This window comes from Symsagittifera roscoffensis, chromosome 5 (genome assembly GCF_963678635.1).
Source record: "Symsagittifera roscoffensis chromosome 5, txSymRosc1.1, whole genome shotgun sequence".
In the NCBI taxonomy this organism is placed as follows: Eukaryota; Metazoa; Xenacoelomorpha; order Acoela; family Convolutidae; genus Symsagittifera; species Symsagittifera roscoffensis.
The window spans coordinates 37,825,083-37,897,171 of record NC_087066.1 but is presented as its reverse complement, the minus strand read 5'-3'; the positions used below and the strand labels follow the sequence as shown (position 1 = coordinate 37,897,171).

General features: G+C 40.5%; 1 protein-coding gene across 2 annotated transcripts; it reads right to left on the bottom strand.

Moving 5' to 3' along the window:
• Positions 1-13,032: 13,032 nt before the first annotated feature.
• Positions 13,033-46,414, bottom strand: LOC134846218 (uncharacterized). 2 transcript variants are annotated; one of them, XM_063863481.1, is made up of 13 exons: positions 46,389-46,414; positions 40,620-40,728; positions 40,443-40,544; positions 40,173-40,328; positions 30,730-30,780; positions 30,542-30,661; positions 30,184-30,284; positions 29,834-29,851; positions 24,979-25,074; positions 24,386-24,532; positions 23,645-23,810; positions 22,579-22,690; positions 13,033-14,181 (listed from the first exon to the last, which is right to left on the bottom strand). In XM_063863481.1, the coding sequence occupies exons 2-13, from the start codon at positions 40,647-40,649 to the stop codon at positions 13,223-13,225; spliced, it is 2,058 nt and encodes a 685-aa protein (XP_063719551.1). In that variant the 5' UTR covers positions 40,650-40,728; positions 46,389-46,414; the 3' UTR covers positions 13,033-13,222. The 2 variants fall into 2 exon arrangements, with proteins under 2 accessions (XP_063719551.1, XP_063719552.1); XM_063863482.1 differs by lacking the exon at positions 29,834-29,851.
• Between the last annotated feature and the right edge of the window lie 25,675 nt (positions 46,415-72,089).

Sequence of the window (72,089 nt, the reverse complement as noted above, 5' to 3'; positions counted from 1 at the left end):
GGGTAAACTGACATAGGTTAGATTGGCGTAGGTAAGATTGTTATCTAGGGTACAAAAAAAATGAAGAAAAAAACGCAATTTTTGTGTCAAACATATTTTAGTTTTTCTTGAAGAAAAATTTGTTTATTCTTTTTTTTCTTCATTTTTGCATCTGAGCACGAAAAATTTCACTTTTCAAAAAACTGAAACATAATGAATAACAATTTTCAGTTTTTGTGCATGGTGCTCATCTTTAATGTTCCCAAAGCGTAATAACCATAAAAAACAGAAAAGTAATCGTCCATTTTTAAGCGTGAATTAAGATGCCTGAAGATTTAGTCCCTCGATAAAAGATGATTAAGAGCATACTGAGTAACTTTTGTTTTTGGATGTGGCGTCTATCTCCATGTAGCCATACAGTTTGGCAGTGATTCCAATCAAAAGTCATCAGCAAAGTCCACAGATAGCAAAATTTCTTCACAGTCCCACTCGGTCTCCTCACCCTGATGAAGGGGGGAAGGGGCTCGTGGTGTATATGGGGGTCATCCTTGATGGCTTTGTGTTGTTTTTTGTGATGGTGATGATTTTCTCCATTCTCGCCAGAGACAGTGTTGCTAACTGAGGAAGAATCTGCATCTGAAAGCACATCTATTCTACATTCCAATATACCATTTTTCCCTATGCTAATTTACCCTATATTTTATAAACAGTTCAATTAGTAAAAGCTAATTAAGCTGACTCGAATAAAGGTCGCCGGTGGGCACGATGCACGCGCGTCGCCGCTTAGCGGCGATAACTGGCTCTAGTTTTCTTCTATAGTCCTAACCTCTGTTGGCAAGCTGGCCAACAGTTGATGCCAAAGCGGTGATCACTATTTTGCTGTTAAGCGTACGGTAAACTGACATAGGGTAGATTGGCGTAGGTAAAATTGGTATCTCGGGTACAAAAAAATGAAGAAAAAATGAAGAAAAAAAACGTAATTTTTGTGTCAAACATATTTTTGTTTTTCTTGAAGAAAAATTTTTTTATTCATTTTTTTCTTCATTTTTGCATCTGAGCACAAAAAATTTCACTTTTTAAAAAACTGAAACATAATGAATAACAATTTTTAGTTTTTGTGCATGGTGCTCATCTTTAATGTTCCCAAAAAAAACTTAGAATGTTTCGCATCAGACGCACAAACGATACATTCCAATTTTTTTGGAATATCGATGACAAGCATCTGGCACAAAAATTGAAAACTTTTAATCGTTTTTTTTCAGTTTTTTGAAAGGTGACATTTTACAGCACTTTTTTTCGAAGTAGCATGCCTGGAACTTTGACACGCTACTAGCTGTAGAACTTGATGTTCTACAGAACAGAGAAGGTGTAATAGATGCGGCATTTAATCAAAGACAACTTCGACTAAAGGAGTTTGGTCGCTGATTTTTGTGTTTCTCAACTAAAAATTATCAAAATTTTTGTCCTCGCATTTAAGCGGTAAAAACTTGCAAGTTGATATGCTAAATTTTGGGTTTTTTCAATTTAGTACGCTTTAACTTTGTCTTCCATGATTCAACCAACTGGTCGCTCTAAAACTTGAAACACATCAGTTTAAAATAAAACTTAAAATAACTCTTGTAGAAGCAGGCTGGCTGCTTAATCGTCTTTTTTGTGTACAGTTTTGCATGTTGAAGTAGCTAAACTAGAATCCAGAGCGCCAAAAATATGTCTGGATTTCGAAGCAAGTAGTCAATTTATTGTTACTTGCAAGATAGAGGCAGTTTTTAGGGGCATTTTAGAAAATACAACTGTTGAAGCGCATGCATCTCTCGTACAAAATCCCTTTTACCTTTTGGCTATCATTTTGACCAACTTTGTGACACGAATAAAATGGTTAATTGCATCACAAGATTTTAGACATTTTTCAGCGACTAAGATGAAAACAAACGAAACACTGGGGTCTCTAGCTCAATTGACGATCTGAAACGACAAGCCAAAACTTTGCTGTTTGATTCCAAAAAAGAAATGGATCAAACGACAAAATTCCAATAGAGGAAGTTGGAAAAGCGTCTATGAACTCAAGGAAACCAAAAAAAAAACTGTAGATATGTTTGAAACTTTCGAACTTCGAATTTCGCATCACTTGAAATGCGCTTAAAACATTTTCAGGTTTGATTTTTTGTATAAAACGAGCCCAGATAAAAATGGATCAAACAAAAAATTGTCAAAACAACAAAAAGCCAAATTTGAGCGTAGACAACTTAAAAAGACTTTTCCTGGAAAAAAAAAAAAAAAAAAAAAAAAACAAATAAAAACATTTACATAATATACATAAGTGTTTTCGCTATTCTCATTGACACTTATGTAGGCGACGTCGGTTGAACTCATGATAGAAGATGTCTAAATACCGCCAAGGCAGTCGACACGGAGCTCGCCGCCACGACTTTGAATGCGATCAGCGCAGAGAAAAACAATACAGGAAATGATTACATTGCCATAGTGAGTTCGTTTGTATCTCTACGAATGATCCTTTTTTATATTTTAGGCTTAGTCAGATGTTCTACGGGTTATGCTTATGAATCTAGTGGGTTTACATAAAACTTTAACCTTTACACTCTCAGGGTTAGTGTTAGAGTAGCTCAATTTATAAGCTGTAGCTTGAATTACCTTCTGATTATAAAAGCTGTTTATTTTCGTTTTCAGGTGAATGAGTTTAAGGCAGAATTCCCAGATGACGCGGATGAGCAATCAGCTTCAGACGAGGCAATATCGTACTCTGAGCAGTACAAAGCAGGTGTTAGTACCCTGATCACAAAAGCTGAAACTTTAATCGCACAAGTGAAAGCCGCTTATGCGAACGAAGCTGCTTGAAGAATATCGTTTTTTTCCTGTCATTCATTTTGAGTTTAAATTCGAGGTTATTGGGTAAATTGCTACGCAAAAAATCTGATCCTAGTTGAAAATAGAGAAATTTAAGAGTTGCAACAAGAAGAGGGCCGACTTTGCTTTAGCTAATAATCTTTAAATTTGGTGAGAAACAGTGACGGTTTTTCCAACGGCTACCCCGTTGAATCTAAAGTTAAATAGGAAAAACAGACAGTTGTTCATTCTATGGTATTAAAAAAGTTTTCCTAAACAATACAAAGTGAAAGTTGAAAAGTTCTCAAAAACAGAAAAAATATATATATCATAAAATTTGATGTTTCAGATCGCAATTTTGCTGGGCTAAAATCAGTTTGCAATAAATCAAGCTTAAAAAAGCCTAACATTAAACCTGGTGAAAAATAATCAATCGATTATTAGAAAATCAAAACAGCAAATAAACATTTTCTAAGGTAAGTTTTCAAATCCTTGTTATAGGAAAGTCGAATAAACTCAAAATTTTCTGAGATATAGAAAAACTGTTGTTGAATTTCAAAAAATTAGCTCGAACGCTTTCATTAACTGGAACGCTTTTTCATGTTTAGTGGTCCATTCAAACCTAGAATGTTTCTTCATAAGATCGCGAAAAGGCTCTGTTGCAGCCGCAATATTTGAGATAAATCAAATAAATTGATTCACTGATTCAACGAACGTATTTCAGAAAAATTTTCAGGTCGCTTCAATTTTTGACAATATTCCGATTTTCTTTCGACCGGTACTGTCCCTGTATTTGACAAGTTAAACCCAAGCCATTCGATTTCCTTTGCAAACATTGTGCATTAAGACCATTTTACCGCCGCATTATTATCGTTTAACACTTCTAACACGTTGCGTAATTCCCGCCAATGGCGTTCCGCCGGCCCCCTAGTTGCAATCAAAAGTTCATCTGGAAACACGTGAACCCCCGGCTGTTGCCCTACTAACGATTCCATCATCATCTGGAACTCATTGGGCATATCACCTAGACCGTAAAACCCGGTTTTGAATTGATATTTACCCGTAAAATTCCCTCCAACAATGCTGAAATTACATTGACGTCTAGTTTCTTCACTCAACGCCATTACCGAATACGCGTATTTCAGGTCTATATTCGAGAAATATATCGGTTCGTTAGTATTACCACTAATAGCCAACGCTTCGTTATCGACCAGTTCGTTCATATTCGACATCTGTTAACGGTTACGATAGAACTGCTTATTAACGAGCTTTGAGTTTAACGCTAATTTAACCAACCCATCACGTTTCGTTGTCAAAACTGTGGGTAATATAAAGCAATCCTCGGTACATTTACCGAGGTTTACGGTATGCCCGTACCGGAGTAACTCTTGAATGGTTTCCTCCACTTTCGGCAAAACATGTATAGCGACTCGCTTACCCTTAACTTGAAATGTTCGGAGTGGCTCGTGAAAGTGCGTCCTCCCCTCACAATTTTTGAGTGCACCCTGACGTTCGAACAGTTCCTTGAAATCTTTCAAAATTAACTTATTGTACTTACATTGAAACATTGAATCAAGAAACATTTCCCCCCTGGTGTCCCAGTGCCGTCTTTGACCACTTCGTTAACCGAGGCCTCCACCCTCTTCTGTCTAACTTCGATTTCAAGGGCTGGCAAGATATTATTCCAAACGATATCTCACTGGCCCCCTTCGGTTATATAGAATTCTCCCAGTGATCCGAATCACATCATCCGCTGCACTATAGAATATGTTCTTAAATTCGTCGGACACTTTTCTGACCCCCAGGAATCGATCCCTTATCTTCAACTCGTGGAGCTTCGCTTGCGAAACAAATGACCCTGGACTTGCACAACCTATCTGGAATTCTGTTTACCACCGGCTATTGCCCATAGCAATTTCCAGCATTTTCTTGTTTTCTTTGCCTTCTTTGTCCATAATATTCTTAATAACGAAAATTCCAAATTCCTCGTTATCCTGTTCTTCTAACTTCGTGATGACATTCGTTTCAAATTGTGTAAATTCGTACGCAATTTTGATTTGGTTCACAGACGATTGCTTACAGAACCTCACAAAATGCCCGCGACTATTACAATTATGACAAACGATATTCCTTGCTTTACAAGGATCCCTATGATTTGGTTTGAACAAGTTTCCACGACATTTATCAAGGACTTGATTTTTAACAGCATTAACTGGTTCGCGCTTAACAAACCCTCCCCCTGAGTTTGCCATACTTGGGCATGTATTTTTTGGCCAGCTATCAAATTTCTGTTTTCCAAATCATGGGATACTGAAATGTATTCATTTTTAAGTGCTCCACAGAAAAGCTTGTACTGAAGTTTGTACAAATTACTGAAACTGAATAAAATTTTTTATCTATAAATGAATGGCTACTTTCAAAACTTTGTTGTTGGTATGTAGCACAACCGCTGATATTCCTTACTGTACAAAAATTTAATCAACAAGCTCAGCCTACTTGTATTTATCATAGAAAAACTGTTCCAAGACAGCAAAAGCACGAAAAAATTTTGCTTTTATGCAACGTCTTATGAGCCAACGTATCCGATTATATCTAAGCTGAAACCATTCATCCGAAGATACCTTCAGAGCCAGAAAAGTCTCTTTCTCACTTCCCCGACCTTTCTAATTTTCTTTTGTATTATTGTTTTTCATGCATTTCTGGTTAAACGCGTAGTGTTACGATGTAAATATGAAGAGCAAATCTGTTCCCGGTTGTTAGTTTATTCACCATTGCAAGTTTTGTTGTATTACAAGGTGAAAAATTTTTCCAAAGTTAAAAACCCAGTATGGGGAATGGAAAAATACTACAAAATCAAAAATGAAATATTACAGAAAGGCGAAGCAAAACTTCGCGACACTTCCGATTGAACGCAAAACTGAAACGGCAGCGGCTCAAAAACAGGTCCGAAGCGACTAAAATGAAAAAAAAGAAGAAAAAGCGAAAATAAACATCAAATATTTCTGTTTTTTTTTGGTCTCAAATGCCCTTTGCTTTGTAGAAAAGCGGTAAAAAAAAACAAAATTTCCAAAAAGGATAGCCGGTAGCCGGTTACTGTGCATGTAGCACAGAATGTTCCAACCATATACTTAAAAAAAACTTTTTTTCTCAAATAAGTGTCTTTTTTTTCTGAGTGGTTAGATAAAACTTCCAAACAAAAAAACAGAAATTAGGCAAATGCGACAATCATAGTCGAATAAGGCGTTTGGAATACAGTTTTTGAAGAAAAATGACTAGAAAAACAAAAAAAAATGTAATAACTAGTTACAAAATTTTCTATATTTGCAGAAATTTTTTGAATTTTTGAAGTTTTTGATACTCAAAATAGCGCTGATTAAATTCTAGAATTACTCCATTGAAAATAAATTTTCAAGATTCAATTTAAGATAAGTTTAAGCACACTGAATTTGTAAGCTGAAAATTAGACCAAAAACCAGAATTTTCAAACCGATTTCTCGACTTAGCGAATAATTTTTTAATGTGGTTCATATCACAAGTAAAAGGGATTCAATATACTTTATCACTCAACCCATTCCGATAATTTTTTTGGAACTTGATTTCAGTGGAGAACAAAATGTAAAAAAAAATTAAAACACCCGAATACAAGTTTCCTACCCGTTTTCAAAATCTATCTCTTTGTGTGGAGCAGCGGACATGACAATTCGTAAACTAGCTACTGTGGTTACAGATACTCAGGGAGTGCAGGCATTAACCGCTTCTCGTCTCAATGGCTTGGACAAAAATCTAGGTGTCAGACCAATTGGCATTGGAAAAGTTGCACGCAGAAACATTTTCAAGAGTATCATACTTAGTACAATCTCGTCTGAGCTGATCGTTGAAGCTGGTACGCCCCAACTGTGTGCTGGCCAACGGGGGTCTTACGTGGCTACTGCATCAGCTCTGACGGCTGTTTTCAATCAGTCGGAAACTGAAGGATTGCGGCTCGTTGTTGCTAGCAAGGCATTTAATCAGCTCAACATGTATGTTGAGTGCGCAGCTACGGCTACGTTTCTTACCAATCTTTACAGAAAGCCTGCAAACTATCATGTAGACGGAGAAGTGCTTTTGTCGCAAAAAAGTGCTACTCAGGGCGGGCCTGAAGTTACGCCAATGTATGATATAGCTCTGTTACCTCTCATTAAACGATTCGGTGACCTTGTTAAGCAATTTTGCAATGCCGAGGAAACATTGAACAATGCCGAAGAACTGGGACTGGAGTATGGGTATTTCTCGAATGCATCCAGGACTAAGCTTATTTTTAAACGTGGTAAAACGATTTTAACAGAGCTGAGGCGCACCCACACTCTGCTTTGCACCATTTTACGCATAATTTCATTCCTAAGTGCAATTACACGATGAGAGGGATCGACTCTAGCAAAGATGAAATTTAAGGTAATCTCACCAAATTCAAAAGCAAAATCAGAACGCAGTTTTTGCCGAAGCTGACTGGTAGAGTATGATCAGCAGACATGTAAAGATCTCTGCTAGAGCATCCAGCAAGACTGGTTGGTTTGAACATCATCAACCCAGAAACAGAAGCCGCTCGCAAATTCAAAGACTTCGAGATACTCTTTAAACCACTTGTTGAGAAACTTTTGTCAAGCGATACTGATTTCGACGGAGTTGCAAGTAAGCAGAAACAGGCATCTACTGAAATAGAGAAAGAGAAAGAAAAGGTAAGCCGAATTAAAGAAATATGTTCTGTTGCAGTCGCTTGTCAGTACTCCATACTAAGGACCATTTGAACTGGCTAACGATAGGGGCGCGTCAAATTAGGTCACAATTCTGACGCTAAAAGAACATCGTTTTTACCTGAGTAAAACAGCGTTTCGGGATGCACTGTACTTGCAATATAACTGAGCGCTAAAAGAAGTCTCTTCTCACCGTGTTCATGGAAAAAATTTCTCGGTTGAGCTTTGCTTGTCTTGTCCCACTGGAGGCTTCCCAGCTATTCGGCTAACGAAGTGAGAGACATAACAGCAGAAATGTTGACTGAAATTTGCTCTAATGTTGAAGTCGAACCGCATTTAGATCGTTTACTTGGCGAGTTTTTGGCTTTGAGAACATCAAAAAGTGGCGATGAAGTGCGTCCTGATATTTCAGCCAATGGAGTCTAGGGAGGCAAATTTGAGAAGGCATTCTTCGATGTAAGAGTAATCAATCCTTGCGCAAAATCAAATTCTGTTATTCTGCCAATTGGGTACAGGAAGCCGGATTGAAAAAAAAAACAGATGCTACGAGCAACTTATCAGAGAAGTTGAACATGGATCCTTCACACCTCTTGCTTTTTCTTGCTCGGGTGGCATGGGCAAACTTGCAACCACGTTTTACAAAAGATTTGCTTCGATGATCAGTGAGAAGAAAGAAATAACTTCATATAGTCAACTGCTTTGGTGGTTTCGATGTCGTCTTGAGTTTGCGCTTCTGAGATCTTCGATCATGTAAATTCGTGGATCCCGTTCATCATTTTGAAGACCGACCCATGATTATGTTGAGAAAAGAAGTCTTGACGCGCGCTCAATGAACATCAGTTAATTTGCTAAGATTTTTTTAAATGATTTTCAGCTGTTGAAGTTTGTTCGCGTACGAATAATTTTTTTCCAGATGATATGAAAAATAACACAATTTACCAATATGTAAGCGAGAAATTCTCAAAAATTTTCGCGTCTTTGAACAAAAAAAAACAATGGTCGGAACAATAATAAAGGCTCTTTGAAAAACAATTTTTCTCCAACGGTAACTCAATTTTTTCCGAGAAGTTAAACACAAAGGCGAGGCTGAGCTTCCCATTTTTTGCATTAAGCTAAAAAAAATCGAACGACAGTCAGCCGAATAAAAATAGGACGAAAGCCACTGAATCGAAAAAAAAAGATGAAAAAAAAATCATTTTTTTTATTTGTCTCGAAGGTGGTTGATTTTGAAGAAGTATACTGAAAAACCCAATTAGTAATGCCGAAAAAATATTGAAAAACAACATCTATCAAAAGGTAACTGAACAGATAACACTTGGCTATACGACATGGATAACTATGAGGCAAATAAACAGATACGTTATCAGCCGAAACCATTTAAGCCTAAAATCGGCTAAAAAAAGAAAAAAAAAAGAGTTTAACTGAAAGCTACAACAACAATTCGAAATTAACTGCAATTTAAAAAGCATACACGCTCGAAAAATCTACTTTCGGGCAATCCATCAGAAAGGACTGATTCGTTGAACTAGTTGTTGACCCGAAAAAAAATCTATATTCCGATTTTATAACACTTGCTAATCGCAAGTGCAATTTAGTTAACTATAAACTTCGAAAAACACAAGAATTAAAAATCTTTCCCCGCTGTATTCAAAAAACATAGGGCTAGTATGTACGCAAAGGCGAAGGAGCTCTTTGCACCACTTGCGATTTATAACAAGCCGCTAAAAAAAGGAAAAATACTCGAAATTGTCCAAAAACTAGATCTATCAAATGAATAAGGCTAGTTTGAAACAAAAACGCGTCATGAAAATAGAATAAGAAAATTAGCATCGAAATAAAAAAAATCAAGCTGTAATTATGCCAACAGTACCTTAGCAGAAACCCTTTGAAACGATAAAAAAAAATTCATTAGGACTTATAAAATACATAACAAACGTAAATACATACATTCACAACACACACAAACAAAACCTTTTTTCGTTCGTCCAACGACGAAAATACGGTCCGCTGAGCCGATATAAGACAGGCCTAAGCCTAATAAGCCGAAAAAAATTAAAAAAGCCGAATAAAAAATTCAAAAAATATGATTAATAAAAAGTTATTAAGACTCCCTCACCCTTAAACTCAAAACACACATACACAAAAAAGAAACATTTTAATTTGTGTCGAACAATATAAGGCAATTTAATACAGACCAACATTTATCGATCCGAAAAAAGGGAACAGAAACAGATAAAAAAAAGAAACTTTAACAACTCGATTTGGTAAAATTATAACCTATATCAAAAGAAAATTTCGACACAGAAGCGAAGTTGCACTTCGCATACGAAAGCAAAAATATGACCAATACCGCTACAGGGAAAAACTTAATGAGTAAGACTTTGAGTCTACAAAACTTTTTAATTGACGCACGCCAATTATGAGTTTACATAATTGCTAAGTGACGCAAGTCAATTATGACGCATTAGCAGTAACAGTGTTTGAAAAAAAAAGACATTAACCATTTAAAATGCCTCAATTTATCGAGCGAACGCAATTAAATTAGTATACGAAAAAAAATTCCTCAAAAACATCCGACCCTACCCAGGTTCGAACCCTCTCATTTTGTCGAGCGTCTCCTTCCGTACCTCTAAGCTACAGATCCATGATACCTTGAATCTGAAGTGCAATTTGTAATATAATAGTCTTTGTTAATATCCTTAGCATTGGCTGTACTTAATAGCTCTTTGTTGATCAAAATGAACACTTTCAAAACGAACGCGTTTTGTCACAACAATATTTGCAACCTAAGTGGAAAAATAGGGAGGTTTAATATTTAAAACATAATTATTGCTTGTGTAATTGGGACAGATATTCAAAATGCTAACTTGCAGGAAATATTTAAATATTGGTGAAATTGTTGCTAACAGAGGCTTCCAGGAAATGAGTCTAGACGAAAAAGGCCACGTGAACAAAGTTATTCACGGGAAAGAAAATCTAGTACACGATTCTAGTAAACATGTTTCCCTGCTTTAGTTGATCAATCAGCAAACTCAATAGCAAGTGAAAATTGTGTTGGCGTGACCTTTATTATGAAAGATGTTTTGTTTGTTTGTGTTTTTCGCTTGTTTTGTACCGGATAAGCAACAGCGTATCTCAGATAAGCAACAGCGTATCTCAGATAAGCAACAGCGTATTTTGCATCTCAGAACTTTTTGAGATCTCGACACTTCATGTCTCAATTTGAGTCACCAAATTTCTCGATCCAATATTTAGCTGTTGTTTATCTACTACATACTCTACCAGCAAGTTATTTGTTTCATACAGAATCAGTGAAACTTTAACGGTGACTTCCGCTCTGTTTTTGTTATGGGTTTATACTACGCATGAGAAAAACTTCAAAACAGCAACCTCCACGGATAAATTACTTGGCAGCGATACATGACTCCTCAACTTTTTCGATAATATTACAATAGTTTGAGTCGCTAGGTTTGAAAGAAATATTTTTGCATGATAATTTGTGACGAACAGCATTTCACCCGTTCGGTGCGTTAGACGACAGAAGTATAAATTCGAAGAACAGAAAAAAACTGCAAAAATCAAACCTTAATTAAAGAAGTGTCAATCACGTAGTGATTGACGTTTCTTTAGTTATTAGTAACCTTCGAGAAAAAAGTAGCTGAACTCTTGTCTTAACTGAGCCATTCATACAAATTTCAGTGTTAAATTGCGGCCAAAAATTCAGTACATGGACAACTCAGACTCAATTTTAGGAAAAAATTATCCTTCAGTTGAGAAAGCCGTGTCAAAACAAACCAATGATGATGACGGGAATGGTGATGGTGAGTTAAAACGACCTCAAAGGAGCGGAATATCTGTAAAATGCTGTACTTACAGCTCCCAAGTTGGAATAGTAACAATGATTATAAGAAAACCGAAAAACTACCTTAAAATTTGGAAAAATTTTAAAGCAAATTATGCCCTATAAGCTCTCCAAATTTCAAAAAATTGAAAGCACTTTTTTCAACAACCTAGCCCAATCAGCGATAATTGTTTCAAAAGCTTCACATTTTAAAAAAATTTCTGATTGGCTTTTTTCATAAAATAAAGCCAATTTGAGGAAACTGGATCAAAGTGTAATTTTTATTCCGCTGGGAAATCTGAAAATTAAATTCCACTTTCGAAACTAGAAGTCGATCACTTTTTTCTTGACCTTTTCACTTTTGTAGATTGATAGTGGAATTTGTCTTCATTTCAACAAAAGAAATGCACCGCGAAAAAGTCCACGTGAACCTGATTAAACTAACTTTTCCGGAAAAAAAATCACCACGACCCAGTAGCATCTCTCCTCAAATCTGGCTGCCAAATTTTACGAGATCCATTTTGCCTGCCCACCATTAAAACTTTCTAGGGGCGCCTTGGGCGCCAAGGTAACTAAACTTGAAGGGGGAGCACGCGCCGAAATAATGCAATTTTTGATCAATTTTTCTGCTCAATCGTCAAGTGCTCAATCGTCAATTTGCGGGGCCTACAATTTTTGACAAAACGGGGTTCTTCTAGTATCTTCGGAGAGTTCGAAAGATCAAGTTGGTCACCTAAAGGAATTCGACAATATTTTCAGTTTTTTTTTCGAAAAACCGCCCTCCCCTAGAATATTATCTGCGCACGCCACTGCCACGACCTACATAAGAGCCTGAACTACGTTCATCGATTCCTAGAAAAAATAAAATTAACTTATCACGACCTTATTTAGTACCTTCACTTCGTGCATTGACACAATGATAAAAAAATCTGGGGAATCTGGGAAGGTAGTGAAAGTGCGAAGGATAATCTAGCATAAGGTAGAGGAGAAGTTTCCCCAGTGTAATCATTGGTCTTGTTCAACTCAAAATTTTAGTTATTATTCAATCAAGGTGACGCCTTAAAATAATCTCACTGCCTACAAAATGCCACGCGTGCTATTTCGAAGTTCTACAATTCACTCGCATAGAAAATTCAAAAAAGATTAAGAAATTGATATTTTTCAAAATAAATTTTATACAATAACTTTGAATTCAAAAATTATACAGTTGTTTAATTGCGGAATGTTACAGCCAACAAAACAATCAAATCTCTAAGTAAATCTCTACAACAAACAAATACATTAGATCGCAAATACACCTGATTTATGAGGAACACATTCCGTTTCAGATAAAATACTGAAAATCATTGCATTTTGAATTAAAACTAACAACATACCATTAACGCATAGCGATTCCATACGTTTATCCCCTTTGCCTCCAAGCCAAAGAATAGAACTAGATAATCTTCGACTAGATGTAAATTAGCAATACAAATTTTATAAAATATTCTCTTAAAAATGCTGTTGAACTGTTAGTTTCCGTCTTCACCCAATGAAGTTTCCTTTTTTTGGAAATTTATATGCAATGTAATAACCGATAATACAGTGCTGATTTGAATTATCCGGACAAAACGAACAAAAATTGAAATTGTAAACGCGTTTTTGGGGGTTTAATTTTTTGGTTCCCAATCTTGCATATTGCAAAAAAAATTGCACCGTAACCGATATTATAGTGGACAGAAAAACGACAAATGCAACAAAAATATCAACACCAGCAACATTTTTGGGGGATATTATGGAACCGTTTTGAAGTTTACGAGTTTCAGGCAACTTTTCAAAGTGATGTTCCTTCTCATAGCTCCGAAACTACAGCTAGAGGCACCGAAACTCTTTTGGTCGACTTTGATTCAGGATCTCCTTCTATTGCATAGTCATTCTCATCATCTACGTACAATTCCGCTTCTTTTTTACCAGCACCAATACGCCCATAAGAATTCGCAGACACTTCTTTGAGTGTTTCATCTGCGTCATATGCATCGACGCTGAATTTGAAACTAGTACATAATTGCTTGACTTTCGACTCTCCGTTTAACTCCAGGTCTGAAACTCTATCATCAAAATGCTGAGACCGGTTTCTGGCGGGAGATGACTCTAAACTATTACCAGCCCCGTCAGTGCCCGTTAATAAATCCCCACCTGAATCTCCCATTTGAAAAATTACGGACGGCGAGTACCTACTACTAACACTCCCACTGCTGTCCAACGAGTTGTCCCCCACAGCTGCTAAATAATGTTTGGGTGACTTCTGATGAGCATTTGCTCCGTACTTTTTCGGAGATACCCTCGAATTAAAACTGGATTGGCTGCTACTGTGGTTCTTCTTGAACTTCCCGCCGGTGGAGTTGTGTGGGGAGGAGTATTCAGCTCCGTGATTAATATTGTTCACTGCACTAAAATTTTGAGATTCACCTGTTGTTGTTGTTGTTGTGTGCGAGTACATCTCAATCGAGTTTTGTTGCAGCTGCGATGTTCGGAGTTCGGAGCGGCCGTGAAAATGTTTCGACGTCATCACACTTGAACTCACCGTTGAGTTTTCGTTAGCCAATTGGATTTTAAAGCGATTCGGGGAACCTTCGATTGTTTTCAAATCTGGAGAGTACTCGAACTTGGACGGTTTCTGTTGTTTATCAGAGAAGTGATTATTTGTCGGGTTATTCTGGTGCAAATCTCGTTGGTTATCGTCAATCGGCCCCAGGCGTCTAATGTTGTCTTTATTATTGTGACCCATTCTCATTGTGGGAGCTTCTGCGCCTGAAAACAGGTGATTAACTCAATTCAGAACAAATAGTCTTCAGGTACAGGCATCTTCGAGCAGACTAGAGAAAAATGCTTGTATTCCAGTTTTCAACAACCAAAATTTAGCTTGTAAATCGTGAATTTGCGTTAAAAACATCGTATTTTTTTGCGAATTCAAAATATCACAATTTAAACAATATGATTTGCAAAAGCACAGCTTTAAAAAAATAAAAGCAAACAAACAGATAAATGAATTTTGAGAACGAATTACATCGCATTACAGCTCCGTCAATTAAAAGCACTTTCGTATGATAGAACAATTTTTCAAAAAACTTACCCAATTTGAGAAAACCAAATCAACAAACCTAGTCAACAGACAGTTGGAAAAATTCAATAGAGTCAGGGAAACGAAAAATTAGACCCAGAGGCGAAGCAGAGCTTCGCACCACTAGCGATGCAAAATCAAATAGAAAAAATCTATCTCACACGAAAAGTGAAATAATTCAATGAATTCTGTTGAAGATATCGTCGGCTTTTATAAAAAGCAATTGCCTTAAATATAAAAAGGGTTCATGCTCTACAAACTTCATTCAATTCTGTCTCACAACAAAAGATGAAACTGAAAAAAAAGTGAAGTTTGGTTTAAAAAAATGATGACCCAAAAAAACTTTGAAAAATTCTTGGAACCAAACAAACCACATGACTTTTAGAAACTTAAGGTTCTAAGGGTTTGTGAAAAATAACTCTCGAATATTTGCTATAAACAAAAACCAAAAAGAAATTAAAAAAGAAAAATAAAAACATTTTAATACAAAATTTCAAAACAACTGCCACAATTGAGAACAGTTACTAGAAAGCCTATAAAAACTCTGTGAAATTAAATTACTACCTATAGACTTCATCAACTGATATTGATTACATCGATATTATCAAATATGAAGTTAATACGCAACGGAAAGAGAGTTGAATCCCAACAAAAACAGAAAACAAAAATGACACCAACAAAAAACGAAAACAATAAATGAACAAAGAAAAAAGTGAAAAAACAAAAATAATTCAAAAATTTTCAGCCAGAAAGCACAACAGTTTCTGAATCTGGAGCATCACTTGCCAAATACCTTCCTAGACAAAACTGCCAAGTCAAAATTGCAACCAAAAACTTTCCGGAAATTTATGTTTTTTTTTTTCAAATATTTAATTATTGAAATAATACGCAGTGCAATCACCTTGAAGGGTTTTAAAAAGAAAATGCCTAAACCTACTTAAGATGCTGAGATACTTGATAGCGATTGCACGTATTTAAGGGTGAAAAAAATCGAAAACAAGAACCAAAACTTAAAATCAATACATTAACAATCTTCTGAATTGAATCGAAAAAGTACTTAAAAGCTATTTTAAATGTTACTAAATAAATATTCCGGCAAATAAGCCGACAAAAAATTGGGACAAAATCATAAAGCCTAAAAATATATAAATCTGTAAACATTTTCAGCTTTAGAAGTACAACTACTTAAATGTGCTGTTAAAATCCTGTGAAGCAAGTTATTTACGGAGGAAAAAGACTAGTACCCGATTGCAATACACTTGCTGTCACAAATGTAACAAAACAATGATTGAAAAACTTTCAACTTTCCGAGTTTGAGAAAAACGAAGCCAAAAGACAGCGGACCAAGAGGACTAGTTATTTATAGTCGATTTTGAATTTCAAAGAAAAAATAACTGGCCAACAAGCTCTTCGAATTTCCAGAAAATTTTTGACTAACATTTTTGTGAGAAAATTGACCGAATTTGAGAAAGCTCGATTATTAGATAAATGCTTTATTCCGCTAGGAATTCTAAAAATTATAATTCACATTTAACTTTAAGTCATTTTTTCGAGCCATTGGCACTTTCGTAATTGCAGAGCGTAATTGATCTTCCTTTCAGCAAATGACTTTGAAAAGATTTGAAACATAAATCATAATTCAAACCGAGAAAAATCAAATTTGAGCGTGAACAATTTATAAAACTGTTTGCTAAGCAAAAAAAAATCAGATTTTGACAATTTTAAAATATATGCTTTGTGAAATATATTCGAAAAATAGCAAAATATCTCCTATTTTATCCAGAAATCGAGTTAAGCGAAACTATCCTTGATTAATCGATTCTAAACACTTTAATATCATTAAAGCTCATTTGTCAAACTCAACTTAAGCGAAGAATATATTTGAAGAGCAAAATCGGATTCATTTCTCAAATTTGTGAAGTCAGATTGATCGATAATTCTAGAAAGTTAAAAAAATAAGGCTCAATTCATTTCTTTCTTTTGACTTAACCACAACAAGTTAAAGTAAATCATAATCATAAAAGTAAAAAATAATCAATTAAAAAAAATCAAATTTCAACCTGAACAAATTTCAGGATTTTTACCTGGAAAAAAATCACTAAGACCTAAATAAGAGTATTCAATACGGTCATGACTCTTAATCAGAAATAACAATTAGGTTCAAATTCAGTGTCGAATTAGTCAAAACACAAAACAAAACAGCTTTTCCTGAGGCACTCTTGCCAATTCACGGCTAAAGAGTTTTAAAAAGGTTATCATATTTTACCACAAAAATTTTCTGAACTCACGGAAAAAACACACAACGCCTTAAACCCTTCTCATTTCGTGAAGTGTTCGGAACAAAAAATATTCAACTTAACCAAATAATTATTCCAATTTTGCAATACAAACGATTCGAAAAATGCTTTTTAAGCGCATATAATCTAAGGGTTTATCAGCAGGTCCATTTGCTACAAAATATCGTAAAAGTAAAATTGAGCCTGAACAGATTTAGAGACTGTGCCTTAAAACTCTTCGAAATTGTAGAACGAATTACGATTGACACTAGATAACTTTATCCCAATTTAAGAAAACTGCAGTAATAAGGTAATTTTGTCCCGCTGGATCTTAAATCCATTTTCAAAACTAGAATTTGATCACGTTTTTCGTGACCTTTACACTTTTGCTGTTCGATTGTGGAGTTTGCTTTCCTTTTAACAAACAAATCCTTTCCTTTTTGACTTAACAACTCAAAAGTTGAACCGTGAAAAATCAAATTTAAAAAGTCATCACGATCTTTAAGAGTTTTCAAAACGTTCATCGACTCTTAAAAACAACGAGCACAAACATCCCGTCACTTCTATCTAAAGTCTGGACAATTTTCTTCAAAACTCCTCAAAAATAATATCGGCATCTTAATCGACGAACCGTCTGATAATCACTTCCATATTGGTTCTGGTTTAAATCAGCATTTAACTATTGAACTTGGTTAAGTGTAGCATTCTGATAACGTCTGTCTATATTCTAGCGGATGGCAAATGAACTTTTCCCGGTATGTAACTACTAAGCAACTCCCGATTTCCGGATCATTTGAACAAAGTTAAATTGAAATTGTCATCCATTCTTTAGCATTATCAGTAAAAACCTTGCATGGCAGAACAGGCTACTTTCAGATTTCGATTAAATTCAGATTACATTTTTCAAGCCTCTTTTCCGTCCACAAGACTGCAAGGTTAAACACAAGTGCGTCATTTGGACCATCATTTTTTTATAACGTCACCCAAATTTTATCTTCTAATTTTGTGCCTTCATTGCTGTGACGCAGGCAGGGTGAATTGTTTTGACATCGCGCTAGTTACATAATTCTATTTTGGTCAAGTTGATTTAGGTTCGAAATACCACGTCTATAAATATAAACACTCCCCTTGCATGAACCTACTTAATTCAATAGATTTTAGTTCAGTCTGCTAGTAAGATGCAGTCTGACATTCCAGTTGCGTATGGGATAAAAAATAAACAGCTACATTCAGGGTAATAATTCTTACGAAGACATCAAATCGAATAACATTAAAATAGAATGATAAAAATTTAAGGCAATTTCCAGCAGATTAATAAATGCGATAAAAGAACAAATTCTCCCAGGAATTTAGATTTTGTTTCTTTGAATTGTTATGATGTTGAAAAAAGTTGCTTATCACAGAAAACATCGCAATTTCTTTATTCTTGAGAAATCCGCTGGCAAAACGATTCACGGTAGATGAACACAACAATTCGCTTATTTGCATTTCCCTTTTCTGAGCTTCATTTTCAGAACTCAATCCTAACCCACGCATTTTTTTTAAATGGAATTTCAATCAAAGCTGAAGATGAATTACGTTATTTATTTCCGCTCTATTGATATTTTAAGCAAAACTAGAAAGTAGTCAAATTGTTATCCAAAACATGGCCAACAAACAGTCGAAAAAGAGTCATAAACTTAAGGAAACAGAAAAAAGACTTGTTTTTTTTTGAAAATTGCAAACAAAAAAACACATGGCATTAAAGCTCTTTGGATTTCAAGAGCAATTTATAATTGGCGCTTTTTTGACACTTTTTCTGTTCGATGCTGACGCTTTTTTTTACACTTTTGCTGTTTGATGGTGGAGTTTGCGTTCCTTCAAACAAAAGAAATGAACTTAATTAAAAAAAGAAATCAGTAGTCAAATCGCGAAAAAAAAAATAACGTGAACAAAAAAATCACCGAGTAGAATTTTAAAACTTGAAAGAAAATAGATCAGCGAATTCAATTGCGAAAAATTTAAGCCGCAATGAAACCATTTTTGCTGCTGTAAGAAGCGAACCAGGTGAATACATGTCATGCTGGGCATAGTTCTGAAAGTATGTTGTTCATGCATTCAGTGTCCGAGAGTTGAAAATTGAAAAACCGAGTCAAAATATCCGGATCTTTTATTTCTATTACATAATATCTTCGAGTTTAATTGGAAAAATAATCAGATGCTAGTTCTTCCCAATTTGAAGCCGCAACCATTTCCAACTCTGTAACAATCAAACCGAAAGACGTGTTGTCAAAAAGCAGTCCACTTCTTTCTAGAATTTCTCATCATTTTGCTACGATGAAGGGATAATGATGCTAAAATAATTGTTCGCTTCACAGAAAAATATTGAATATTTCAAAAAAGACTGAAAAATACAATAAAAGTTTCAAAACCATTTTAAGCAATCTTAAGAAATCGGCACTTTCTGTCTGCTGTTTGACAAAACAAATCATCTTCTACTGAAATAACTGCATCAAAATGCAACTTCTTTTTGCAGCGAAACAACAGTCGGTGTCTCCATCATCAATCCCCTGAGAGATAACTGTCAGAGACAGATAGAGAAATAGATTAAAATGGGGGCTATTCTCAAGGCCGAAGGAACGCAAAAGTTCACTCAATCAATGTCCTTTGATCTGTCAAAAAATGTCCAAAATACAGAAGGCTTTTCCCAATTTTAAGCTTATTGATTTCAAACTTTTGAACTGAAATCTGATTAATTAGTAAAATTTTCCGCATTTTCCGTCTTTCGGCCTTGAATTGCAACTTGACCCTATTAAAGGAAAGGAGCGAAAGACTCTACTTACGAACTCTTGACGTAGGCGGCACTTGACCGTCTTTTACTTTTGGGTGTTTCTTAAAAATTGCCAGGTGTTGTTTATTTAATAAACATGTTCACGTGCAGTGAAAATAAAAAATCCTAGCAAATATCGATAATTTGGCAAAACAATGATTTAGTAGAATTTGGTAATAATTTGATTACTGTACATGTACGAGTTAGAACAAGACAAGGTTACGGTTTTCAAGTAACAAATTAAATTTGATCATTGACAACAGATCGCAGGAAAAAAATTATTGAGCTCCAGCTATACTAAGATCGATGAGCTAGAAATTAATCCAATCTCATTTTTAATCTTGAAGTTCTTAACACTAGACTCACATTTGAAAGTTAAAATCAAGCGCAGACAAGCAGAACAAAAAAGAAAGCCACCAATTTTAATCATTTCTCAAAAGCTAAAAGAGTAAATTAAATCAAATTAATATTGTCAATTAAATACTGATAGCATAGGAAAATATTGCTTTGCAAAAGCAATGCGCTTCATTTCTCATTGAAAAACATAGACAAGATACAGTTGGAAATCAGCAAAAAGAAAATAAAAAATACAGACATGTTTCTTTATAAATGGCCTTAAAGCTATTTTGTTTTCAAGAACAATTTATGATCGGCACTTTGTTTGAATAAAATAACACAATATTAGAAAACTGGAAGCATGTGTAGATTATTTATACCGCTATGAAATCTAAAAATTAAAATCCACATTCAAATTTAAAAATCTTTATTTTCCTTACCTTTACACTCTTGTTGTTTGATTTTGGATTTTGCCTTCCTTTTCACAAAGGCAATGAGCTGAACTTAAGAAGAAAAAAAACTCAGCGCAAACAAAACATTCCTGAAAAAATTATAGCAACCTATATGAATGTCTTCACTGCGACACAATAAGACTGCTCGCCTATCAGCACAAAGCTCTGAATATTCCTACTGCACTTTAAGGCCACCTAAAAACTGAGAGGCGAAGCAAAACTACTTGCGATTCAATCAAAAAAATCGAAAACATTCTGAACTACCAAAAAACTAGATAAATCAAAAAAAATAAAACCAGTTTTTTGAAAAGAAAAAAATATGCCAAGACAATAGAATATGAAATTAGAATGGGAAGCTAACATCCCGAGCGGTAAAAAACGTCAAGTACCTGAGCAGCAACCGTTTCAGCCAAAAAAAATAGTGAAACAAAAACTAATTTAGAAGTATGCGAGCCCCCTCCCCACCAAAAGACACACACACGCAGATGAATAATTTTCCGGTTATCAAACGACGCAATAAAAGACCACAAACCCGGGCAATAAAAGACCACAAAGCCGATAAAATTTAGAATGGAATCATTTGGCCAGATTAAAGTTTTAAGCAAAAAAACATTAGAAGTCAGGGCTAGTAAAACAGCATACATAAATCGAAACACTAAAAGCAACCACAATGTTTTGACTATTCTGTGAACAAAGTTTTTACGGGAAAAAAGTCTAGTACCCGGTTACAAAAAACTTGCTATCGCAAGTCTAATAACATAGACCACAGACAGTTTGAAAAAGTCAATGAACGCTAGGTAACAGATAAATACTCACTTGTTTTTCATCGAAATTCAAAGAAAAAAAATTGACGCCCTTAAGGCTCTTTGAACTTCTAGAACAATTTACGGTTGGCATTTTTTTGATAACATTGACCCATTTGGAGATAACTGGATCAAAGAGTAAACTTTTATTTCGCTAGGAAATCTGAAAAGTAGATTCCACTTTCGAAACTAGAAGTCGATCACGTTTTTCGCAACTTTTACACTTTCGCTGTCCGATAGTGGAGTTTGCCTTCCTTTTAACAAAGTAAATTACAAAAGAAATTAAATGTAAAACCCAAAAAGTGAATTTCGAAGACATTTTCCAGAACAAAAAAATCATCGCGGCCTATATAAGAGTCTGAACTACGCTCATCGACTCTTAAATAAACTCAAATATATATGAATATATATTTTTTCAGTTTATCCCCATCACGATATTTAAGTAGAAAGGAATGTATTTAGCGTCGTGGCCTGATCAGAAGACCAAAAAAAACTTACTCGGCAGCTTAACTGTGAAATACGAATTCAATATATCGCGCGTTAACATACCAAATTGTCGACTTTCCAACCTCCCATACTTTCGCGAAAAAAAAATCACAGTTATGGCTTTAGCCTTTGAGCTCCGGACAAACATATCTATCAAATGGTACAGAAAAATTCCGTGAAAGTCAAAAAATGATTGAATAAAATAAAGCCAACAGACAGTTGGAAAAGAGTCAATTAACCCAATGAAACAGAAATAAACTGTCGTTTTTTGAAAAGAAAATTTTCAACTTTCAAATTTGCAAGTAAAAAATATATGGCCTTATAGCTCTTTGAACTTCAGGAAGAGTTTACGATTGACATTTTTTTGATAAAGTTAACTCAATTTGAGAAAACAAAACCATTGGTTAAAAATTCTTCCGCTGAAATGTTAAAATCGATTTTCGAAATTAGAAGTCCATCAGCTTGTTTCGCGGCAATTTCCCTTTCGTTGCTGGTGAGCGCAACTTTCTTAACTTTTAGCAGATTTGAGCAGAACTCTTAAATGTATTTATTAATATGAATGAATGCACTTCTGTATTTATTAGAGCATTTATAAGAACTTCTCCCCAAAAAAATCACTAAGACCAGTATAAGAAACTTCAATGCGTTCATGACTCTTAAAAAAAACTAGCAAGCAAATAAACTCCAAAAAATATTCTTTGAAAAAAAAACATAAAACTTGCCTAAATTTGGTTAGCAAAAACGTTAAGCAACGGTCGAAAAGGAATTCCATTTTAGACGCTATATAAACCAGTTTATTTCAACAGAGCAAAAAAAACTAAAGAGAAGTCAGAGAAATTTGTTAACATGTACGAGTATAGTATTGCATGAAATCAAGGGAGTCAACATTGCCCGAAAATTTCATTTTAAAGCAGAATTGACTCACCGTGAATGTGGGGTCCAAAGTTTTCGAGCTTATCGAGTCGGATGCTTTCTCGTCGAGCTGCGATGCGAAGTGAATCTGAGGTTACTATTGCCTGGCGCTCCTGGTAGGAAACCTTCAAACACAAACGAACCTTTATAAATTATCGTTTCTACCACCAGTGGATTTTGGGGAGAGGCGGACGCCCCTCTCCACTCAGGGATTCGAACCCCTGCCGACCTAAAGGGTCCCCCTTTTGTACTATTTTGAGATATCTTTTTTTTTGGCTGACTCTCCTATATTTTTTCTAAAGGCGTATTTTTTCAAAAAAAAACATAAAAGCGTAATTTTTTCCAATTTAGAGGGGGAGCGCGCGCCGAAAAAACTCAATTTTTCGGTCAAAAAAGTCCAAAATGTGCCGCCTTTTTTGGCTTGTTTTTTTCTCAAAAATTTCCTTAAAAATGTCGACAAAAATGACGAAATTTTTTCAAAATGAGACCACTGCTCCCACCTCTCGAGAGAGTCCTAGATCTGCCCTTGTTTTCTACCAATTAACTTTCACTTTTTGCACTGATTTATTTGATTGCAAAATATTCGTTATCTATCACAACGCAGAGATCTTTTTTTTCAACTCAATGACAAAAAATAACCCAGCAGATAAACTTGCTTCAACAATTTCCCCGGAATGCTTCAACTCAATGACAAAACATAACCCAGCAGATAAACTTACTTCAACAAAAACTGAAGTAGCCAACTGCTGAGCAAGTAAATGTTTTGGATATATTTTGCGAAAAAAAAACACTTTTTCTTGGCACCAAGATTTTTTTGAATTTTAAAGACTGTTCGAATTTTGACTGACACGTCGAAGTTTTTTGTGGTGCTCGAATTTTCAATAAACATACGAAAAACACCTAAATACAAAGGTCTTGACCACTGCGTGGTTGGGACATTTCTTAAAATGGGACATACGCTCTGATGACATTCGCTCAGGCTTAAAAATCTGAACTAAATTATTCGATAATTGTGTCATTAAGTATGAACCAGAAAACAATTTATTATTATTTTAACAAAACAAGATATTAAAAAGAACCTCTGGCTCTGCTAGGATGTCTCGGTTCTGTTTGAGGCAGCTGCGATCTACAGCCGTGCAAATTGAGTCGGCTAGCATGATGAGATTTGGCGTGAGGGAGTGTCTAGTTCGGAAGGAGACATGTTCCAGTGCTCTCATACTGCAGTTGCGCACTGAGAGGTAGAATCTAAATGATTACATAACAAAGGTAAAATCTAAATAGTTAGATAACAAATCAAAGTCAGCGTGGACCGTTTTTAGCAGACCACCATTGGGGTCTTTTAGCTAGATGAACAAAGTAATGACACATGCAGTCTGGAGTTGAACTTCCCTTGTTAATTGTTTTGAGCCGGCTAAAAGACCGGTCGGCTTAAAGGCATTGAGGGAAGATCACCTAATCAACAGACAAGACACTCTATGGTCAGCTAAAAGACCTAGCCCGAGTCGGCACATTACTAAGCAAGAGTTCAATTAAGACACCCTCAACTAGAACTACTAGCCAAAACATATTATACCAATCACCTTGCTTTCACTGTTCAAAATTGACTGCTTAACACATTCAAAATCTTGTTTCAAATTTTCGAAAAATCAATCACTATTGGCTAACATAACTGCTAATTGCAATTCTTGGTGAGGCATTGAGGGAACATCAAAAGACAAGACACTCTATGGCCAAAAAACAAGGTTCAAAAACAGACTTTTAAGTCATTTTAATCAACCCTCAGTACTGCGATTCACCGGAGAGACGAGAAAGCGACTTACGATAGTTGGTAAAGACCCTGCAGCATCTCCATGACCAGGAACTGGGACAGTACGAATCTTTTAGGAGCCAGGTGAGACCTCACTTCCGAGGAAGAAACAGAATATGAAAACTTGAGTCGCCTCAAATCGAATCCGCTAAGAACGATACTGAAAAAGAGCTACAATTAATTGAAGAGAGAAGACGTTAAGGCTAATGACTCTGCCTCACATCAGAGGATCACTTTTTCGATACCTATATACAAATGAACCTTTTTATGCGCCTCAAAACCTTCAGAAACTTTGTATGCGCATCGAAGTTTTCAGAAACATTTTATGTGCATCAGAGTTTTTAAGAACAAAACTTTTGTATTTGTGCTAGTTGCCTTTTTAAGCTTTTTAGAAACATAACAAGACCATTTTTTCGTCATTGCAAGCTCTAGGAACCCAACTAGGTTCTATGAACCCAACTATCAATTTTAAACCGAGAGGCAACTTTTTCCCAAGACAAAAACATAAATGCATTCATAACTAAACGGTCAAATTTTAGAAAGTTGGTACATTATTTCATGAATAAAATTAGCAAATTGTTGACTTGAGAAAAAGAGTGAACTCACCAAGAGCACATGAGGCAGAAATCTTCCTGAGATTTGATGTACGCGTCTCCCGCAAAACAGTTGTACTGTCTGATAGCAAAGGCCAACACTTCTTGTCTACATAGAACAAAACACACTTCTATACGCTTCTCAAAAAGGATCATTTGCTATTGTTATGATTTCTTGTTCCTAATTTCAGTGTCGGATGTTGAAAACATAGCCACCAAATAGGTGGAAAAATATTAATAAATTCGAAGAAAAGCCTAACACAGATGAAGTGTTTATTTGAAGTTTTAAAAAATATATATATAATTTTAAATGCTCTTTGAATTTCAGTTATTCTTTCAATTTTGACATTTCTTTGATACAAATCAACGCAATAGGCCAAAAGGTCCCCCCTTGGTACTATTTTGAGATCATTTTTGGCTGACGGGCCCTAAATTTTTTTCTGAAGGCGCAAAAATATGTACTAATTTTTGGGGGGAACCACGCGCCGAAAAAAAAACTAAATTTTTTGGTTAAAACTTTTCAAAAAGTGCTTCTAACGCCTTTTCTAGCTTTTTTTGCCTGTGGCGCAGAAAATTTGGTCAAAATCGCGCCTTTATAGTGGTTTGTGAGAGCTTGGAAAATCAGTTTGGTCGACCTAAAAAACAGGTCAATAAAATTTTCCGTACTTTTTTTTTGAAAATCAGCCCCCCCCTCGCGAAAAGCCTAGATCCACCCCTGCTCAGGCATATTCGACAGTCATAGCTAAAAATGGCAACTGGAGAACTTTGATTCCCAAATTAGCGCTACCCAAACTCCAAAAATTAACTTTACTCTTCCAAAAACTCAAAAACTAACAAAAAGTTCTAAACCTAAGTTTTCGCGACTTAAATTAAGCATAAATAAGCTGTAAGAACCTTATTCGCTCAAAATTGTAGAAAATTTTAATTTTTCTTGACACTAAGATTTTTTCAAATTTAATTGAAGATGTCGCTCAAATCACGACTGAAAGAGCTTCAATATGATATATCACTTGACCCATTTTGCTGATTATTTGTTGTACCTGATGTTGCGTGGAATACCAAAAAAAACTAACACACACCCGAATACAAAGTGCTGCCACATTTTTCAAATGGTCGGAACAATAAAATAAAATACAATTTTGAAACCTCATTTCACTGCCAATTGCATTGTTATTATTGGAGAGCAAATATTTCCTCCCTTATTAAGCTTCAAACATTCCGTATAAAAAACCGCATGTTAACAGAATCAGAATATTCCATCTCGCATAAAACTTTTCATTGTGTAATTTGATACAGAAGCAACCCTCTTTTTCATGACCCCTCGTACAACTAAGCAGGAACTAATTAACCGATAAAAGGAACACAAAAAAAAACTTTTCAACGTTTGGTTAATATTTCAAGTTTTGACAGTTTTATATCAACAAAATTCCGTATACGGCTAGTGTAGTTCAAATCAAGCAACAGGAGGAAAATAAACTGGCTAAAAACTTTGCACAAATCTTGAATTCATTTCTAAGAGCTCATAATTGTGCTTACATTATCACACAACAAGTTCGTTCATAAACCCTCTGACTCGGAACAAGAAGCTTCAAAAAACGTACAAATTGAAATATGAAGTAAATAGTTCAGAAGCAGAGTATTGTCCTCGCTTTTTAAAACCGCCTTCCGCTATCACGGAATTTGCATTTCTCTGTTTCGCATGTCTAAGTAAACCGCTTATAGTTCCGACTTTCGAAGAAAACGGACTCTTTATGCTTGGGGTGGTTTGTTTTATTCAGTCATTTCTTGGCGATCGATATATTAGTTTTTAACAACAAAAATTTATACCCATTGAATGTATTGACAGCTGAAAACAAAAAAGAAAAAAATATTTTACCTCCGATCAATTTTTGCAAAGTTCTGGGAGTTAAGAAAATTGCCAATTTGGCCATGTCTGGACTAATTTATGCGCGTTTTAAAGATTTCATTCATAATGCTGAAAAAGTAACGCGACATATTTATGCGTGGTGAAATATACCGCGTAACAAACTCGTTCCAAATTGAATTAAGGCTATCTAATTGGTCTTATTAATTTCGTACTACTCAAATTTTACCCTGGATTTCGTCCAAGATGTATAATTTTTCAATATTATATTTTCCCAAAAACTATTCGATATGGATTAAGGGGCAGTCAGAACCTTCATTGCTTTGCCCTGATATACGAGTAGTCTTGTGTGTTTACTTAACATTCTTCGCAAATTTCACCATGGAAAGTTTCTTTATGATGAAGAAAAGCTGAGAAGAAACATTTTTACGATTTACAAAAAACAGCGCAATTTATATGGCAGGGTGTTTTATTCAGACCATATGAGCAATCAAAATAGTTTCCTTAAAACAATATGTTCAAAAAAGATATCGACTCCTTGAGTTCAAGTTTTAGAAAAAATTACCTGCGATCTTTTCGGTAAACTTCTGGGAATTTGAAAACTCATTTGTTTTTGCTTTGGAAAACTCGCCATTGCTTTTGCCGCTCTCGCTTATACTCCTTGATCGGCCGCTTTTATGACCACTTTCGCTATCAGCGGGACAAAACTCTGTTCAGAATCAAAATAATCTGCATTTTCCTAGTTCATAGTTATTAATAAAATTTTACATGTGAAAATGCCAGACCACTTCTCAAATCACAAACACTATAAAAACATGTTACTAAAACGAAAAACATGATCATTTGAAACTGATTCCATTTTCGGTAGCAAAACATACAACATTCAGCAGTTAAGCCAAAAAAGAAAGAAACGCAAGGTTGTTTAAATGCGTACACGACGGAAATAACCTCATACCACTCAAAACAATTTTAGTTGGAAAATTGGAGCCGCAAATTGGAGAACAGTTTAAGAAACCGGAAATCATAAATTTTATTTCGGAATTTTTCTTTGATTTTTATGTGATGTATAAGCAGGGCCACCGAGCTTATACAACACCAAAAAACACTGAAACAAGAAAAAAAATGACTTCAACAAATTGATACCAGGCGAATTGAACTCTAACCACCGGACTACGATTTACTTGTCTTGGCCTCTGATCTATTCAGGGGCGGATTTAGGGGGAGAGGGGACGCCCCCCTCCCCCTCAGTTATTCGACCCCTGCCGACCCAAAGGGTACCCCCCGTTGGTACTTTTAAGGAGAACCATTTTTGTATATACTAATTTTGAGGGGGAGCGCGCGCCAAAATAAAGCAATTTTTTGTCAAAATTTTCCAAACTGCCCAAAAACGACTTTTTGACCTGTTTTTTCACAAATTTGCCTGCGGCGCAGAAAATTTGCCAAAAACAGCGTCTTTAAAGTGCTTTAGGAGAGCTCGGAAAATCAATTTGGTCGACCTAAAAAAAACAGATCGTCGAAATTTTCAAAAAATTTTCGAAAATCCGCCCCCCCCTCGAGAAAACCCTAGATCCGCCCCTGGATCCATTGCCTCTTGCCTTAAACTACTATCCCACATACTGAATTCGTATATATCAGGGAGCAAAGAACTGCGCTCTGAGAAAGATATAGCTAAACCATATACTGTGTATTAACCCGAAATCTTTTGAGCATAAAATGCGACTTGAATTGGAAAATAAGTGGAATGACCAGACAACCGATCTGTATGACTGGCCGCCATAAAGTACTCTGGCCTTAAAACAACGCTCGTATGCTCGCTTGTTCAAAAAAAATCGCGTTCCCAAACTCGGAAAGGTCGGCGGTTCGAGGTTCACAGTACTCCACGCTCGTCGCTTGCAAGGATGATGCTATTTTTACCAGCCCAAAAAAAACCAAGAAACGGAAATAAGTCTGAACAAGGCTGCTCGTATATCAGGGCAAAGCCCTGAATGTTCCGACTTTCCCTTAATTCATATCGAATAGTTTTTTTTTTTGGGGGGGGGGTAATATTGAAAGCGAGTCATACGAAATTAATACGACAAATTAGCTAGCCTCAATTCAATTTGAAAAGATTTTTTTGTTGTGCGGGATAATTCACCACGCATAATGATTCGCGTTACGATATCACCAATATGAATAAATTCTTCAAAGCGCGCATAATTTAGTCCAGAACGGCAATTTGGCAATTCTCAAACCCCCAGAACTTTCCAAAAAACAATCTTTTTACATTTGAGCTCAGGAAGTCGATAATGGGGTATAAAAAATTTTTGTCGAATACTATTATTTCAATCGGCGAAAAAAAACACACCGAGCATAAATATTCCGTTTTCTTCGAAAGTCGGAACAATAAGGAGCACAACAGCGGTTAGCCGCAATGAGCTGAACATCTCGTATGCTGCTCCTTTCCCTTGTGTATAAATGGTGTTATCTTATATATGAAACTTAGTAGAACTTTCTAGTAACGCCAGGTCGCCTCTCATATCAAAAGGAACATAATAAATTATCTTTTCATAACTATTTGATTTTGTGAAACCATACATAACAATTGGAGTGCGGTCTGTAAGTAGACAACCGACTTGTTCATACTGGTCAGTAAACATACCAATCTTTTATTAAACAAACAGAATAGAGACAAAAAAACAAACTGACGAAATAAATAATCTATCTGACCCTATCTCGATTCTGATTCGTTAATATAGTATTCGTCTACTTAGTGACGAGTATGAATACAGGGTTGTCTAGTTACTGCTATGTAACAGTAACAATTGTAGATTAAGGTGTAAAATACAAAAACAACTAGAACCCCGCAAACAGATAATCGGACTGGGAGCTCTAGACGTCACAACGGGTGATCAATAGTTTATCCATGAAAGGTTATGTTTAATGATAAAGATAGATTAAAAGTTAGAATCCGTTTAAAAACAGTTCTATAAATGTTAAAACAACTGACATCAAGAAACAGTTTTACCTCTTGTTATCCAGAACTCTAAATACCAACTGATTACTGAACGAGCACATTGCAGATCATATCGGAGCCAAATTTCGGCTGTAAAACAGCCAACAGGCAGTTGCAGCCTTCATAAACTGCTGCTTATTAGAGCAAATTACCATAATGAGGCCATTTAAAAATCGAGAACCTTTGATGATAGTCTTCATTGAAAAATATAGGCTATCAGGGAAAACATGATTAATAAGTTTTCCATACAACTCCTTGGAATTTCATATAAACACTCGACCTAAATGAAAGTCTTCACGACGTTTAGATGCGCATATTAATTGATAAATTGATTTAAACAGTGATCATGAATCAAAATTAACCTGTTATTTGCATCCAACTTGGTGATAGAAGGTTCCGTCCTCATTCTAAGGAATTCCAGTCTGGTCGAAGGGTATGATATAAAGTCTTTGGGGAAGAGCACCTGAAAAAAAATAAACAGCGAGTGGATATCATCATTACATTATCCCTATTCCGTATAATTTTTTTTCAACCCCGTCCTAAACCATTAATTTTCTACCTTAAAAAACTTTTCACACCGTTTATTTTATCAGAAAATTGATCAAATACAAATCAACATCTCTTCTCTTTAAATTAACTTTTTAAACCAATAGTAACAAGATTACATTGTTTGTCTGCAGAAAACGAAAACACAGGTTTTTGACAAAAAACTCGACCAACCTCATTATTGTTCATGTAGACTGACGCTTTCAGTAAACTTGGCACCAAAATTAGGTTCTCATTGACAATTCCGTCTGTCAGCTCGGGCAAACTGGCTGACTTTTTCAGCTTTCTTGAGATCTGAAATCAATTAGCTCACAAAAAAGGCTCATAAAATTTGAATAGAGTTTGGAAGTTGGTTGACTTACATTAGTACATATTACAACGAAGAAAGCTTCCATTAAGCTGACAACCATTTCCTGAAAAAAAAACATTTCAATTAAAACAAAAAGTACAAAAACAGCCAGTTTGAAAAGAGTCAATGAACGCAAGTAAACAGAAAAAAATACGGACTTTCGATTTTCAAAGAACAAGAAGATGGCCTTAGAGCTCTTTGAATTTATAGAACAACTTATGACACTTTTTTTGATAAAATTAACCCAATTTAAGAAAATTGGATCAATAGGTAAATTTTTATTTCGCTGGAAAATTCGATAACTAAATACCATTTTCGATACTAGAGGTCGATCACGTTTTTCGTGCCCTTTTCACTTTCCCTGTTAGATGGTGGAGTTTGCCTCATTTTTAACAAAGGAAAGGAACTGAACTTTAAAAATAAATCAAAATTCACCGCGAAAAATTGATTTTGATCCTGAATAAATTTAACGACTTTTCCTGAAAAAAAAACTGAAAGGCTGCTTGTGTTGATTTGTAATTGTCTATTGTTTACTTTAGTAACGTACTTGTCTGGTGCTTACATGTATCTAATTGATTAATCTCATCTATATGTGTAATTCAGATATTGGATTGTACGTTTGTCGTTGTGCCTCAATTCAATATATTTTATCCAACGATGTATTTTAACAAATGGTAGCAGGAGGTAGTTCGCAATGACCTCATACAAGAACTCACCGCCTGACCTCACCACTTTGAACGATGCTATTAATTATGATAGATGGCGGACGAAGTGGACATTTGGCGGAGAAAAACAGTTGGCGAAAGAAAAACGGGCCCTTGCTGTTACTCTATCGCTCTCCGGCAAATATAGAGAAGTTGCAACTGCAGTGCCAGTTGAACACTTGGATACAGCAGATGGACGACAAATTTGCTGAAAATTCTAGATGAAAATTTTCAAAAAAAAGAGACAATAAACAGTGCATATGAAGCTTATCACAATTTCGAACTTCGAGGTTTTCCGTCGAGGAGACCTATCAATGTCCGAGTTCCTTATTGAATTTGAAAAGCGCTATACGAAGCTGAAAACTCATAACCTAGAGCTCCCAGAAGAATTGCAGTGCTGTAAGCTTCTCGAAATTGCTGATTTGCAACAGTACCAGAAGCAAATGTTGCTACCAGCTGTAACAAGACAAAAAAACAGTGAAGTGAAGAAGGTCTTAAGAATGTTTGTAGGAGTTGGAGAAATCGGCGAAGAGAGCATTGGATCTGTTAAACCAGAAGTGTTTTTCGCGAATAACAACAACTACAGGAACTCTGATCGATGCAAAAACGATTTCAGATCTAAGAAAGACGGTACGCGACAGAAGGCGGAGTGGAGAAGACAAATCCCAGAAATAAACAAAGAAAGCTTAACAGATGTGTTATCTGTGGTTCTATTTATCACTATGTGAAAAAATGTCCGGATTTGGACAACTCAAAGGATGGTTTCAGCAGCAGAAATCCAAAAATGGTTGAAGAAGCATTCGAAACTGAAGAAACAACTGAGTTAGACGAAGAATCTATGGTCACTTTCGCCTTGTGTGCAAGATCAGAGCAGACCAACATCATGGTAGTTTGGTTTGCTATGAATTCCAGGTTTCACAATGAGACTGTCAACTATGGAATTAACGATACCGGTTGTACAAACAATGTTTGTGGCGCCGTGTGGCTCGATTTTTTCATTAAAGGCTTGCCAGATGGGAAAATCGTAGAAACGTGGGCATCAGAGACTCGAATCATGTTTGAGAACATGGGACGGCAGAACGCTGTGTTTCGAGCGAAGATTCCTTGTTTTATTGCGCGGTCAGAAGTGTACCGTTGAAGCAGATGTAATCGAAGGCAATTGCCATTTTTGATCAGTAAGAAGCCGCTAAAAAGAGCAAAGTTCCGCCTCGACACAGAATCAGATACAGCACATATTTTTGGCCAGAAAATTGCTCTCAGAACGTCTTCATCAGGCCATTACATATTGCCCTTGTCACCAGTTTGCTCACCGAAGAATGAGAGCTAGTCCTTTGTCACTGACAGTTCGAAAAAATTCGTGAGCGCTCAAGAATTATCGAAGCTACACAAGCAGTTTGGTCACTGCAGTTTGATTGCTCTGAAGCGATTATTAACCTCAGCAAATTATAGTTATTCACTTAACGAACTACAGAAATGCCATGAGAAGTGCGAATTCTGTCATAGTCGCGTTCGCCCCGCTAGACAACCAATTGTCAGCATGCCCTTTTGCACTTCCTTCAACGAGGTGTTAGCCTTGGATTTATCTTGCCTGAAAGGTGGTGATTGGTTCTTGCCGATAATATGTGTTTTTTCGAGGTACTGTGTTGCTGTAACTGTTAACGATAAATCCGCCAGAAGCATTTTCAGTGCTTTGTATAAGAACTGGATATGTTCATTCGGCCCGCCCAAAGAAGCAATCCTTACAGATAACGGGCGTGAGTTTGATAATGACATGCTGCAAGAATTTTGTGAAAAACTCTACCTAAACACGATAACACGATAACAGCAGCCTTGTATTTCCCTTTCAGCAATGGAATTTTTGAAAGAAACAACCTTGTACTGAAAGAATGTAGCTACAAAGTTAAAACAGAACATCCAGACCTCGATCATGACCCAGCTCTGGCAGTTTCATGTGCGTCTCATAATCATTTACACAATATATATATATGGGTTTACACCAGCGCAAATAGCATTAGGCTCAAGTCCGGTGTTCACTAGTGTTATGGACGCGAATTTGCGAGCTCTTGTGAGTGACAGTACGTCTCAGTTGTTGTTGTTGTTGTTGTTGTTAGCCCACGCGGGTCGGGTTGGGCTCTTCTGTCTCCAGGTCAAGGAACTTAGCAACCTCTACCGGCCGAAGCCACAGGTCTGCTGGGGTGAGTGGGGAGGGGTTTTGGGAGCAGTTGAAAAGGTGACATGTTGTGTGGGGGGCAAGGGAACAGGTTGGGCAAAGGTGGGAGATGGAGCTGTCGAGGCGGGATAGGTAAGTGTTAAGGAGCCGGCTGTAGCCAGACCGGAGTTGGGAGAGCTTACAGCGCGTGGGACGTGGGAGAGATTTTTCAGAGGGGTCAATCTTTGGGGGAGGGATACAAATAACTTTAGACGGAGGGGTTTCGGCTAGGAACTTGGTTACAAGGGAGGTATGGTTGTCTTTTAAAATTGGTTTGTAGTAGTTAAAAATAAAAGTGGAGACTTCGTCTCGGTCGTCCAGAACTAGAGGGTGGTTTGCGTAGACTGAAAAGTCGGTTAAAATTTTCTGGGTGTCTTCTTTGAAGCAGCTTATAATTGAGGGGCGAAGTAGACGGGGAGGAGGGGGATGTGAATGTATAAAATTAATGGGATGGTGGGAACGATAGGTAGAGATAAAAAATTGAGATGACAGAAGGGTATGGTGGTCTTTGACCGTTAGGATTTCAGATTCACTGTGCAGGTGGGCAGTTGAACTCATTAGATTTGATCCAGTAACAACGCGAAGGGATTGGTTTTGGGCAACCTGCAGGCAATTTATGGAGGTGTTACTTGATGCGTGGGACCATGCGGGGGCTGCATAGTCAAGTATGGGGCGAATTAAAGCTTTAAAAGTTAGGAGGAGGGTTTCTTTGGAGTGACCCCAGGTTGATCCTGCTAATGCCTTCAGGATTCCGATCCTGCGTCTGGCCTTTTCAGCGGATTGTTTGCAGTGAGTGGCAAAACAAAGTGTTGGATCAAATGTCACCCCTAAGATTGTTGGATTTTTGTTTAGGGGTAGCGCCTCGTTATTTAAAAGAACACTAGGTGTTTTATTAAATTCTTTGTTATAAGAGGAGAAAAGTGTAACTGATCCTTTAGAGGACGCGAAACTTAGTTTGCGTGAGGTGAAAAAATCGTAGAGCCTTTTTAGGTAGCTATTGAGGGAGTTTGAGGCGATATCAATATTGGAACTGCTTGCGAAGGGGTGGAAATCGTCTGCATACGAAACAAGGTTTACATTATCGGGAGGTGGCGGTGCATCATGGACATAAAAATTGAAGAGTGTGGGTGATAAAACAGAACCTTGGGGTACGCCACAGTGGATTATTCGATGGGGGGATGTGTGTTCACGGAATGAGGTGGCAGCCTGTCGACCATTAAGGTAATTACTTAGCCAGCGGACTAGACTTCTTGGGAGGGGAGTGTCATGAACGAGTTCCACAAGTGAGCGATGACACACCATGTCGAAAGCCTTAGATAAGTCAAGTGTGGCCAGTACCGTACGTTTAGGGGGGCGATTTTGGTTAAAACCGTCTGAAATGTAAAATTCGAGAGTGGAGAGAGCTGTGGTGGTGGAGTGAAAAGGGCGGAAGCCGTGTTGGTGTTTGGCGTTGGGGAGATGTTTGGTAAAGATGGGGTGAACGAGCCTCTCCAGAATTTTAACTGCTGGGCAGAGTAAGGATATAGGTCTGTAAGATGTTGATTGTTTAAGATCCTTATTGGGCTTTGGAAGCGGTGCAATTTTTGAATTTTTCCAAATTTGGGGGATAATGTTTTCGGACAAAGAGATATTAAAAAGGTATGTTAAGTATTGAGTAGCAAGTGGGCCGAGATGTTTAAGATGTATATTACAGAGGCCGTCGGGACCTAGCGCTCGCGATGGTTTGCTGTCTGCAATGGCTTGTTTAGTATTTTCAGGGGTAAAAATTGGGCTGTCTGACAGTGGTAGTTTGGCAATTTTTCTTCTCGTTATACGAAGGAGTTTGTCAGAGGCGTGGGGTCTGGCATTGGTGAATTGTTTGTTAAAAGAGCTGGTAATATCACGAGGTGAGTGTATGGGTTTAGAACCAAAAGTAATGGGGTGTCTTCCTGCCACGGGCTTAGATCCATTTAAGGAGCGTACCACTTTCCAGAACTTTCTGGCACCAGTGCGGTAGTCGCAAGTCCGGAGGAATTCTCGCCATTTATTTTCTTTGTCCTTTGCTGTCTGTTTCATGAGTCTACAGTTCAGTTGGGATATGACTTCTGGGGGGAGATTTTGTTTTCGGCTTAAATCTCTTTCGGCGGCTAGGGCAGTGGACTCGGGGGAAAGAGAGGGAGTGAAGTGGCGAATACGGCCAGCGGGGATGTGGTGGCGTGCTGCCCTGAGCACCAGGTCCCTCAAGAATTTCTCTCCAGCGGCAACTCCGGAAGGTGGAACCGCTGAAAAGAAACCCTCCTCAATTTCCTCTGTGAATTTGATCCAATCTGCTTTTAAAAAATTTACAAAAGTCCTTTTAGGCGAAAAATTTATAAAATCATCCAAGGGTAGTTCTAGAAGAATGGGTAGGTGATCTGATCCTAGAGATTTAATTGGGGTCCATGATGTGGAGAGTAAGAGCGATTGGGATGCGAGGGAAATATCTGGTGACGAGAGTTGGTTTTCTGAGTTAAAAGGGACTCTGGTTTGTGTGTCATCATTTAATGGAGCAAAGGTGGATTCGGTTATTTCATTGCTAAGTACAGAGCCGCGTTGATCTTCCTCGATGTTGGAGTTCCATAGTTGTGAATGTGCGTTGGCATCTCCGAGTACTAAGGCGTCCCCAGGTTCAAGTAGTTCGGCAAGGGACGCAGAGTAACCAGGGGGACAGCTCGAGCGAGGGGGGATGTAGAAATTATAAATACGAAGCTTGGATGAACTGGCTACCACTGATATGCCCATAGCCTCTAGTGTTCCATCGTTGTTAATATTTATTTCTTCGTATTGTATCGACTCATGTATGGCTACGAGAAGACCGCCCCCTTCTTTTTCTCGATCTTTTCTAATTAAAGTGTAGTGTGAGCCAAGTGAGGGGTTTCGAGATTTCTTTCTTAATTTAGTTTCTTGGAAGACAGCAATATGAATTTGATTTTGAGATAAGAAAGCAGCAATTTCGGGTGCTTTTCCGGAGATACCGTTGCAATTAAATTGAAGGATTTTTAAAAGGCCTTTGGCAGGGTGTGGTGAACTATTTACATTATTAACAGCAGTATGATTAAAATGGTTGTTTGAACTTGAGTTATTTACACTATTTACACGATTACGATTTGCGCGATTTTGGGAGGAGGAATTATTATTCGAGGAGGTGGGAAGGGTGGGAGGGGGAGGGGGGTTAGGGAGGTGGGGTTGGGGGGCGGTTAGGGAAGTTGAACAAGTTTGGGAGTTGGGGGTGGTCAAGTTAGAGGACCTGGTGCCTGGGGGAGGTAAAATGTAGGTAGAGGTACAGGTAGGGCAATAGTAGTCAAGGTGGTGTTGGTTAAGGTGGGTAAGACCACTACATTTAAGGTGAATGTAACCACAGATGTGGCACCAGACGCTGGGCTGGGTGCGTTTGATGCGGAAAGAGCAAGGGGAGCAAAAGTAAGGACCTGGACCAGGGTTTGGATTAATGCCGGAGCGGAGTAGTAGTATAAGGATGAGCAGACGGAGCAGCCTGGCCGGCTTCAGACGCTCCGTAACCGAAAACCCGGAGACTTCGGAGCTTCTCCCGACCCAATGGGAGGGGGGGCTTGACGCCATTTGCATCTTGGTGGGGCCCAAGATGTCGGATCCACCACTGGAAGGCGGCGTCGTCTGGATCCGTACGTCTCAGTATGTTGCTTCGCGAGTCGAAGCCATAGAAGTGGCAAGAAAGTCGTACGTTCAGAGTGAACACAGTGAACGGATCTGCAGAGCATTGAGGCACAACGTTCGAAGTAATTAACAACACTTTCAGATTTTTCTACCGACGGATTAATTGCTGGTGTGGTCCTGGCAAAGTTACTGGTTCTGATAAGATCTACTATGTTCGAAATGGTGGTCAGATTGTCAAGGTTCACGAAACTGATCTTTGTGATGCATTGAAAGTTAAAACTAAGTCAGAAACCGGGATTTCTGGACAACGATTTCGTGAGAACCCGTCTGGTGGTTTATGTGGAACCATTGCCAACCAGATAATTGATTCAGATCATTCAGAACAGGTCGATACGTTTTCTCAATCAAATAATGATCAAAATTACGTCGAAACTCTGAGCAGAACAGATTGTTCGACTCAGGATACCAGTGTTGAAGAAACGTCTCCCGCTGTTGTCAAAGGCCCGATGAGACGCGATGTTACAGAGTTTCGACAGGAATTGACAGAACAGCCTTCCAGAGCATCAAATCTGTCATTAGAAGCAGTTAAATGTTTGAAGGAAAACGCATTATCAGGAGAGAACAAACAGCATTGTCAATGGTATACTGTAGCGCTAGCGTTTCTGCGGCAATGGTACTTTTGGCTATACGTTTTACACGTTTCGAGCTCCAACTGAGGACATGAAAAACGTTATTTTCAACGTTAAAAATGCCAATACTGTACCCAGCTTGTGAGCCACCATCTGGAACATTCTGGACGCTGCGTCTGAAAATATCGCCAACTCCAGCTTGTGAAAATCAATAATATCACCCGTGAAGAGTGGTGAAACTCTGAACAGAACAGAGTGTTCGACTCAGGATACCAGTATTTAAGAAACGTCTCCCATGGTTGTCACAGGCCCGAGGAGACGCGATGGTACAGAGTTCTGCCAGGAATTGACAGAACAGCATTCCAGAGAACCAAATCAGCCATTAGAAGCAGTTAAGGTTTGAAAAAAAAACGCCCATGTAAAATTCTTTGTTAATAGCGAGGATGGTCAAACGGAGCAGTTTGTCGGGAAAATTGGAAATCGAGCGGGAAAGGCCGGGCGAAAATGGAAAAATTGTTTTAACGTCACGTACGAAACGCCACAGGACGTCAAACTGGCTGGGTCAATTTCGATTCAGTAGAGAATTTAGAGAAGAGAGCGAGTGTTTCATTACACGCGAATCAAGTGACGTCAATTTTTGCCTGCAAAACTGAAAGAATTGGCTTGGAAGGAAAATGCTGTTTTCGAGCTTGTTGCAGCCACAGGACAAGTAACCATTGACACTCGCTGGGTTTGAACTATGAAGAATTTGACGGACGGGACTGTAGTTCCGAAGGCAAGACTCGTGGCTAGAGGATTCATGGACAAAAGTATGTCGAAACATGAAAAAGAGTAGCCAGTTATCACACGAGAAGTTATCAAGATCTTCTAATCGGTTGCCAGTGTTTTAAGCTTGGACGTGATAACCGCATTTTTACAGAACGATTCCCTTGAAGGAACGTTTTTATCCGACCTCTTATTGAGTTACGAGAGCCTAATATTGTCTGGGAGCTTAGAAAACCTGTCTTTAGACTCAAAGACGCTTCATAACTTTGATACAACAAAGTTAAGCAAGTGTTCAATGATTTCGAAATCTTTCAGTGTAAATCAGAACCGTCCCTGTTCATATCCAAGAACTTGTATCACCTAGATGGTATTGTGTTATCCCATGTTGACGATTTTCTGCTCACTGGAACAAGTTCGTTTATAGAAAGATTGACGGTTGATCTTCGTTCAACGTTTACAATAGGTTCAGAAGCTTGTTTGCCATTAGTCTTTACTGGATTGTCCATAGAAAAGTTTTCTGATGATACCTTTAAGATTTCACGATAGAAATTCGTTAATATCCTCTGTCAAATGCAAATTGAGAGCTCTGTGGCTTTTTTCTTGTCTGGTACAGAAATTGAAGCGTTTCGGAGCCTTGTTGGGAAGCTACAATGGCTCAGTAGTCAAACCAGGCCCGTTATCACTTTTTGGGCCAGTACGCTCATTAGCTCTGCCAAACTAGCTAACAAGGCTGTACGTCGCGTACGGTACGAGAAACACCAGAAAATTAATTTTAGACGACTCTTCACGGGTGATAATATTGATTTTCACAAGCTGGAGTTGGCGATATTTTCAGACGCAGCGTTCTAGATAGTGGCTCACAACGTTGGCATTTTTAACGTTGAAAATAACGTTTTTTCTGTCCTCAGTTGGAGCTCGAAACGTGTAAAACGTATAGCCAGAAGTACAATTGCCGCGGAAACGTTAGCGCTAAAGGATGCCATTGATAATGCTATTTTTTTAATAGCGTTTTTGAATTTCTGATCTGTACCGAACTCGGTATGATTGCATTTGTGGACAGCAAACAGCTCCATGATTCCGTGAAATCGCCTAGAACCCGCGAAATTCGTGTAGGGAGACGCCGGCCTTACCCAGTCGGCTTAAATACCGGATCAATATCTATTTTCTCAAGTAGACCAGGAAAACCTTTTAATAATATCGACTCGAAGTAAAAGTGAAATACGAACTTTCACTTCAATCGACTTGATAGGATGTGATAATTCAAAACACCACTTGAGCTGGAATTGGGAAACTAAGGTATAATCTCGGCTCAAAAATTAAACAGCAGAAGCAAAATTGGGCGAGATGAAATTTAAGGACTTTTTCTAAACACTCTTAACGAGCGATATAAGATAGAACCAATAAGTAGCTTATACTAGGAGTATTCACACAAAACAAATAAATGCACAAAACTGAGGATCAGGTGAGCAAAACAATAGATCCAAAACATACTAATCACCTGATCTGAGTTCTGTGTGACGAGCAGAGATAAATATCGCAATACAATGGCAGGTAAGAACTGGAGGCAGAACTGCTTATTGCTTCCAGCTGTAGACCCTTCATTTCCCTGCTCACGATATGCGTCCGCGAGGAAGACGTAAAACTGCTCTAAGACCTACAAAGAATGCAAAACATGGAATTTTAAAGCAGCAACATCTAATCGAATTCAATGTGTCAATATGAACTCTCGACAAGCACAACATCAATAGGTCAAGTTAAGTTGACTGACCTCATAATCCTGTGAAGACAAAATTGCATCCCGCACGTCTTTGTATAGTTCAGGCTTCTTGGCAAAAGGCGCGGGTCTTTCCTCCAGGCGGTCTATTGCGTTCTGTTTCAAAAACATATGCTACCCTCTTTGTATTCGAAACAACTTTAAGCGCCCATCAAAATTAGATTAACTAACCTCCAAATCATTAATCAGGGACGCCTTCATCTGTGCTGGAGAAAACTTCAATCATTGTGAGAAACTGCAATGGATCTTTCATTTGGTTGAAGATTGGTAGACATTTTCTGAAAAAATAAACTATGAGCACATGCACTCAATAAATCGCATCGAAAAGAAAAAGCGTGTAATCCTTCTAAATTTCACACGAGTCCATTATATCGGTTGGTCAAATAAATGAAATTAGAATTTTGATGAAAAGCTTCAACTGATTACGAAAGAGCAGGAGAACGAGAAGAAGAGATGCTACAATGAGAGAGTTATGGAAATCGAACATGGAGTCTTTACACCACTCATTTTCGGATCAACAGGAGGCCAAGAAAAAGAATGTGACTTATTTTTGAAGAGACTTGCGTATCTTTTATCAGAAAAAATGACATCGGATTATTCAAAAACAATCTCGGCGATCAGATGCAAACTTTCGTTTTTATTAGTTAGATCATCAGTAACATGCCTCAGAGGCAGCAGGACTTTTTATAAGACGACGGGTACCGTTTTCGACCCTGATTTTACTACTTCACTTGCAGCGTTTTAACTCACGTTATGACATTATCATTCCTCTTCACGGCGCTATTCTCTTAACTGTACATTTGTTACATTTTATTAGGACAGTATGTAAAGTACATATTGAAAAAAACTGTCTATCTGTTTTACGTCAAATTTTACTGGTGCTGAAGATTTTACTGATAGAATTTAGATTTTGTTTTGTTTAAAAAACTGATTACGAAAGTTTGTCTCACTGAAGGAAGTGATTTATCAGTTTTGTGAGTTTTAAGCAGCAACGATACTGAACAAAAACTTGCTCAGTTGAATAAAAGAGCATAATATAGTCTGCACATATTTGCAGCCAGACAAACAAAAATACCTAACGAAAAAAAAAATCCTTTGGAAAACATAGGTAGATAGGTTTCACATATGAAATTACTAAACTTTACTGAGAGCGTGGTCTACGGAGTCGTCTTAAACTTTGCAAACATGTTAGCTTTCCTATATTTCCGTTGCCAATTTTATCGAAGAGCATATTTCGTTATTGAACCTGATGAGATAACCTGAAACTTGCTCAGAGGGCTGAAGCTACTACTTGATGACATACCGTCTCCCAGGGAGACTGCCTCAATTTTAGCGCTTTAAGAACTTCGAAAGCGTGAGATTCATTTGCCATTATTGTTGTTGTTGTTGTTGTTGGGGATTCACAGCACTGCTGTTGGGAGTCTTGGTCCCGGCGTCTTCTCTAAAACAATGTCCACTTGTTTCTGCACGTGATACAATCACAGAATAATTGCCACGTGCACGTTGTCATTTCTGAAAATCTCTCGTTTACAAATTTCCACATCGTGTTTAAAATTCTCGTCTTGAGGCCGATTCGTTTATCAAAATGAATATATGGTTCTAATCGATTTACAATCCTACTGGTTCTGAAAACAAATTCGTTTCTCGCTTTTTCCGTTCTCACTTTTCGCATCTCAAAAATTTCTATATTTCTAGCCCGTGTGGTTCGCCTGTTTAACACTATTTCATTTCGTTCATTAGAATCAAGACTGGCAAGAAGTAAGATGTTATTTAGCTGGATGAACATGGGCAGGGGTAAAATGTTTAGCAAGCGTAGTTCGTTGATGTACACTCCCGTTTTATTTCCAGTGATCCACCGGATTGCTTTCTTTTGAAATCGCTCCAACTGCAATTGATCCCCCCTCGATATATGTGTACATGAGAGTCCGTATAATAACACTGGGAGTATTAGTGACTTATACAGGCCTAACTTTACAAACGTATTTATCTTTGCTGATAGGTTTCTTCTCAGGAGGTACAGTACTTGGTTTGCCTTCTTTAATCTTGTTTCAATGTGTACCTTCCAACTTAAATCGCCCGACACAAAAATTCCCAGATCTTTCACAACCATCGATGTTCCAAGCACTACACCAAAAAGCATAGAGTTGGCGTCTCCGCCCCTAAAACTTACTTTTGCACATTTATCTAGTGCTAATTCCATTTTGTTTTCAGTTACCCACTGCTGAATTTTGTCCAGATCTTCTTGAATTTCAATTGATGTTTTTTTGATGGAAAGTAGTTTAAGATCATCCGCAAAAATATATGGTTCAGAGAATTTGAGTACTTCAGGTAGGTCGTTAATAAAAATGCAAAAGAGCAGTGGTCCTAAAAGTGATCCTTGGGGAACACCACTAGTGACTTCTAAAACTTTTGAGCTGATATTGTCTACTCGTACAAACTGTTTCCTGTTTTTCAAATAGTCATAGAGTACCTCTAACATGCAGCCTCCTATTCCTATAAGTGCAACTTTCTTGAGTAGATCAAAATGCGGAACTTTATCAAAGGCTTTTGCAAAGTCAGTGTAGACTGCTACAATTTCTGCGTTTGAGTCATTGTCAAGCGCTTCATATATTTCTTTCAGGAAGGAGAGCATGTTTGTCAAAACTGATCTACCTTTAGTAAAACCGTGTTGATGTTTCGTCAAATACCAGGCAAAGTAAGGGTACAGGTCTTTGTATATACATTTTTCAAGGACTTTGCTGTCAATATTTAATAGCGATACTGGTCGATAGTTGTTCACCAATTTTCGGTCACCTTTTTTGTGAACAGGAGTAACTGCAGCTGTTTTCCATGAATCAGGTATTTTTCGTAGGCGTTTTACGTTTCTCAAAATTTTGTTCATCGGTTTGCATATATTGCGGTTCGTTTTCTGAAAAAAGCTAGGTGGCAACCCATTTGGGCCGCGTGACTTTGTTACGTCCATAGTTGATAAAATCTCACTTACTGTCTTTTTCGATATATCAAAATTCGTTAACAAGGGATTTCCAAATTGAATATCTCTAATACTAAAACTTTCTTTATGATTAAAAACTGAATGAAAGAAGTCGTTTAGCATGTTGACTTGTTCGTTTGGATTTGTGCTTTCAACTTCATCTTTTATGAGTAACTTAGGAAGACTTGTATGTTTATTCAAGTTCTTTAGGTGTTTAAAAATTACATTAGTGTTCCGTGTTCTAAACAATTCCTCTTGGTAGTTTTTCCTGTCCACTTCCGATGATTCAGTTACTAAATTTTCAAACAGTTTAACTTGTTGTCTTCTGTAGTTGGTCGGTTTGAGTATACAAGATTGCCGTTTTGTTTGAAACTTTTTGATCAAATTTGAAGTGCTACTTGTTATCCAAGGTGGAAGTGATTGCCTATGTCTTGTTCTGAGAGGCACAAAACTCTTAATGATTTCATCCAAATATTGGGTGTACTCCTCATGCATTTTGTTAATGTTTGTGTGGCATACTGGTTCAAATGGGTTCTCGTTTATAAAATTGTTTATTCCTTCAAAATCGGCATTTCCAAAACTTCTAAAATTTTCCAAGTATGGTTTCGGCTCTGATACCGTGCATTCAATAGACAACATTATGGCATTGTGATCTGAGCAGTCATAAATCTTGGAAACGTTAAAATCTTGTTCGGCACTTGTATAGCAATTCCGATAGAAGGCTACGTCTAGTATGTTCTTCACACATGTTGGGAAATCTATCGCCTGCCTAAAGAGTCCATTTTCAAAAATTTGCAGTATTTGGTTTTCTTCCTCGTCAGTACTGGTGAGGGTGTTCCAGTTTGTTTCTGGGAAATTTAAATCCCCACATAAGAGAAACGGTTTGTTTTTAGGAATGGCTTTGATCAGTTGTTCAAATTCATGCACTTTGTATCTGTAATTACTGTTTTTTGGCGGATTGTAGAATGAGCCAATTATCATTTCAGTTTGATGAAGTTTTATACTACATAGCACACATGAATCAGGAATGTCATGTTTGGTGGATAAGTCCTCGGTAATTAGACTATTCTTGACAGCTATTAGGCTGCCTCCGTGACAGTTTTTACCACTCACAATAGCTCTATCAGATCTATAGATGTTATATTCACTTAGAAAAAGCTCTGATGATTGAATATTCTCGTTAAGCCAAGTTTCGCTTAAGCATATGACATTAAAATTTCCAACTGCAATTGCATTTGCTAGCTTAGTTCTTCTCTCTATGTTGATTAGGCTTCTAGTATTTAGTTGCAGAATGTTGAGGAATCCTAGTCAATGCTGGGGTTCCTGAACTTCAGTGTCAATAGTTACTTTCACACCATCATTGAACAATTCTAGATTCCTTATTTTCAGCTTTTCGCGAGGAACGCCTTCATCTAGTAGTTGTCTTCGTTTCTTAAGGATTTCGTTCTCTTTAATTGCACTCTCTTTGGTCAATGCTGGTAGCAGGTAGACCTCTTTTTCGACCAATTGTTCTCGCTTTTCTCGGCTTTTTGCTAGTACTAGTCGTGCTTCATGTTCGCTAGGTACAGTTACCAGCAGTGTTCTTGGCTTCATTCGATTACGATCAAATTTTCCCAGTCGTTTTAGTTCTATTATTTTCGGCTTCACTCCAATTATGTCTAGTATTTCGTTTACTTCGTCATTTGTTGGGACAAGGTTTTCTCCTTTTGTTTTCTCAGGGTCCTCTTTGACCCCTTGTATCCTAAAACTTTGATTTATGTTGTGATCAGAGTTAGATCTGGCAGCATGTTGAGTGGTTTGAGCTTGATTTATCCGGGTGGTGGTTTCAGCAGCTACAACGGCACTATAAGTTTTTTCCACTTTATCGCATGTCGTTTTCATTGCATTTCCAATTTTTTGATCTACTAAATCGGTAAGTCTTCTTTCCATGCTTTTAAGGCTTTCAGTCTCGTCTATATTGGCCAGGGTTTTGCATCTTATAAAGTTGTCTCGTTCATTATTTTGCACACAAGTATTACAAAGCAACATGACATTCGGCCCTAGTTCTTTTATTCCATTTATGGCCACTAGAGACAACCCAACACAAGTTGGTTCCAAATGCATTTGAGCGTTGCATGCGACACAAGTGTATGTTTTCTCGTTGCTGGCAAAGCCTCTTTTACATGTTTTGCAGTTTTTGCCCATTTTTGCTTATACTATGGATAGAAAAACAGTTAAGCCTGGTGGTTCCCGAAAAGGGGAGGCCTGTGGCTCACTCAGGGGAAAAGAAGAAATAGACAAACCTGGTGGTTCCCGAAAAGGGGAGGCCTGCGGTTCACTATTTCTACTTACGTTAATAGGGGCACTGACAGTTCTTGAAACGACACTCGTAATATACCAGATGTCCTTCTGTATTGCAGATGTTCGAATGTTTATCGTATAAGATTTTATTCTTGAGAATACTTTTAATGCCCTTCAGACCTTCTTCACTGAGGTGCACTTCGTCAGTTTTCAAATGATATGAGCTGTGGATTTTTTCACTCACTCCTCTAAACTTCCAAGTTCCTTTTATCTTTCTTAGGAATTCGTTTATTTTTGCAGATCGAGCTCGGTTCTCACTACGATGAGGGATTCCGATGACGAAAACTTTTTTGGCTCGTTCACACAGCTCCTCGGCTAGCTTCGACAGTTCTTCAGCAATGTCGCCTGCAGGTATACTGGAGGGGTCTTTTCCGTTGAAGGCGTCGTTTCCGCCGATGAGCAGAGCGATGATGTTGAATTTGTCTTTCTCGGGTAAGAAGTTTTGGACCGCACCAATTCGGGCCCCAGGTAGGGACAAGATATTGAAATTTGGAAAATCAAGATGGCGTGCTTGAGAATCCGCAATCAGGAGATTTTTTGAAGATGATGTCTTGAGCAAGTGATATCTTCTGTCGGACAATTTCATCGCGGGGCAACCATTGCTACCCCGGTAAACATTTCAACTATCTATTTAATAAGTTTATCACAACAATTAAGCGAGTGTTCAATGCGAGGGTAATTTTATCTACTAAATAACTCTATTTAATCTATTAATTTAGTTGAATTTTTTAAATTTTGAAATAATGATGTGTATGACACTTTTTATGATCTTTGATCATTTTGTACAGATAGTTTAGAATTTTTAAAACCTGAAGATGCACAAAAACTTGCGAAAACGTTTGTTTGAATTTACAATTTTTATGCATTCTCTTAATCTATTAAGTAAATTAATTTGTTTCATATATGACTATGGCATCTCGAAAAGTTAGATTCCCTGGACGAGGTGAAATGGTTGGAGACATGTAACAGTCACCTACTTAAGGCACATATTAGGTTAAAGAAAAATAGGCCCTATAACTATTGGCTCAAGAGTCAGGGACACTATCTCCTGTGTTTGTCTACCTCAAGCGGTCGGAGCCAATACGGTTCACTTGCGACATGAGACTAGAACTATTGCTACATCTTAAAGGCCACTACCAAAATACCCCCCACTCTAGAAAATAAGAACTTCCCCATACTAAGGTCTCAAAATACCTAAAACACGCGAATGCCGTTAAAAACAGGGTTGGAACCTTACGTATAGTCTCTTTTTATTAGACAGTGGACTTTGATCCATTTCAGATGGATCGACCTAAAAACTCTCCCTAACTCAACATAACAATATAAAACACACTCAAGAAATTTAAATTGGGTACTCACATACCAGCACGATCTCCAGAATTGAGTAACTAAATTAATAAGTAACTCTAGCATTAATGGGGTAATGAAGTTTAACTCAAGAAGTTTTGAATAAGTGAGTCTTAACTCAAGAGACAAGTTTTGGTTCTGGACCATTGGGAGACTTCGAGTGTCCACCTTTCCACCGAAGGTTTACTCTGGTCTACTTCTAATATATCTATTCTTTACTCGCGATCACTCTGCCTTCTATTTCGAATAAGACAGCTCTACCCTCGTTCGAATTATTTATCGGAAACTGCGAATAGCATTTTTCCGCTGCTATTTTTGACTATTTTCCCGCGATTGTAGTTCGACTCTTCTGATCTTATTTTTCTGATATTTTTATTTGTCGCGAGAAATTTGAGCTCGGCATGCTCAATTCGATTTTTTGAATGTTGAGTGTGTCTCAAAATACAGTGCCAGTGGTCAATTACAGAAGTTTGCAGCAGATTTAACTTTATCTACACCCCAAAATTCCCAACCATGCAAAAATGTCACATTATCGCTAAACAGCAATCAAAATCTGCATGTACCTGCACACTGAATTTCCGTTTTGCAAGCTAATGATTAAAATTTCTTTTGTCTTATCCAATCAGAAAATTTTCATGCTTCATTTTGAGATATAATAATTATAATAGATATAGCATATTAAAAACAATATTTTGTCTCATTAAAATTTATTTTCCGTGACCTCAGATTTCATCCGAGTTCACACTCAAGCCCCTTTCCTTTCCCCGCTCAAGACTCAAGAATCCGACAATGAGCATCCTGCTCATTTCGTGCTCCTCGCCCTTGAGTTGCTGTGCCCTGATGCACTCGACACTGTCTTCTTCTTCTTCTTTGTCATTTACGCCCCGTGGGGGACCTTGATTCCCAGTTTCCAGGACATGTGCTCCAGTGTCTTGAAATGTTGTTTTTTGTCACCCAAGTACCGCATTCTTCGCATTGGATTCTGGCTCTCGTTCCGGCGAATCGTCCTGTGATAATGGTGCTGGTTACTTCTGGGGCTGTCGGATGTTCTCCTCGACAGGTCCTCCGGTGTCTTGCCATGTTGCTCAACGACAGGGACCTCTGACACTTCGGACAGAACCCACCCTGCCCTCCTTGGCACGCCTTGAAGTGGTTTGTCAGAGCAGCCTGGTCCGAAAAACTGTCGTTGCACTTTGGACACTTGAAGTCCACTGACTCCCTTCTGTGTGCTTTTCTCTCGTGATTCGTCCGTCCTCCTTTTGTTGCGCACATCTTGTCGCATCCGTCCCAGCGGCAAGGCCAACCGCTGTCACTTATTCTCTCTCTATTCCATTGTGAGCGGGCCGGTTTTTCCGATCCTCTGTGCCAGTTGCACATTTGCGTCTCCCAGTTTTTGAGGAACGTCCTGCGATCTGTAACGGTCTTCTTCCATCGTTTCCGGTCGTTGGTGAGGTTCTCGCTGTTGTCGTCTTCATGTCCCGCTTCTTTCAGCAGTCTGCGCCAGTACTGGATGGTGTTGCCTCGCGAGTTCCCACTGCGTGTCCTCTCCATGTTCCAGGATCCGAGCACGGCTTTCTTCACAATCCTCTCATCCGACATTCTGAGAACGTGGCCCATTCGCTCTAATGCTCTGCACTCGATCTTAGTCCTTATCGATTCAATGTTCAACTGTCTGCGGATCTCGTAGCTGTTGACTCCTTCATTCTGCATCCTTATCAGTGTGTGAGGTTTTCCATTGTTCCACACAAACCTGTAGGCTCTGTCTGCAACGCTCTGGAACTTCTGGATGTCGGTCGGTGTCCATGCTCTAACGCTACAGTCAAACAGGAGAGTGGACTACACTACGGCTTGGACCACCAATGCTCTGGTGCGCTTGGAGAGGCTCGAATTCCAGAGCCATTGTTTCACCTTGCTCCACGCGTGGTACCCTCTCTTGATCCTGGCTCCTCGGTCTTCTCGTTTCGCGATGAGCGTTCCCAGCATTCTAGTCTTCTGGGCGCTGGTAGTTGCAAAAGTGATGGACTCTTCTTTGCCGTCGTGGCATTTCTCTTCAAACTCCATCATTTTCTTCTTGATCACCTCTTTCCCTATGACGAGCTCTTCGGTCCAACCAAGTAGAGAGGTGTCGTCTGCGAACAACGAGTCCTCCAGGATGAAATTACACTTGTTGCTGCTATGCAATGCTCTGGGCCCTTCTCTCGGTGGGAGGCTGCCTCCTGGTGTCCACCTCCAGGTGAGACCGCACTCTTGACCTCTCTCCGCCGCCTCCTTTCTCCGTTCTCTTTCCGCTCTTCTTATTGCTTCGGCATGATATACGTTGAAAAGGATAGGTGATGTTGCGCACCCCTCTCTGAGTCCTCTGGCTGGGGCCCAATCATCGCTGAGACCTTCCTTTCCTTTCACCCGGTATCGCGTTTCTTCATGGAGACCTTTCAGCAGATCGAGCACCTTGTCCGTCATGCCAAATCTGGCTAACATACCCCACAGAAGGGGTTTGTTGGTGCGAGGGTAAGCCTTGGTGATGTCTAGGAGGACAGCCCCTGGACGGTTCTCGTTACACTCGTCTGTCATCCCGTACACTCTTCTTGTTTCTTCTTCCATCCGGATAATGATCTGCGTTGAATCAGCCGTAGACCTTCCACCACGGAAACCGTTCTGGTTCTCGTCCAGAGCGCCAATGGTTTCTGCCCATGTCCGGAGTCTCGTCGCGAGGATACGTGCGATCAGTCTGCTCGCCAGTGGTAACAGGCACACTCCACGGTAGTTGCCCAGGTCGTTCTTGGGACCTTTCTTATGCAGGGGAATGACCCAGCCTTCCTTTATTTCTTCTGGCCATTCCTCCGGTTTCATGTCTATCAACTGCCCAATCATCCTGTGGAGCTCCTGCTTAATTGGTTTGCTGGCCACCTTTACTGCTAGCATCCGAACTCCGTCGTTCCCTGGTGCTCCATCCCTTATCTTGGCCAACTCTGTTTCAAATTCGCTCCACGTGACCACTCTCTCCAGTTCAATGGCCGCTTCTAGTGCTGTCTGGTCGGTGCGTTCGGGGATCTCTTCCATGGTCCTAACGATCTCGTCTCGTCCCCTTTCGTGCTGGGATGTTGATTGCCTGTAATTTCCCCCCATGGTCGGCTACTCCGTGGGTGAGTTGTTGACGGGTGAAGTATCGCCCGACAGTGTGGCCTAGGCTAAACACACTGTCGGGCTCCTCTCCCCCCCCCCCAGGTTTGAATTTTGCGATCTGTGAAAATCCACAGGTCCGCGCTTCTCCCCCCGAGCAGGGACCAAACCATCGAGAAACTGTAATCTGCCTCAACAGCTCTTCCTCATCATCGGAGCTGATCACGATCTCTTCTTAAGCCGGTTCGTAGTTTTAGTTGTTTGTAGGATCGCATCCATTCCCTCTGCCCTTGTAATCTCTTAGCCTGGTTCGGCAAACCCTACACCTTGAACTCCCTGTTCAAGTAAAAGGAGTTATGCAAGCTCAAGCTCACATTCTTTGCCAAGTCTTCCTCCAATATTGACTCCCTCGCCTTCGTATTATCTCTAGACACCCTACCCACTCTCTTCCAACCCGTAGTGATTGCATGAAGGATGGGTCAGCAAGGGTCTCTTGAAGGCTTCCGGCCCTATCTCAGCCAGGAGCTGTCGATATTCTTTCTGATGTTTGTTTATGTGATCCTTCGTCACTGCGTATAACCAAGGCGTCAACGTCGCTCAAAACCATGGGAAAAATCTTATGCGGCTCCACGCGTGCCTGACCTCCATAAGTACAGAGGATATTTTGCACGCAGTCTCAAGCGTCCTGCTGTAATCAATAGCGCGTATCGATTCCGCTGTCAGTGCCCTCGACTCCCGATATTTCATCACGTTTTCTTCGATCCATCGCAACGCCAGCATTGAGAACTCACTACTAGAGGGGTAACCATCTGTCAATGATCGGGTAACCTGATCGATCGAAATTCCTCCACGTCCCATATCAAGCAGAGGTTCGAGTGCTCCGGATACCACACTGACTGTGCCAGACAGTGGCACGGGCATTCCCCATGTGTGAGGTTGACACATCGGAGGTTGCGTTCTCCCGAAGCTTCCAGCAGAGGTTCTAGCTCCATCATTTTCTCGTGTGTCACATCATTTTCTTCCATGGCTGGGGTACTGTTCATCGTTTTCCCGATCGTGTTCTGTCTCTCGAAATCACTCGTGTTTTCACCTTATAAACTCAAGAGTTCCTCCCCCCAGATCTCACTCAAGTGTTTTCTTTGGTCCCCCGGTACAGCTCCCAGGATCTTTCTCAGTAGTCTCTGCGAGTGATGCGACATTCGAGCCAGGCGAGAAGGCTTTGTCGATTAGTATCCTCTGACTGGATACCTCCACCATTGCCATGCGTATTGGATAGTGGCTTCCACACAGGTTGACAATCACCGATCCCACTAGGGACTTCGCGTTCACTGGCAAACTATAGGCTTCACTCACGGGAAACCCCCATCTCCGCCTCAAGACCAATCTTCCACCCTCTGATGTGTTTCTGGGTTATTTGCAACGCCCCAGGCCATGATTCCACGCTCAACGCTGTCACCAAGTGGTGCACGGACTCTAGCATCACCAGCGATTGCAAGCTGCACATCCTTGAGAAGAACCCCAACACCGTTGCTCTATTTACAGTAGTACTCGCGTAACACTCAGCCACTATCTGTACTTCGCTCTTTTCCTTCTCTGTGATGTCACCAAACCAAGTGGCTAAGTCTTCCTTCTTGAAGGACTGTATCCTGACACAGGATCTTCCATCGCAAGAATGCTCTCCACTTCCACACACCTGTTCCAGACAACTGCCGGTTTCCATCTTCTTCGCTGATTTATCTAGCTTGATCGTTGTTTCCTCCGACTCCTTACTATGTTGTAGGATCAGTTTGTGTACCACATTCAGATTCCCCAAGTCCTCATCCTTCGTTGGTGACACTCTCACTCGCTCCGTGACTTCTTCAATCAAACTTGCGTGGGGATGTGGGCACCAAAAAGGCCTCAGCAACTTCCAAACCGTCCTCAAGTTCATAATCAGCGTGCCATTTTCATTTTCCATCTTCAATTCCACCCTCATGTTCGAGCGCGGCACGCTGATCACTTCTGGTATCTTCTCAAGTGTTAGGCCTAGGCTAGGCCTTTCCTTTTCTATCGGGTCAATTTCAATAATTTTCTATGTCCCGAACTTTATCAACTCCGCCACTTCAAAACTCATTTAGGCGTTCACGGCCTCCGAATCCGAGAAAGGGTTGTAAGCTATTCCCAGTACTCCAGATACAAATTGATATTCTCCCCGCTTTTTGGGCTTAGAGTATTGTTTTTCCCGGGCTAAATTATGATGCTCGTTGTTCCCCTCCCCGAACTTCTCGTTGTAGAATCTCCGTATTTCATCAAGTTTACCATGGCTCTCTAGAGGTTGTCTGGAGCCATCCTCTTTCTCGATTCGAGTACTCTGGAACACATTCAGGATGACCGTGGAGATTCTCCTTTCCATAGTTTGAATTCCCATTGCCTTCTGATGACATATTTGGACAGTACTGTCGGTAATCACGGACATGATCCATCTTAAGAAACAAGTGGCGTCTTTTCTCCTCGCTAGACTCAGACCCGAATTGTCTCTGGCAATATGCTGCACCAGCATTTGATAAACCTGTAGACTCTTGTTGCCCAGCTTCAATTTATCGTGCGAGGTTAAAACCCCCAGCTCTACTCCCACCAAGCTCCATGCGAACATCAACATCCCGCCGTTCTGACGAAAGGATTTGCCATCAACAGCAACGCCGAGGAGGGTGTTCTCATCGCCTTTTCGAAAAACTCCAGGAGCAGGTTTTTCCAAGTTCGCCCCAACTGGTTCCCCAACTCTAACTTATTAACCTCTGCTTTCTGTTGGGTGGCCCAATGACGACGCTTGCGGTATACTCCGCGATCCAGTTTCTTCAGGCAATTCTCCAGTTCTTTCATGGTCTCTAGAGCCATCCACTAGGGTCGAGCGGTGTTCCTCGTCGCATTTTTCTTCAGAGGATCGCCCGTCACTTGTTTCCCAATGGCCTGGTGTTGGGTCGAAAGCCATTTTTTGCCGACGACCACCTCCCACGTTTGTCCACTCGTCGAACCCATTTTGGTGTTTGCCTTCTGGGGTCTGAAGTCCATTTCCGTTGTCAAGATCGCCGAGGCTTCCATTCGCTCCATCACATCGGCCAACTTGCGTGGTGCAGAGCTGCCCTTATATGCCGCTGTCTTCCATCGCGCTAGAATCATGGGAGCAGTCTCCTTCAGATTCTTTTCTGAGACTGCGTCCGCCGAGGGACATCTTACTTCTGTCTCTCTTCTCGTTTTCCGAGACCTTATTCCCTTACTCGGGGGCGTCGCCACTATCATCACTGATTCGACTTCTTTATCCAGGTCCGGTCTTTCCAACTCTTGCCTCCCCCTTCTCGAGCCTTAAGAATCTTAATATCTTTAATCATATTGCTTGTCTTATTCTTAACATATCTTTCTCATTCTTATCATATCTTTCAATTCTTATCATATCTTTCAACCTTAGTTTTCTTGTTCAGAGTAGAGTTGTCTTTTCATGCGTCAGCTTTGGTCTTCTGTTTTGGTTCCTCCAGGTGGATCATCCTCCCTATTAGCTCCTTTCTCGCTTTTTGATCCAGTCCGGTACCCATCAAGACAGGTTCCCCGAACTTCACCGCCGTATTTCACAACTCTTCCTTGAAGTCATCCAGCTTAGTTTTGCTCTTCACTCTCTGGCTGAGTCGCTCAAGAAATCTTGCCACGCCTTCTCGTCCAGTGTGTCCAGGAACATCCATTTATTGCCTTCGAAGGCGTTCTTCTTGCTTTCTTAAGCACTCAAGGGTATCATCCCCATGTTAGAGGCCTCACTCGCCAAGGGCAGTTCCGGATCTTTGCGGGGAGATCCCAGGGATGGGGTGGCTGTGTTCGCCCAGTCGTCCCACTCAAGTTATGCAATAGCTCATGCGTGGTGAAATCCCTTTCCGCTGGATCCTGGTCGGGCGTATTTCCCACCTCCATCTCTTCTCCCGCTTCACTGAGGGTTTCATCCATGCTTTCGTCTTCCCCTGAACCAGCTTGTTCTTTCTCTAGTGCATCCCTGAATCTGTTCTCCACAGGGTGGCTTCTTTTATTTCCAGGGGTGCCCACCGACAAGGATGAGGGTGTTGATGGATCTAGCTTCTTATACTCAGTGAGGGCTACATACAAGGGGCCTGCTGCATCAAGCCTTTGGCAGCTTTTTCTCGAGCTCAGCCGCTCCAAGCGTCCTTAAGACATCCCGGACCACGAAATTCGGGGACATTGAGCCTCTCATCTTCTTCGCTTGTCTGTCCACGAGTTTATCTTGATGTCACACGTGTGGAAGTAATCTGCAGCTGAGTATCCAACGAATAAGGGATCCCAACCCTCCGTGAATTCTTTTTGTTGCTTCTCCACAGAGGCTCTCGCGTGCAGGGAAGGGACCAACATGGGGCTGGTCATCACCAGGGTCATTCTTCTGACCGTCGGGAACTCAGGGACAGCAACAGGCAGAAGTATATATCTCGCTCAAGTATAGTTTCCAACTCCTTCTTCAAGAATTCGAAACTCCCTTTCCATGCCGGGATTCTCACGACTTCCCTCTTGTCCCCTGCCACAGGATTTAACTTCCCGAATTTGGGATAGGCCTCGATAGGACCTTCACGCTTGCCCCCTTTCTGCACTGCAGTTGTCTCCGGAAGTTGAACACCATCAGATCAGGGTCTTTCACTTTACCAAAAAGCACCGTTTCACTCATTCGTACTCTCAAGTCTTCTTGCCTGCACCAGTTCAGTGCCGTCTCATCTAGAACGCTTATTAAGCTCACGTGCACCACCGAGTGCCGATACGCCACCACGAGCGGATCCGGGAAAGCGTACGTCACTGCCGGTTCATAGACGCAGGTCACAACTTCCCCTAGACCTCTGATCATCTCCAATGGGTCAGACCTAATGACTAGGCACAAGTCAGTCATAAGAGACATGCCTCCGTTCGCCTCCCTCAACTCTTTTCTCGTTTTGAGACTTCTTTCCTCGCCCGTCAGACAGCGATTCCGCATTAGGAGGTGTTCTATCAGCAACGTCTTCAGTTCGGCAGCACATTTATATGAATAGGTCTCCACACTCGGGTGAGCCTTTCTTACCGACAGGGGATCCCCGTACTTCATCAATCGATGAAACACCGTTAGCACTCCATGGGTCAAGAGTACCAATGTCAAGTACCCATCAATTCGGAGCGTTTCTACACCTCTGCTGAACATGTATGCGGGACCCATTTTGAACAGGTATCTGAGGTAGACCAAATACAGGGCCAGTAAGAGGTTGATGGACATATTTAGTAATTCTTGCAGGAATGCATCGAAGATGGTATCTTTCGCATAGAACATTCTGCCCATATACTCCTTCTCCCAGCATGTGCTCAAGAATCTCAAGAGTTCATGGTTTTTCCTGGTCTTCAATTCGCCTTTCGCGTGCTCTATCCAGAACCCTCCGATGGTGACTTCATTGGCCGCCGTGACAAATCTTCCCACCGTCATTTCCCGGTTTTCTGACACTTCCAGTTGTCCCTCAAGAAACTCCCATATCTGTTTGATGAGAGGTGGAGCACTCCCCCTCGTCTTGTCTGTAGCGTTCTCAAGTCTTGGGGTCAGAAACGGCCATCTACCTCTCTCTTGCGTCAAGCGCTAGCCCATCGATTCTAATTGCTTCTCGGCCACGGCTACATTTTTCCTCTCGTAGCTTGGTCCCCTCGCTTTACTGGGGGAGCTCGTGATTGTCAGATCCATGCTCCGGAACCACAGGATGGCCGTTAGGTGGTTTATTACAGGGTGATCGTCCCTTATCTCCGGATTAAATTTCAGTTGCCGGGCGAGATTCGACACCTCAAGGCAGAGGATCTTCGACACCAAATTCGCGTTTAGGAGCGGCCATAATCATCCCCTACGCGTTACATTCCGCTATCAAGATCAACATTGCATACACAAATTGCAAGGCCGGTGGCATGCTCGCATAGCCCGGCGATGTTGTAAATACCACTCTCGTCTTGGGCCCAAACCGAGAAGCCACCAACTTTTGCACCTCGTGCATTGCGGCAAGCAGCGTCCGGATTGCTTACCAGATCTTCTTGGGTGTTGGTTCCCCGCCATTTAGATGCTCTAGACGCCCTGCCGCATGCAGGTGGTCGTTCATTCCCGCAAACAGCAACAGCGCAGGCTCGCAAGTCGTGTCCGATTTAATTGCCACCACCAGGGTCAACATTTGATTCAGTTCTGCTCCAAACATTTGATTCAGTTCTGTTTTGACGTCTCTGGTCAAAACGACTTTGGAGACGTCCCCTCGAAGTCCGATTCCTCCACGATGATTACCCTCGCTGCTCCTGGATCCGATCGATCATATAATGCCAACGTTTTGGCTAGCTGCGAGCTTCCACAGGGTTTTCCATACCTTGGGTCTTCGGCGAGCTTTGGACCTCCGTCCGCGGCATCTGGGAGTCCCATTATTTCCGGCTCATGAAGCTTTTCCACCATTCTCAGCTGTGCGGGAATCGCTACCCTGATTCTGGCTATACTTGTTCGGTGTTTGGGAAGTTCCGCTATGAGTCCTGGACTCCCCAGTTGCTTGAGGGGCCCGTAGCTGACTGGGCCCATTATCGAGTTCTGCGGAATCCCAGTTAAGTCTGCTGTCTCCAACGTCCTAGCTCTCGAGAAATGTGCCTCGTGGGCCTTTAACCAGTCCACGCAATGGTGTCTACTCAAGTCCTCGTGTGAGACATTCTTGATCCCTAAGATCTCCGCCTACGTGCCAAATCTTGCCTAAGACTCTTGCCTACTTGCCAAATCTTCCTGGTGTAGATCCTTAACCCTGTCCAGATATCGTGCCTTGCTCGTCTCTCCTGGTCTCTCCACCTTCCTGTTGTCCACTACCACCAACGAGGTCACTACCGAGCACTGGGGCGTGGATGATTCCGCCCAATCTCCTTCCATCGGCGTGGCTCCCAGTTGTCTAGTCCTGCTGCACCTTGGACTGTCTCTCGAGTCGACTCTTCCTCCCAGATGGCCAGATAAGGGTCTAGCTGCGAAGTATTGGGGGTGGACCAAAGGTACATTGGGCTGTCTCCAGCATGTCTGACTCTAGAATGTTTATGTGCATCTGGAAAACACCATTCAACCACTCCGTGCCCCTGGGCCTGTCGAAGTGGATGCCATTCGAAGACGCGTCATCCGGAAGGGAATGTTCCATCATGTTGGCCACTTCCAGCAATCTTACGGGAAGCACGCTCCTTTGCTGGATCTGTCTGATTACCTCGTTTATGCTGCGCACCTTGTCATTCACTTCCCTCGCATGCTGGTCGGCCTTCATGTTATACGGGACGGTGCAAATGGCGAGTATAGCTGGATCTAGATAAATCCTCAGTTCCTCAAGAATACAACTAATCTTTTCTCGCAGCCTCATTATCTTTCTCGGCTCCCCTCTGGACAACCATCATCAGAGTGACCGTGTACATCTTCACCATATCCAACATCTCCAGTGACGCCAACATCTGCGGCGTTGCAGCTCCAGAAAAACTCAAGACCCCCACTTGCCAATGTGACTGGATCCGCGTCAACACTCGTATCAGACTGTCACCTATAATCAAGTGGACCGCACCCTCAGGTATCCTTGGCTGTGTGAAGTATTCAGCCCAAGCCGCGTTATGGAAGGCATCACTCCTTTCTCGTTGTGCCGCCGTCCAGTCCATTCAGTTGTGCCTGTGATAGGCACCGTCTGTGTTTTTCTTGTAGCTCGCAATTATTACATTCCTGACTGGATGATCTCTCCAGGTGGGAGGTGGCTCCTCTCGCGCTGAATTGTCGCGAGCCTTCGACTGCATCCTTTCTTGTAGCTCCGTGAGACGTGATTAACCCGTCCCGGTCTGACTACCACCCGTTGAGCTGGGGGTGTATCCCGGCAGCGCAATTTCCATCAAAGGCCGGATCGGCTTCGTCTCTAGACCACGAACGGAGGGCACCGGCTCGGGTATTGTCCATGCCTCCAGACCCTCATTCAAATGTTCTTGAGCTACTGGGTTCACGTTAAATCACCCACTCGACCGGGGAACCTCATCCACCTCCATCTGCGACTCCGGTCTCGATCCAGTGACAGTTGGTTCAGTCGTCTTCTTCTTAATTTCTTTCCCACTCGCGAACGCTTGCTGCCTCTTCTGTAGTCGCTCCAGTTCTGATTTTATCTGGCCACAATTGGCTACGCTTCCTTGTAGCCTCTGCTCTTGTACTCGTTCTGCCATCAGCAGATCCCGATCAAGAACGGCCTTGTCTCGCTCAAGTATTGCCTTCTCGCGATCAAGATTGACTTGATCCCTCTCAAGAGTCGCCTGATCCCTATGCAGATTGGCTTTGTCCCGTTCCCTTTGGGGCCTTTCCAACTCTCTCTTCATACTGCCGAGATCCGGATACGACTCCTCCGTTAGTTGCGAGCTGAACTTCGACGGTGGCTTATTCGTGGAATGAGTCGCTGATCCAGCTGGAGACCTGGTCGAAAGTGGAAATTCTCCTGCACCATATTCCGTGTCGCTACCCAAGCCAGGGTTTCTCGCAAGGTCATGCCCTCTCAGGCCTCCATCCACATTCCAGGATAGCCATCTGGTCTGCTTCTGGTTTGATACTCCATCTGAAGCGTATCCCACCATCAACACGGCTTCCGTCGCTGACTCCCTGCATTCGCCTTGTGCTTCCAGTTGCAGGATGGCGTTCAACATCATCGCCAGTCTCTCATCCACTTGTGTATAGTCGAGGTCCCTCAAGCGTTTGTATGGCTCGTCGAGGGTAGGCTTTTTGAGCGCTGCTGGCACAGAAGCGATCCAGAAGCGATCCGTCATCGTTACTCTCCCTTCAAGCGATCTCGCGTATCAACCAACTCAAGAAGTACCTTTCCCAAACCAACTCAAGAAGTACCTTTCCCAAACCAACTCAAGAAGTACCTTTCCCAAATTGATATTGGAGAAATGTTTCCCTCTGGTATTGCTAGTGGAGAACTTGTTCAAGATCTCCACTTTTGCTCGAACGAGTGTAACTTGATTGTCATTTCAATTTTGCAAATCAATCTGAAAATAAAATTTGTTTTTAGACTAAGATGCCTTTGTTCATGCCTAGCATAAACCCCCATTAATACCTTTAAGACATTGCCCTAACAACTCCATTAAAATGATTCAATTTAGATGTTAAAAAATGCAAATTCATTTTATGTTTTGGCACCATTAACTCTCCAGATTTCAATTGTCATGCCAATCACATTAAAATTCTTCTACCTGACTCGTACCCCTTTTTTACCTAGCTCGAGTACCCTGTGCCTCCCAACTCAAGATTTCCATGTCCATTCAAGCTCAGGTGATACTCAAGTAGTACTTCTTGTGCAAGTGCACCATTATCTCCGTCTCTGCAGAGACCACGTGTAGGATGGCGTACATTTTCCTAGGGTTCAGCTTGCCCCTGTTTGAGTCGTAGACCGTCATCGAGACCTCCAGTTTTCCTCTTTCGACCATAAAACACCTCAGCGTCGTTAGTACCAACTTCACGTGTTCGGGGTCTATAGTGTTCCTTTCATTGACCCTTGTTACCAAAAAGCACACGTATTTACCCGGAACTTGTGAAACTGAAGGAGGAAGTGCAGCCATTCCTCCCAACTCCGGTCTCTGCCTAAATAGAAACTCCACATTTTGATATTCTCTCTTGAAGTCGGCCTCTAGTCTCGTGTTGAAGTTCATGTCTGCCGTTATGCAGATCGCGCTTGTCCTATCTGACAAGATGAAGTCGCTGTCCGTGATCAGGATGTTCTCTGAATATTCACTTGGTATTTCAATTTTTGTCTTTAAATTTCTCCCTTTGATAGGCTCAGCTTCCTCCTGATCCAATTCCAACCCGTGTGTCTCTCTCACTTCCCTGAACTTCTTTATCATCAATATTTCGGCGTGGGTAAGTCCTACCCCCACTCCCCGGACAAAAATATTTAACGTCGTCCCTGTCGATGATGCTGGGTCTAAATTATCCGGTGGTATGTCCAGTGGCCGGTCGGTGGCTGAAAAGCGGATCTTTGTCTTCACTTGATTTTCTGCTGACACATCGACCTGCTGGATGCTTTGCGCTTCTTCTCCTTTATTATTGAGGTTTTACATCCATTCCAGTATCCTCATGTTTGTTTTTTCACTCCTTTCTATCTCGCTCTGCTCCAGGTCTATTTTTCGTTCTGATACTGAGTAATCCTCTTGCAAGGAGTGCTCACCGTCGTTGATGATTTGCCACTCTTCATCGGCTACCAGCCCGCCCATATTCACTAACTCCTCGCCTATCTCCTCGGGTTGTATCTTATCAATCAAGAAGTCATCACCATATCTGTTGTATCTCATGCCTGTCCGCTTGCGATTGCCATTTCTTGTCCCTGCTGTCCTCGGCAAGTCTGGTTCCGTCCACTTTGACACCTCGTTCTGCTCTGGATCATTCCAATCTTCCTCCACAAAAGATCCCCCATCTGAATCTACATCTGTTTTCTCGTTATCATCCATGCTCACGTCCTCGTTGCCGTCATTCTTCTCTTTGGTGCCTTTTTCGTTCACTTCACAAGCTTGCTCTACCAGTAGATACTCGAGTTCTTCCATGTTCTGTGGTACACACCAGTCCTCCGGAGATGGGACTTGAGATTTCAGATTTTCATAATGCGCTGCAAGCCCTGGACTCAAGCGATAGAACCGACCCTGCTGGTGTACCTCCGATATCATAAACTGTTCTCTTCATTGCTTTAGTAACTTTTTCGTGCCCTTTGGAGGTACGATGTACTGGAACACCCAGACATATTGTCGCACTGCATACGGTTTCGCCTGAAGTGTTTTTTCATCATACTTCTTCCGCTGCCTCATTTGTGCTTGCGCCGTGTTCCTTCTGCAGAGCTCGTTCAATTCCTGTTGTCTCTTGACATCTTCCTTCACATACGCCTTAGGCGACGTCTTTTTCCCTTCGTATTCTGGATAGAAGAATGTCAGGGGCATCGCTCTCTCCCTGCCAGTTAACATCATAAAAGGGCTGATCCCTGTTGTTGAGTGTTGCGTGCTGTTGAACGCCCTTACCACTTTCGGCAGATATTTATCCCAGTCTGTCATGTATCTCGAACAATACACACTGAGCACGTTCACCAGCGTTCTGTTCTGTCTCTCCACTAATCAGTTGGTCTGAGGATGGTAAGTTGTTGAATGTGCTTGAGCAATGTGCGATCTCCTCATCAACTCTTTCGTCAGGTTCACCACGAAAGCCTTAACATTATCCGATTGGAATGTCATCGGACAGCCATATCGGTATATCCAATGCGTTATCAAATGGTCACAAGTCTCTTCCGCTGAGGCTGTCTGACATGGCATCGCTTCCGCCAACATCGTAAAGTGATCTATTATATCGAGTATTTGATTGTATCCCGAGTCGGTTATGCAGATCTTCTGATGTTCTATCTGCACGACTTCGTTAAAATCCATGCTCTCTACCGTTTTGAGTGGGAACTTCATTTTTCTAGGGTCTTTCACTTGTAAACACGACATACATGCGTTCACTCACCTTTCGCAAGCCTTTTTCAACCCTGGCCAATCAAATCTGTGTAGTATTCTTTGTTGTACCTTGTCTATCCCCTGATGTCCTATCTGGTCGTGCGATCTGAACAAAACTTCCGTCTGGTATAGCTGTAGTAGTATGATGAGATTATGCTTTTGTTATATCTTCTTTTCATTTTGTCTTCTACAGGCTACCACACCATCAGCTGTGTGATATAGTAAATCACTTCTCACTTTGTGGAACTGGCTCAAGATCTTGTAACTATCTTTCTACAGGTCCCCTTTCTCTTTGACTCCTGTCCGGATCCATTTGTAGAGGTTGCTTGTCATCTTGTCATTCTTGTGGGCTCGTATCAGATCCGATAGTCTATATCTCGCTTTGACGTGTTCCTTCAATGCCATCATCTGACCATTCAGTTCTCCAGGACTGTGGATGTCGTCTCTTAGCTTGACGCAGACTATCCTTCTCAAGACCTCCCTGTCATCATCTGGCACCAGGTTTGTTCTGACATTTGATTTGCAGGATAGCTCCCTGAACGGTTTCCTTGATACTGCAATTTTCTCAAGCTCTTCTCTTCCGTACACCTCCTTTTGATCTAGATTGTACGTTCCTGAGGAAGGGTCAGTTTGTAGTTCCCTGTCGCGGTGCCTAATTTTTTCTTCTGTCAGTATCATGCAAAGACTATCTTGGCCATCGCCACTTTTCTCTGAGTCTTCATCCCATTCGTCGGACTCCCCGGACAATTTCTCTCCTTCAGCGTCTTCTTCTGATGTCGGCCTTTCCCCGGACTCTTGACCAAGTCCAAGGTGTTCGGGTTCCTCCATGAATGACACTTTTTTCTTTCGAAACGTAGTCCGCCTCAGTATTTTTCTGGGATTTTCTCAACCAATGTCTGCTCAATTTCCTTGTCATCAGGTTGCTTTTCTTTCAACGAGTCCTCGCCACGACCTGCTTCTCTTCTTCTCAGTATTGTGACCTCTGGTCCGTCTTTGTTATTGCTACGAACTACGGGTTTATCGTCTGCTAGCTTCTCAAGTAATCTGCTCAAGTCCTCACCTATCTTAACCCTTCCTGTCTCTACTTCATCGAGATCGTAGCCTTTTGCCTTTTGTTTCCCTCACTGTTTTCGACTTGAGCATTACTTCATTGGCATCCCTAGATTTCTCTTCATAAGTGTCTTCTCTTGATGCTCCGCTGGTAGCTCGGGATGGTCCTCTATTGGTTTCCCTGACTTGTCGAGCCACCTCGTGAGTGGAAGGATGTCGTACGTCTACTTGTCGACAAAAGAGAAGCTATCTTTGATTTCTGGCCTGTCCGCCTCCCTTTACTCCTGTCTCTCGTAGAATTTCGTCTTCTTACTCAAGCTATTGGCATTTTCATGTTTATCCCTTGTTCTGTGTTCAATGATCATGTTATAGCCATCCAAGCGAACTATCAATTCTCCCAATGTAGCTCTGATCCACTGAGTACGTCTTCAGCCAACTGAGTGCTCTATTGTCGACCCGTAACTTGAACGTTTCTCTACCTAGGTACGCCCTGTATTTCTCTACAAAGGTGACTACCGCAAACGTTTCTGCTTTGGGTGCCCCGTACTTCGTCTCTGTATCACTCAAGACTTTCCTCTACGCTATCGTACGCTATCGTAATTTTCGTTCCATTCCTGCTCTTGATGGAGTATGCCAGAGATCGCTACCACTGACGCATCCGTACCCAGCACGTACAGTTTTTTTTCCGTTGGCATAGCTAGCACAGGTGCTTCACGCAACTCTTTTTTTATTCTTTGAAATGATTACTCTGCCGCGTTATTCCACGTGAATTTCTTGCCTTTGTGCCTCATGAGTTGTTGCATCGGGTATACTTTGTTCGCATAGTCCTTGATGAATTCCCTGTAATAGTTCGCAAAACCCAAGAAGCTTATTAATTGATGCTCCGTTTTCGGTGATTTCCAAGTCAGCACCGCTTCTACAGTCTGGGTCTGGTCTAATGCCATGTTTATTCACCATCCTCCCCAGGTAATTAATCGAGTCCTTGAGAATCTCGCTCTTCGATGGCTTGCGTTTTAGTCCTGCCCTTTTCGTGCAAGCAAACACTTCGTCTAGCCGCTCGATGTGGCCCTCTATAGTAAGTGTCGCTATTACCACCTCATCCACGCAACACATCATCACCAGGTTGCCATATTTTTTCGTTAAACTTGTCAATGCATGTGCCATCAATCGTTGAAACGTAGCCGTGTCATTGCAAAGGCCGAAGGGCATCCTCTTTCATTGAAACAGCCCCAGCTCTTGTCCCTGTCCTGCTTCCTCAGTGGTACCCGCCAAAAAGCCGACCCTAAATCATGGGTTGTGAAAAACTTTGCATCCCTTAATTTTGAAAGGCTCCTATCAATCCTAGATATGGACGGAGTTCAGATACCGAAAGTCACAACAAAACCTTAGTTGGTCTCCTTTCTTCTTAGACATCACTACTCCACACGCCCACGGTGATTTGGATAGTTCTATGATATCATACTCTGGTAGAGTTTCTATCTCTTTTTTACATGCATCCGATTTGTTAGGGGTCATACGCCTCGCCCCCTCCCTGTGTGGTACCGCCGACTCCTCAAGCTCTGTTTAATGTTCAAAGAAGTTACAACATCCAATGTATGCCTTATGTTTCAAAAAAACGTCCTGGTTCCGATCTAGTACATCATTGATGGCTTCGAGCTGTTCGTCCGTCACCTTACTCTTCGAGTGCTCTATCTCTGGTAAAAACCGGTTTATCCACTTTTAATTCCTCTAGTGTGGGTCTTTCCGGAAAACTCGAACAGTTCGAAAGTCCATCGTCTGTCTCTGACTTAAACGATTTCACAAGACCTGATGAATATTTTATTTTCTTCAATCTTCTCAAGATACAAATCTTATCCCTATGATTCGGGCAATCAAGAACTATATTTTTTTTCGCATTTTCAGTAATTTCGTATTGAGTTTTCTCAGGTAGAGCATATCCCAGTTTCCTTCTCCAGATTGGTATATCTTGAGTATTCAACAAGACACTGACGCAGAGGCCACTCTTGGATTTCGAGAAGGATCTTCCTAAAATAGCAACATTTTGACTATTCGGATTTGGGACTATTCATACTTGTTTATTGTCACTTAGTTCATTATAGTTTTTCATCCGCAAACTTACTTTTGCCGCTTCGTTTGCTTTCAGCCTTACCCTCCTACTCAAGAATACTGGAGCCTTAATTTCATTATCCATATCAAATTTACGGTTCAATTACGTACTTATTTTCCGGGTTCCGAATCCTGAACATCGCATTGTTAAGATCAATTGTTACGTCGAAATTCCTGATGAAATCTCTGCCTAAAATGATTTGGTCAGACTCATCTAGTTTCTCCACCACGAGAAAGCTCATCCACAAATTGCGTTCCCCCAAGTTTAGGGCTATCATTTGGTGTTCTGTCTAGTGCCCTCAGCGCCCCCTTGTTCGCTGCTGACAGCCCAGCCGTATTCTCGAGTCTATCAAATCATCTCTGTCGAAGCCCATTATCTTCCATGTTTTGATTGGTATGACGCTCAAGACCGCTCCTGCGTCCAATAATCCACGTAGTTGAGTCTTCTTTCCGCTTATGTCTAGTACTTGAGCAGATACATCTGCCTCCGTCCCGATTTGCATTGCATCCTCTTCTAATATAGCACAGTGTCCCATCGATCTCACTTTTAATTCTTCTCTACCCACGTAGATTTGTCCGGCTAGATCTTCGTCACACGTGATCAAGATTTTCGTCTAGAAGTTTAATTCATCTATATTCAGCATTACCTCATGTGGACCATAGGCTTCCGTGTATCTGTTGTCGATGCGCACTGATTTGCTGCCACCTCTTGTGAGTAGTGCCCTCAAGGCTCTAGAAGGTATTTTCGGGCTTATTGCACTCATGTAATCTGCGTACACATCAATGTGCATTATCTTCTGGTCACTCGGTTCACTCAGGTTTCTTGTTACTTCGTGACCGCCCACTGTGATTATTGACTTAATTCTCACTCCAATTTTCGTTACGCCGAATGGTTTTCCCGTCACCACTTTTAGAGTGTTGCAATTACCACTGTTCATTGCGTTCTCTCCGGCTTCTGACACTGGCCTTGTCTTGCAGAGTGTCTCGTTCAATCTCTGCTTCTCTATCTCCTGCTTCAGCCTCTGCAGCTGCTTTCTCATAGTTTATTCTCAGTGAATTCCTGGTCTCAGTCTCCGTGGCAGCTTTGACTTGCGTTACGGCTTTCACCGTCTTTGTTGATAGTTCACCACTCGCTGACTCCGTGTTCTTCAAGTCAATTTCGGCTCGTCTATTAATCGTATTTTGTACCGCAGCCAGTGCTAGTTTGTGTTTGGGACAATTTTGATTCTTCGCCGCCTCCCAAATGGCCCTCTTGACTACAGAAGAAGCACCTCGCGCTTATCTTGATTATTAAGCCACTATGAAATTCATGTTCTTCCGTTTGGCTCCAATCTTCTTCATCTGGCGCGTATCCCAGGCTTTTCATGCCTTGTTTGTACGTCGTGCAGTCAGCAACATGATGGTCCGCTGATCCACAAATTGCGCATGACCTACGTTTATCCATGTCGTCTCTAGGTATGTACCATGACGACCTACGAGTACTTTTTTGGTTTCATCGACATGTAGTCTCTAGACTTTTGTCTCATCTCCTCTGGGGTTGGTGCATTATCCTATGATAGTGTATAATACGTCGCCAACATCGTTCTCAAGTCGTCACTCTTCACACCATCGATAAACTTCGAGTCGATGCTGAAATTTCTTCTGTTTGTCAATTCTTCCGGATCACTCCTTCTTCTCAAGCTCTCAAGATCATCCAGGAATCGATCGGTTGACTCGTCGTCCCTCTGTTTTCTTTTTTCAAACCTCATCATCGCTTGGTGACCCTTCATTCCTGATCCGAATTGGTTCGAAGATTTTGTCCACCGTATCGCGCTCCTCCTCTTTCTTCGCTATTGCGCATTTTAACGCTGTGCCCTCCAGATTGCTCAGTATCGCTGAGCAGGCCTGCCTTTCGTCATTCGAGTTGTCTTGTTCTAAATGTAGTCTCATGACTTCTAACCAGTGTCAATGCAGCCATCCGAGTCATCCTTGAATTCTTTGGGTTTCTTGAAGGTCTTTCTCGATTTACCACTTCCTCTGTCACTTGAGTCTGTGTTCCTTGTTGCGAACGCTTCAAGAGTCCTGTTCATAATTTCCCAGGTGCTCGCCCATGCCATAGCGTCAAGTGCTACATTAGCGTGTGTGCTGGAGTCCCCTGGTACATTCGTCGAGTTTGAGGTTCCACCCACCATAATGGTCTTAGACCCCGCTGCCCCTGTGCTCGTTGCAATCTGGGGTAACGGTGTAGACTCCCGTTTATTCCGTTGCAGTTCTATAAAGTCGACTTTGGTGCCTTGTGGTCTGTCTGCTACCAGTTTGTCCTGTGCTATAGAGTTTCTCAAGAGAGCATCTAGTTTAGACTGTGTGGCACAAAAACTTTCAGCTTGGTCTTTGCTCGTTGTGTCCATTCTGTTCTCTAGATTCCACAACTTGTCATTCACTGTGTCGTACCGTTGCTTCGTTTCTTCCATATCCTTCTTGATATGTTTCTCTCGCTCTTTGTCGGTAGCTTCTACCTTGTCTGACATCTGCTGTAGCTTTTCTTCCGTCGCCCTTGCCAGGTTGAAGCAGTTGTCTAGGTTCTCATTCTTGTTTTATCGTATTTCCTTTTTTAGCTCTTGGCGATCCTCCTCGCTGTTCTTCAGTTTCTTGTCGATTTGCTCCAACTTTGCCATCAAGTCGCCCAGCTCAAGCGAAATTGTTTTTTTTTGGTTAGCCGTTGCTCCATGTGTGACCTGCTCCTCGTCTTGTTTGGCCTCTGTTGTTATTGCGGAAACCGTTCCAAGTGTTTTGCTTTTCTCGGTCGTTGGTATCACCTCTTCTTTCTCTCTTGGTTTCATTCCGACAATTGCTGCAATCCTCTCTTTGAACGACGTTCTTTTTGTTTGAGAATCGTCTTTTATTGTTTCCGGCATGTTGCTTGTTTTGTCTTCTACAATGTCAATTGGTGAGAACTCTATCGTTTTCTTTTCTTGTTCTTCTGCATTTGGCATTGGTGTTGATTCCGTCGTATTTCTTTCCACCCCGTCAAAACTCTGATCTGGTGTCTCAAAATCTGTTTCTCTGGCCAGTACAGTTGGTTCCTTTACTGCTTTCTTCTCGGCCTTATGCTCCTTTGTGCTTCTTGTATTGACCATGTTTACTGAAATTTTTCATTACTTTCGGATTTGATAGTGTTGCTTTCCGTTGCAACGAGGTTTGATTATGTTTTGTTCCGGTTGTTTTTCTTTCGGTTATCGATACCCTATTTCGTTTCATGATTTTTTATACAATTTTCTTTATTTACAATTTTAATATTTACAAGTCCCTATTGCAGAATCCGTTTGTAATTATATGAAAAAAGAAATTTTTTTAGTGTATTAAAAGCTAACATCTGTCGAATTAGTCAGTTTTGAATCTAAATCAGTTTCAGTCCTTAGGACCCTTCGCTCAAGTGTTGGGACACTTTGTTACTAACCCAGGACTTTTCTGAACCCTCCTAGGACCATTGCTCAAGTGTTAGGACACTTCGTTACTGTCCCAGGTCCCTTTGCTCGAGTGTTGGGACGCTTCGTTTCTGTCCCAGGACTTTTCTAAACCCTCCTAGGACCCTTCGCTCAAGTGTTGGGACACTTGGTTCCTGTCCCAGGACTTTTTTGAACCCTCCTAGGAGACTTCGCTCGTGTGTTGGGACACTTCGTACTGTCCCAGGACTTTTATTAACCCTCCTAGGACCCTTTGCTCAAGTGTTGGGACATTTCGCACTGTCCCAGGACCTCTCGCTCAAGTGTTGGGACACTTCGTACTGTCCCAAGACAGACCCCTCGCACCAGTGTTGGGAGACCTCGCACTGTCCCAAGACCCCTCAAGTGTTGGGACAGTCGGATCTGTTGTTCCTCGGTTTTTGGACAGTCGGATCTCTTGTTTTTCCTTGGTGTTTGGACAGCCGGATCTCTTGTTCCTGAGAGTTGGGAAACTTAGATCACTGTCCCCAGTACCACCTCTTGAGCTCTAGTATTAAAAAGTCCCCCCAAAACCCAATCCTACAAATCGAAAGTTCTACCTACTAACCCCCCTGAAATTAACTTCCCTTTATTAATCCGATGCAAGTCGAAACACGGCTTGTTAGTAAGTGTCTTATGATCTCAAATTCGTTAAAAGCCAATAAAATTAGATCCGAAAACTTAAAAAATCTAAGTGGAAAAAAATGATCAAAAAACAGAAGGACTAGAACACCCAAAATTCAAAGGCGACCAATGTCGTCTTTCTTTTAAAAAAATGTCTTGTACCTGGTTGTCATGCAACTTCCTCCCCCCTACTAACGATCTTATGGGTCATTCTCCTTTCGGGTTCCAAAAACGGGCTATTTCCGATACCACCAACCAATCCGACCAGGTTACCTACCTTAATTCGATCTTAAATTTGGATATCCTCGCGTTGCAACTCTTGTTCTCAGTCTAAAGATGGATCGTTCCAGACTCTGGGTCTACTAATGTAACTAAATTGACGATATCGATTGTATACTTACTATAATGTGTCTCCCCTTTTTACAATTTGCAACCGCCAACCTCTATCTTAAAAAGCTATCACGGTACAACCAGAAGGTGAATACGCTCCCGTTGAACCGTACCACCCGTACTCTAGAATGGGCATGTAGCCCGGAGCTGTGTCAAATGGGTTTGATCCCGTAGTCTTGATGTCGTAAAAACACCCAGGAGTGCCATAAAAACACTATGTAACAGTCGCCTAATTAAGTCACATATGAGTTTAAAGAAAAATAGGCCCTATAACCATTGGCTCAAGAGTCAGGGACATTATCTCCTGTGTTTGTCTACCTCAACCGGTCGGAGCCAATACGGTTCACTTGCGACATGAGACTAGAACTATTGCTACATCTTAAAGGCCACTACCAAAATACCCCCCACTCTAGAAAATAAGAACTTCCCCATACTTAGGTCTCAAAATACCTAAAACACGCGAATGCCGTTAAAAACAGGGTCAGAACCTTACGTATAGTTTCTTTTTATTAGACAGTGGACCTTTGATCCATTTCAGATGGATCAACCTAAAAACTCTCCCTAACTCAGCTTAACAATAAAAAACACACTCAAGAAATTTAAATTGGGTACTCACATACCAGCACGATCTCCAGAATTGAGTAACTAAATTAATAAGTAACTCTAGCATTAATGGGGTAATCAAGTTTAACTCAAGAAGTTTTGAATAAGTGAGTCTTAACTCAAGAGACAAGTTTTGGTTCTGGACCATTGGGAGACTTCGGTTGTCCACCTTTCCACCGAAGGTTTACTCTGGTCCACTTCTAATATATCTCTTCTTTACTCGCGATCACTCTGCCTTCTGTTTCGAATAAGTCAGCTCTACTCTCGTTCGAATTATGTATCGGAAACTGCGAATAGCAATTTCCCGCTGTTATTTTTGAATACTTTCCTGCGATTGTAGTTCGACTCTTCTGATCTTATTTTTCTGATATTTTTAGGTGTTGCGAGAAACTTGAGCATGACATGCTCAATTCCAATATTTGAAAAATTCCATTTCACCCCAAAATCATGTCTTTTGCGTTGCTCTAGGTCAAACTTCCAAATATGACCGACTGGCACAACAAAACGGAACTGCTTGTGGTGCTGCGACTCCTGTATGGATCAACAGTACAACATCTTTCTACCTTCAAAGAACAATTAAGCTAAGTTGAATTCAACCTTTGAATCTTTCAACAAGGTTTCTTCTTCTGTATCTGAACTAATGCCTAAACTTATAAAAGATACAATTCCTGAAGTACTGGGAGAGAAAATCACAAAAGCGGTTTCAGATTCTGTCCCATCCTTTAGCGATGTGGTTGCAGGCAAATACTCGCAAAACGCAAGGAAATTGGTTATTACCGGTTCAAATGAGACTGAAGATACTTACTAAAACAAATCGAGAAAGAAGCCGACAAAGTGAACAAACTTTTTAATCATATGGGATTAAATGGCGTCAGTAACATATCTGAAATTCGTAGATTGCGCAAAAGCCTAAGCCCTGAAAACAAAGAGAAACGAACATGCCGTCCCATACTTATAACAACTTCAAATCCTCTCTTTCCGCAGAAGTGCTTTGCTCGTTGCCATCATCTTCAGAGCTTTGAAAGCGCCGTTAACATCAAAAGTCTTCTGTCTTCCAAAAAACACCAATCGGAAAAAGAAATACCGTCAAACAGATAGTACATGATTAGGGAGAAAGGTAAGTCCAAAGAAGACTTTCGGATAAAGAATTTGAAAGTCTATTACAAAGGGATAGTTGTAAATGTTAGTGGTTCCTGACTAGCAGAAGGGAACTGTCTGCTGTTGAATTGCCTATCGATCTGCAGTCTATTTAAAGTCACCAACTGTCAACGTTTCTCTCTATGAATTCTATTGTCTTAGCCTTTCTTATGAGACGTGGCTTCACGAGGGTTTTTCTGATTCTAAAATTTGTCTCGGTTCTACAATCACTCTCAGTACTCGTTCAGATAGGCCCAAGGGCCAATATGGAGCTGTTCTAATAGCAGAATCCAACTAAATTTTGTAAACTATTGTGGATGTTCCTATCAAACAACTTACTTTTTCTGTCTCTTATTCCCTTCTTGATGATGACCTGAAACTTTATATTTTATTCTACAAGCCGCCCTTTTCGTCAAACTACCACACCGTTATCTCTCAAAATATCTAATGCTTACATGAATCAGAAAATTTCTCGGCAATTTCTCTGGATAATCCAAGTTTGCAGTTCTCTACTTTTCTTAAAGATGATTTCAATTTTCCGGGAATTAATTGGGAAACGGTTATCAGCAACCATCCTCAAAAGTTATCGGTCCTTAAAGATACCAGCAAGCTCTGTTTTTCGTAGTTATTGATTCACCGACTCATAAAGCTTACAAGTTCTTTGACAACGAGCCCGTAGACGTAACCTTCCCATATTTTACTCGTCACACATTATTCATCGGATGAATCAGACAGATACTAATTTGCGCTTAATGTGATTATTTTGATCTTTGCAGCTCGCACGGAAGCAAAAAAAATCGTACAAAAATTAATCGCTTCAATTTACCCAGAAAAACAAGTATTCGTAGAAAATTTTGATATATCTTCCTCAGCTTATAATTCTCGTAGTTTTTCTAACCCCATTCCCTCTTTGATGTATCACAATAATCAACCGTTTACCAGTGACGGTGATATCCCTAATACGTTCAACTTCTACTTTAC

What these genes read in the sequence shown, in the direction of transcription:
- LOC134846218 (XM_063863481.1), bottom strand. Translation starts at nt 40,649, where the DNA reads ATGAAGGCGTCCCTGATTAATGATTTGGAG. An exon ending in CCCTGATTAATGATTTGGAG is followed by an intron (nt 40,545 to 40,619) that starts GTTAGTTAATCT and finishes TTTTTGAAACAG; the next exon opens with AACGCAATAGACCGCCTGGA. An exon ending in CAGGGTCTTTACCAACTATC is followed by an intron (nt 23,811 to 24,385) that starts GTAAGTCGCTTT and finishes GTAATCATTTAG; the next exon opens with ATTCTACCTCTCAGTGCGCA.